Below are 60,948 nucleotides of genomic sequence, written 5' to 3'. Positions count from 1 at the left end.
GTTGCCTGTTTTCTGGCCCGTGATAAAACTTCCCTCTCACAACATGTCCAGTGAGTTTCTTCAGGACTCACAGTTATCTGGGTTCTTGTTAACCTTCTGGGAAGTCTAAAATAATTTAATTGGTTCTTGTTTATCTGCAAATATATCAGCACTGAATAATTCTAGGAGATTTCATTTTCCATGCAGTGCCAGTGACATAAGCAAGTTACTGAGAGACTGACTGCCAGAAATGCTACTGAGCTTCTGGTAATTTGGACAATTACAGCCAGTTAGCGAGGTACAGAAGAACTCTTGCACTTCCCATTGGCACCAATATGACTTGTGGATGCTCAGCAACCCTGAAGCAGCTCAATCTTTCTATCTCAAGCTGGCTATCCATGCTTAGAGGAGAGGCCAGTTTTAGGAATATCTGTTACAACAACTCTGTTTCTCTTTTTCTGAGTCTGTTACAGAGAGATGTATGATAGATTTTTATCTTGTCGGACATTTCACATTCCTTAGGAATAAAGGGTTTCCTCAAATGGAAAACTCAGTAGAAATTCGAAGTAGCCAGGTAATGTCTATGTCTGTAGTTAATTTCAGTGTTCATCTTTGGGTCTATTGGGTCTAGCATAATCTTTGTAGCATCTGATTGCTTAGCTCTCACATCTCATAAATGCTCTGCTTGACCTACTAGAGCTCTGCCTGTGGCAAAGTTGCAAAACACCTGAAAAAGTACATTTCCTTCCTCTTCAATCATAACTGGAGATCTGCAAGATATGTCTTTCCTGAGAAATATTCCACTTCACAAACTGCTCCCCTAAGTGTGGGGTCAGTTTTAAAAGGTCCAGTGTTTGTAGACAAGCCATTTGTTTTCCTTTGAATGTTTAATTCGTTTATTCCTGTTTTCAAATAATCCCAAAGTCATGTAGTTCCTGTAGCTGCGATAGTCATGAATTCAAATTACTCACCTCCCAGAGGGTCAGACCTTTCATCAGTATGCCATTGGCACAAAGCAGTGAGTGTTGCATATTCATCGTCTGAGACACCGGCTAGAGGGCCTCCAAAAAGCCTGTTTTTTTTTTTTTGTTCTCAGAGCAAGGAAAACAATCCCTTTCCTTCTCCAGTCCCTTGATAAGGGTTCCTGTCCAATAACGGTGCTCTCTGCTCTGAGGCACATTTAACTGTGAAGTTTGCAGCGGGAGAGGCTTTCCTTCAAGCTGTTAGTGTTTTATCCTGGCAGGCTCCTCGAGGTTGTTGTGAGGAGTCTAGCCAGTTGGTGAGCTTTGTAATCTAAACCAGCTGTCCCAGGCTGAGGCCCCCATTTGCATTGTTTAACATACTTAGAAAATGAAGTGTTCATTTTTAACATTCCTCCTCCAATTGGTTTAATGCTGAATTACAGAAGAGAACTAAGCAAAACCAGGTGCTTTCTCTGTATTCTCTCCAGTGTCTGAGGAGGTACAGACGGCTCCTGATCTTCTCCATTACTTGCTATTTCATTCTTTGGACTACAAATGACTGAGGAACTGAAGTGCTAGCAGAGGGTAATGTTTGGAAAAACTTTCTAGATATTCATCAGCACAGACTCTGGTTTTTTTCCACCTTTCCCCAACGGTTTTGGACATGCAAGGATTAAAAAGGTAAGTGGTATGCATGAAACTTCTTTACTTACTGAAGGGAAACCTAGTTGTGGAAAATATCTGTGGCAGGGATTAAGTATGCCAATTCACTTGCTAAAGCTGTTTGCAAAGAGATGGGATCTCAATGATCAGAGATGGGAAAAAATGATCCATCTGTTATTAAATCTATGCTGTCTCTGATGAGTCCCTTCTCAATCTATGCTTATACTCTGCTTTAGGAGCCCTGGCATCCACAGGAGTGCTGAATTGCTACAGCAAATGATGCCGCTGGCTACAGTGATTGATTTGAAGCCAATTAGTTACAACTGCAGAAGTTAATTACTAGTTTAAAATAATTTGCCTGCTGGGTAAGCTACTGTGACCAGCTGCATATAGTGTTGATAGGTTGTGCTGCATATCTGTTAATAATTCTGGAGGGGATTTGAGATCTAAAGTAACCAGCAAATTGAGATGGTGGTTGCAGACAGAACACATCTGAGGCAGTGAGGTCACCCCCCCACCAAGAGAAAAGAATATATCATCTTGTAACAGTGGAAACTAAACATATATCTAAGAACCTGTGAGTTTTGTCTACCAGTTTTATAGGGGATTTTTGTTAGCGTGCACTGCTCTGCAGTAATGTAGAGCATAGTCCAGTTGCTAGGTATGTTAACGTTCAACTATAACCTGCTCTATTTCCTTCTAGTGCTGCTCTTGCTATATTCAAAGTGACTTTGCAGTCTTTGTACCAGTGCATGCTTTAAAATCTCTTCAAAAAGATTTGAGGAGTCAATCAATGCAGTGCAAGCCTAACTGGATAACATTGTACTTTGAATGCTTTGCATCCAACTCTAAGGAAAAGTCTGTGCAGAAATTGCTTTTCCTTGTCACTCAAAAGTTGCCAACAAGCACGTTCTGTCTCTGCAGCACTATGAACGACCATTTTAGGGTTTATGTTTACTTTTCAGGGCTTTTGCCTGTCTCCTCATTTAAAACAAGTTTCCTCAAATGTGTTGGTCACTGTTTCTGTGTGGTTTTGTCTGATGCATTTGTAGGTCTTGTTCAGCAGCTCAGTTTGCACTGGAAATCAGACAGCTCTAAGAGAGAAAGTTGGCAGCTTGCTGGGCTAGCAGAAATAAGGCTACCTAAAATATCCTTTGCTTCCTGTACTGGTTTTGTGGGAACGTATTGTATACAATTACCACTCAGAACTAGGATCCAAGATAAGCAAGATATGGGTCTAATTGTATTGAGAAAAAGTTTTATATAAGGCAGCAGCAAAACACTGAAATCCATGATACATAGGAAAAAAAAATCTTACTGTCCTTTCCTGGTTTTCTGTCTGTTAGTAGATACTTGGGGGTGGGCACTTAGTTGACCAGAATATTTATGCTCCCGGTAAGGAGTTCCAAAACCACCCATAGAGCTCTGTTAGCAAAGGATCCTCTTCTTTCAGTTGCAGTGAAGAGATGCAGTAAGTCCCACCAGATGCTAAGATGATATAACTGAGAAGACTCCACTGAAGATAGCAACTTCTAGTAGCTGATGACCTGGCACAGCATGTCTACTTGCAGAGCAATGTATTAGTCAAAACTGAGTAAAGGGACAGAATCTGGCCCTAAGAAAATGGATTAATCTCAAATATAGTCTCCTGGGGATGAAATGCGGTTTAGCGGTTGGAGCAACTGGCTCAAATTCAGGACCTCCTGCATGACATGTCTGCAGCCCTGACAATGCGTTGCACTGTGAGTTTAGACAGGGCCTCTGCTCTGGTTTACCCATCTGTAAAATGTGCATAATGTGCAAGGAAAATTTTTGTATTCTCAAAAGGTGTCAGAGAGGGACAAAAATGTTTTATTGAATATTACACACTTGTTCATTAAATAGATGCTCCATGGAGTGTCATATAAATAAATTAGTTAATAGACATGTATAATCTGATTCTGATCCCAGTTGCATAAAACCATAGTAAAATTAGTGACTCTGAGATCTAAATCTGGCCCACAATTGTATTACTCCTTCTCCGGAAGCCAAAATTGTGTTAGCAAAACTCTGTGAAATACGCTGAAGTGTCACTTGAAATTAATGTGTCCATGTGTATTTAATTCTATATAATGAGCCTGGATATCAGAAGGTTTTCAGCCTATTTTCTATGCACATTACAGGATACTGACTGCTTTCACACTGGTCATCTGCCTTTCAAGCCCTGGAAAAGCACAGGTGAGAGGTGCACACAGAGATCTATGTACTATTTTGTACTGAGGCGCTATATGGCATAAGACTTAACTGGCTAGCAGGTGAATCGGAAGCTCTGTGGTCTGGGGTTTACATGAAAAGGAAGCTGTGTGGTCTAAGGGTTTAGAGGGGAGAACTTGGAGCCAGCAGGATTCTGGAGTTGAATATGGATTGAGCTTATTGTCTCATCCTTGCCAGCTCAGCAAAATATCCCTGTAGAAACCTGGACCTCACTGAAACCCTGATTCTGCCTCTGAATTGAACACTTTCGGAAAAGGAAATAGGAAAAGCCATCCAACAAGAGCAGGGATGGCTCAGTTCTATGGTGGGGAACATCCACACTTGGAAAACTTACTCATATAAATAAGCATTTTCTGTGTATAGCAGGATCTTGTCTTTGTTTAATTTTGCACTGTGATCCTGAATGACTGTATCCTAGTTTTCATTTTAATTTATGCCTGAAATATTTTTTTTCAAGAAGCAGGGCTTTTGAGGGTGGATGGAAGTAAAGCAGTCCAGTTCTTGAAATAGCAGAAGCATTAGTTCTTTGTGTTCTTGGGTTCCATGTGGACTTTAAATTAGAAAAAAACAGTTCTTAAAGGCATATTAAGTTTGGATTCCTAGTTGATAATCCAGATATACTCAGTGTCCAGAGCTGTGTTCCTAAATACCTTTGCCAAAAGTCTCTGAAATGTAGTTGTTTTTTTCTATTACATTGCAAATTTCCTGCACATTGAATGCTTATTGATAGTTTTGTCAACATTGGATCTGTATGCGAAATGCTTTTCATGCCCCTGGAGAATTTTTGAGATATGTTTAAGGGTTTGTTTTTATAATTTAAAAAACATTGTTTCCATTGCAATGTTCATAAAAACATCTTGTACCGTAAATTGATTTTTGAAGTCTAAGCGAAAAGCAACTTGAAACCAAAATGATAGCAATGAATTCTTTCTAAAGATATTGACACTGGTCATTTCAACAATATTGGAATCTTTTCTAGTCTAAAGTACTAGAAAGTTGTTGAAACAAGTTCTACAGTAGTTTCAGTGCTTCTGAATCATCATTTATCATCCAAAAGAAAATAATTTTGTTAAAAACAATCTTTTCCTGGTAACTAGGTGTGGTGTATGTGCCACAGCACAGAAATGAGAACAAAAGGTAGAGTATGTACATTATTTAAAACATGAAGTTGATTGTATACTCTCTCATCAGAATATCTTGGCTTTCCACAACATGATACCAAAACACCTCAGAACATCAAAACAAATGAAGGCAGAATTCCTTCATACTTGTTTGACACTTCTAGCAGTGATTTTGTATATTCATATGTGCCAATGGCAGGTGCAGTCTAAACAGTGCCATGTATTTCAGTTTACGTCCCCTCCCTTGTTCCTGCAATGGCCCACTTGACCGACTTAACTCTGTAACCCCTTGTCTCCCATCCACAACTTACTACTTTCCCAAACATGAACCAAATACTTTTCCACAAAGTCCAAAAATATGTGTTGCTATCATCTAGCAACAACAAAAAAGGAAGAATGTTGAACACACTCTATCCCTCAGCCCTCTGGTTACTTCAGTGGTTCCTGTTTTCTGGATATCTCTTGCTTACATTCCTTAGTATAACCTATTTACTAGTAGGATTCTGTGCCTGTGTCAACAGCCTGTCCCGCTGGAGGCCCAGTCAAAAACCAGGGAGAGCTGGGAATCCTTTTAATGGGCTTTGTCACAATCCTCACCAGGACTCTCACTGGTTTAGAAATGTTCAGGGTCACTGATGAGGTGCTGAAGACTCAAGGTTGCAGCCCTGATAAAGACCAGCATCACAGGATAGGAAGGAACAAGGCCTCCAGTAACCTCATACACATGGAACACGTCATCTAAAGATCTATCCTCTAAAAAGCAAAAGGTTTGGTGTAAACAAAAAGCCTTACTTTTATTAAGCTTGTTATGTTTTAACTGTGACTTCAGTCAGATGGCTAACATGTTGAGGTGTATGTACTGAATGGTCTATCTGTGGCATGTCAGAGCCTGTTAGAGAGGTTAGTTAGTATTTTTTAACTGAACCTCCCTGTTCTGGCAAAAGCAAGACCCCAAAACACAAGAATGTAACTTCTGTGTTAAGCACAGGTGTGGAGCCCATCACATATTATGCATTGGTTACCCTGGGGAGAGGAACAGTCTGACACTATCACCACCTGGGGGAACTACCTACCTTCTGAGTTAAGCAGCTGGCATATGTGCTGAGGCCTCAGGTCCATGCCTTGCTGACTGTCCCTTGGGGAAGTGACTTTATTTTGATGTACTATATAGTACTGAACAATTGTACTGAGCATAATAATCCAGATGAGCTTTTGACTCTGCAACACTCTCATTTCACAGTCACTGACTGTCCTTTGTTTTCTCATTTTAGCAACAATGCACTAATGGGTTTGACCTGGACCGTGCCTCTGGGCAGTGCTTAGGTAGGACTTTAATTAAATCAATACCTTTAAATTGGGGTTCAGAAATCTTGACTTGATTAAGTTAACATTGTGCTGCTGTTAGTATGTTTTAGCTGAAAAGTTCTTGCTGTGTGACAAATGTGTGTGTTTGTGGGTATGTATATAATAAAAAAATTTATAGGAAAATATGTGTGTTTGTGTTTACATAGCACAAGTATATACCAGTCTTTGACAGTGTTGAGAGACTAATTGACTGTCAGTGCTTCTCAAATAGAAAATGATGCGTTTTGATGGGAGCTCAGTCTAGTTCCCAAATAACAAGGGTTGTTCACCCTCCTTCTCTTTCAAACTCAGTATTTACTGTCTTTGTTGACAGCCTCCACCTGGAGGCTCAGATAAAGTCTACCACTGCTCAGCATTGAAACTCCAGGTAAATTGTTGAGGCAATGTAGGGAAACAAGCACTTTGCCCTGTAGCATCTTTTTATCAATGGCATTCAGTCTCCAGGGCAGCATGTTCTGCATGCTATAAGAGAAAAAACAGCAACAGATTGCATGCCCTGTCATAGCAGCCTACTGCTTCTGTGCCCTGAGAACCAGGCAAATGCTTAGTTTCACTAAACCATTTGTATCTTTCTGAATTTAATTCAGCAACAATCTCAATCAAAGCAAGAAAGAGGCCTGAATTGTGTCCCCAGATCTGAACATCCCTAACTTTTTCTGTGGGAGGAAGCTTGGGAGTTCCAAATCAGAATCCAAGTTTCACAGCTGGGCAAACCAAACCACCAGTGTTTGAAATCCTGATCTTCATGTTGTGGTTTGGACAGACCCTCTAACAGGAACAGGCGGTAGTGTGCTGTAGCCATGTGTAAATCAGTGTTTAAACCAAACATTTAAGGAATAACAAAGCAGGCTTTCCCCACTCTCTCCATCCTCTAATTGTGAAGTAAAACAAGCAGAGCAGAGGATATATTGAATATATTGGATGTTTCCTGTTTTAGTATGATAACTTCAAAGTGAGGCTCTACAAGGAAGGATTAATTTTTATGTTCAAAAAGAGAGCACCAAATTTCTTAGCAAAGTCTTGAGAAAAATGTTAACTATTTTTTATATGGGTCTCATTAAGAAGCAATCGCTCATTTAACTTTTGCAATTTCTTTCCAGATATTGATGAATGTCGGACTATTCCTGAGGCCTGCAGAGGAGATATGGTGTGTGTCAACCAGAATGGTGGCTATTTGTGCGTACCCCGAACAAACCCAGTGTATCGATCACCATATCTGAATCCTTATTCAAATATTTATCCACCGCCCCCAGCACCAGGCCCTGTCCCTAACTACCCTACTGTTACAAGACCTCTGATGTGTCGATTTGGTTACCAGTTGGATGAAAACAATCAGTGTGCTGGTAAGTAGTAGAAATCTTTATTTTATATATTTATTTATATTAAAGCTTCTCTGACATTGCTGCAACAATTGTTCTGCAATTGTCCTTTTGTTATTGAATCACTCAAGCCCAGTATTTTGAAATTCAGCTACATTTGTTTTAAAGGATGGGAGCTGTGTTTCATACAGTCATTATTCAATGCAAGCTACAGTATAATTTAGTCCAATTATTTAATCAGGAAACCCACTTTTATGAGAAAAGTAATGTTTTTATGAGATAAACAACCACCTGATGGCAGGTGATTTGTCAGCACATCAAAGCCATGCCTTTTATGCTTATGATTATGTCCTTAAGAGAGACAATGGCCCTCCATTTGCAGTGTTAGATGGGGCCTGAGGAAACCTTGATTCAGTTCTTGGCCACATGTGACCTTGTTCAAATTTCTGGACCTCAGCCTTCCTCCTGTGAATGGTATAAATAAGAGTTGTTTCCTCCCACACTTTGTCTTCTTCACTTAGACTACGAGCCCTTTGGAGCACATATGTTTCTTATCTAGAGGGTGGTACACAACTGGTTAGCACTACCATTGCTTTGATGACTTCAGCTGAGTCTGGAACTCCCTTGTTCGGTGCAATGCACGAACATGCGGGGAAAGAATCACTGCCCCAGCAGAGCACTGACGTTGTCTTAGACCATTGATATTTCCTAGTCCCCAATACAAAAAAACAAATAACCCTATGAAAAATTTCTTGTGTTGGTAGTTTTTCTACTTTTGCATCTTTTGCTAGATTCAGAATCCACTTTTATACTGTGCTTAACTTAGATATAAGCTGCTCCTCTGTTACTCAGATTTAAGGGAGATTTAGATTCTCTTCCTTTGGTTTGCTTGCTTTTGATAATGTCATGTTATGAAGGAACGGAGAGAAAATTTCTGAACTAAATCAAAGTAATTCCACTGTCCAAAATATTTATTTTGATGCCAAACTTGGACTCGAAAGATCAGTATCAATCTGATCGGTGGTGGCAGCTCAGGGTAAATGCTAGATATGTAGCCCACAAGTCTACCACAAAGTTAATCTATAACCACTACTTATTTCTATGTCTCAGTTATCCTAATGGTAAGGTGAGGTTTTTATCTGTTATTACATGTAGCTAATTGTCTGAAGGTTTTTATCAAATTCTTTTTTGAAATAAGACTCATCTTTGACAACAAAAAAGCCCAAATCACAGAAGATACAAGTTTTCCATAGAGAATTTTGCCTGTCTTTAGACTAAGGAACTGCACTTAACTTGGAATATTTCTTTTTTGAATGCTGCTGCAGAACAACACAAGAGCTAAAACTGATAGGTCTTTTCGGTTGGTTCTGCCCTATTGTCTGAAATTTCTGGCAGGACAGTTTCGGATGATGTACTTTGATTGCTTCCCTAGTGAGGAGACCATGATGCTTCACAGTACCTATGAGAGTCTAAATTTAAATTCAGCTACTCTGGGACACATTTTTCTGTGTTTGAATCATTGCCCTCATTATGTTCCAAGGTGGGAAAAATGTATTTCTAACCAGTGCTAATAGTATTACCTACTGATACATTAAAAAACCCTGCTTTTTTAATGAGGAGGTCTGGAATCCTGGGATAACGACTTTGCTGTAAAAATAATACTATCCAGTCCTTTGAAAATTGCAACTAGTCCTTCTCATCATAGCAAATTGATCCACCTCAGTTATCTACTAATATGCAGATTTCCAGGAATGTTTTCATTTTGCTAACTTTGATGGAGATGAATCAGGAAATAGAGTGGTTAGTGGAAAAGAAGTGCTGAAATCAAAGGGGAAATGAAACTCCTGTATTTTACTGTGTCTGGCCTGCTGCATGCAAACCATAGTAATCAAAACAGGTGGATTTTTTACAGTGGCCCTTCCAGCCTGCAAAGGGCATATATGTTTCTATCCATGCTGGCAGAAATGTGAGGACTAATGCTTTCTTCAGTCAGGGCTGTTCACTTCTGTCTAACTTTCAAATAGGGGAATTTAATAGTGAAGTAAAGTTTGGTGAATAGAGACATTAACAAGAATAGATGGGAAAGGACAGACTGCCATTTGAGTGCCACAGTTAGCTGTGAACAGTTTTTGAAAGCCCACATCAGGTTTGAATCACATTTGTGTCAAAGGAAGAAAAATAAAACTTAAAGAAAACAAGACATGTCAGAGCGAAGGGGTCTCTGCTGGGGTTAGATTTCATTTTTCATTTAGTGAAATCCTCTGGACACATTCACTGTTCTGATGGAATATTTATTTTTTTATCTGTGTGCCCTAGGGTGAAAAATGGGGATACTAAGGGAACTGGTACTAGTACATGTCTCACTACAGTGATGGTAGAAAGACCTGATTCCCTGTTTCCAGGACTTCTGGTGCAGTTAATAGGCTGACATGCAGTTTCATGCTTGAAGGCCTTGCAGACAAGACACCAGGGAACCTTGACAGAGTCCTCAGAAGCAACCAAAATTTTACCCAGGTTATTTAAGAAAGTCTGAATCACATGAATCTTGGCTCCATCCTATTATAAGCTAATTATAAGCATTGCTCATGTTAATGGTGTTTCAGTTGCTCTGTGCTTCCCTGATTGTCAGCATTCAGCATGCTTCTAGGCTATGAAGCCTGACAAGGGTTAATTTTGTGGTGAAATGGTTGAAAAGAGTAAATTGGAAGCTATTTTGTCCAGTAGCTGAGACACTATATAACTTACAGGTGGTGTTTTGGCACCACCTCCCATCACCTTCTTTCCAAATAAAATTAGTCACAGGTATTTCCATTAGAGATGATGAGACTTTTTGCTACTGACTTCAGGGGAACCAGAGTTATTCTAATGCCAACATTTCTGAGAAACCTCCAGCTTTTAACAGAGTACACATTTTTGTCTGGTCAGATATGGAGTTACAGGCCTGGGCCACGTTTTTTATTGCTAGGCCAACAGAAACCTTTACTTTCTCTTTGAATTCCAGTCAAAACAGCTTATTAAACACAGAAACCTTCCCTGGGAGATTTGCAGCCTCAGCTTTGAAGCACTGAGCTTGTTCAAGTGACTTCCAAAGTGAAACAGGATAAAAATTTGATCTGAAAGCTGTATGAGATTTAATAGGCTCTTTCTTTTTTTTTTCTTTTTTTTTTTTTTCTTTTTCTTCTTTTTATCCCCCTCTTTGCTAGAGCTGACAGAAACATAGGAAGACTGAGAGGGTCGCTCTGTCCCAGCCTGGCATTGGGCCTGCCTACCAGGGCTCCACGTTCCCTGGCTCTCAGAGGAATGTGTACCCCGGGTGGTTTAAATAACATTCTCCCTTCTGGGGCTGATATATTCCAATACAGCAAAAAAGAAACATAAGCCATTCTTCTCCCTTTCAAGTTTTTTTGGCCTCATCGTTTCTGGCCTGGATGGGGTTAGGTGTCCACGTCCCTTCCCCATCCTGTTCACCACTCAGTCTTAACACTCTTTTATCTCCAGATCTCATCCTTTGTGAACTTTTCCTAGCACAAGACCCTCTCAAAGACACCTGTCAGTGGCCATTTTGACCACGCCGGTGGCCTCTGCGTGGTGCAGAAGTAGCTGTAGACGTTTGTGGCAACAGGCAGAGAAGTATTTTAATGATAATTACTTTTTAAATCTGTTGTGGTTTTGAATCCTGATACATGGTATTTTTACCCCTGGAGTTGCTGAATGCTTTCCACTTTGTATGTATAAACGTACTGTGTTTTCAACAGCACGAAGTCTGTGTGAACTCATTCCAAAGCAGGTTGAGATAATTTATAACCACAATTAACACTGGAATAAAAGACCACATACAGGAAAAAGCAAAGAACATCGCACAAGAGCACTGCTTGAACTGTTTGTCTTCTAATGCTACTTCTCTATAAATACAGAATGGTTAGTCATAATAATGACTTTTTGTTCAAGGAACTTGGTCTAGTAACTGTTGGCAAGATTAAACTGGAGGCGAGGGCCCATGTTCTTGCATTATACATTCGTAAGCTGAGAGTTCCTTCCAATTTCCCTTCACTCCACCTTGCTGTTTCCTGACTTACAATGATCTTTAAAACATGCCTCAAACAGATCCTTCTGGGCATTGTGGAAAGAACTGTAATGCGTGGGCTCTTATTTTTGCTTTCTCTCCCATTAATGCACATACACAAAGTGAGGGGATGATGGGGATGGGGAAGCATCTAAGAAGGTTAAATGGAGGGATCAGAGAAAGCAGACCACAAAGACAGACAAGTAGATGTTAGGAAAGGTATAAGCATAAGGCAAGATAAGCATGATCTAGAGAGAGAAAGCAGGGAGGAGGCCAGAGGTGTTAATGATAAAAATAAGAAAGACATCATCTTTACTTTTAAAACAAAAGCTAAAAGGAATAAATGTGAAAACAGAGGGAAACTCTTTCCAAGTAAGACAGAATTGTTCTTCAAGGCTTTGTCTGTGGAGTAGTCATTGCTTCAACTTTCCTCATTTCTCACAGACTGCCAGGATCTCCTTCATTCCCCACCTACAGGTCCCCCGTCCTACATTCATGGAGTGAAACTCCTTCCTTCAAAACATTACTTTTGCACAGATGGGTTTCAGATCATTATCGCTTATACTGCAAGCGTACCTAAACTCCACTTCCAAGCCTGCAATTGTACTGACTTGCCCTGGGTGCAACCTCATTAAAAACCGCCTATGCCTAGATGAGTTTTCAAGCAAAATAAAGGAACAGATGTGCATGTCTGGGAAGAGGGGAGGGAAATGAAGATACAGGGAACTGAAAGGAGGTGCCCAGGTCCTGAGGCAGGCCCCTGGCTATGCTGGGGATACAGGCCAGAAATCTTTATCCAATGGTTTAGCCATTAAGTCAGGCTGCCTCCTAATAGTGACTTTTCTAGTGACCTCTCTGGGCATATAGAAACAGGAGGAAGAACAGGAGGGAAATGCAGCAAGGAGATTACGCCCTGGAAGGGGTTGTATAAAGGAAAAACAAATGGAATCCACTCCTGCCATTGCCTTCTTTAGTCCTATTTGGTTCAGCTTTGTGTCTTTTCTTTTTCCTCTTGGTCTGTGAAACAATCTCTTTGGCTATTCCAGAGGGCCAGTTTCTGAAGCCTATGCATGGTCCCTGTTAGGGCAGCACTGCCATCATGTCCAAATTAACTAAAGAAAAAAGTAAGATTGCATGAAAATAGGTTCTGCAAGAGGTTGAGGGCAGCTTCCTGGAAGGATATGTAATTGATGATAACTCCTGATTGAGTCAAGGGCCATGATGTGTAGCCTTTGTTCATAAGATAGTTTTCCTGTCAGGTTTTGTATGGTGAAATATGAATTTGGACCTCAAGCTGCTGTCACAACAGAAAAGTTGCCTCTGAAGCATCTCAAGAAGAAGCTATAGTTGGTGGCTAAGGCTTGGGTTGGAGAATTTTTAATTTAGTTCTTGACTTTGCCATAGATAAACGTGCTGGGTATTTTGGGGCTTCAGGCCATTCTGTGTAAACTCAAATCACAAAATCATAGAATCATAGAATACCAGTTTGGAAGGGACCTAAAGGATCATCTGGTCCTACCTTTCTGGCAAAAGCACAGTCTAGACAAGGTGGCCCGGCAGCTTGTCCAGCTGAATCTTAAAAGTGTCAAATGTTGGGGAATCCATGACTTGCCTGGGGAGATTATTCTAGTTGCTGACTGCTCTTGCTGTGAAAAATTTTCCTCTTCTGTCCAACCAGAATCTCCACAGGAATAACTTGTACCCATTACCCCTCATCTTTTCCATGTGACTCCTTGTAAGAAGGGAATCTCCATCTTCTTCGTAGCCACCCTTTAAATACTGGAACTTGGTGATAAGGTCTCCCCTAAGCCTTCTCTTCTCAAGGCTGAACAAGCCCAGTTCTCTCAGCCTTTCCTGACATGGCAGGCTTCCCAGCCCTTTGATCACCTTTGTGGCCCTCCTCTGGACACTCTCCAGCCTGTCCACATCTTTTTGTATAGCAGGGAACAAATCTGAGCACTGAGTATTCCAGATGTAGTCTGAGAAGTGCTGAGTAGAGTGGGATAATGACTTCTTTATCTCTGCTGGTGAGGCCCTTGTTGATGCAACCCAGCATCCTGTTGGCTTGCTTTGCCACAGAAGCACACTGTTCACTCATGTTGAGCTTGTCACCACAATCCCCAGGTCCCTTTCCACAGAGCTGCTCCCCAGACAGGTAGATCCCAGCCTGTGCTGCACTCCTGGATTATGTTTTCCCAGGTGCAAGACCTTACACTTGTCCTTGTTGACCTTCATAAGGCTCTTGTTAGCCCACTCTTCAGGCTATGAATAATATGAATAATAATTCATTTTCAGGATTGTAGAGGCTCAGTTTAATAATAATGCAACAGTAAAGCTCAAAGTGAAACACATGGAACTTATTTAATTCTCTAGTGCACTAAACTGGTTGGAAATCACTAGGCAATTTTGTCTATGTTTCTGCATAGATCAGGAGAAAGGGGAAGTCTCAGAAAGTTATCAGTATCTCCCATATACTTCAGGAATACCTGTGCTATAAAAGCTTTTAGTGGTTATTTGATTCTGGAGTTTTTCAGTCACCATCTATTTATGCTGTGTTTGTTTCATGCTTTAGCGCAATTCAAGATGATTGACCCTTGATTATCTAATATAATGAGACTAGACAAGCCAGGTAAATTAAAGACGTGGAAAGTACAAACTATGTGCATTAAGACAGAAGACCATGTGCCTGGCAACTAATGGAAGAAAGATCATTAACATCGCAGTGTACAGACATACTTAGCATAGCCCTGTCCCATGGGATAAACCCACATTGTACAGCTCCAGGCAAACACAACTATAATTCTTCTGGGTCCATCCTCAGTGTTTTTCATCTGATGGCCTGATCTCTTCACAACCCCAACAACTTTCATAAAAGTAATCACTAGTTGACCATAAATTGTTAATGAGTAAAAAGTTACCTCTGAAAACACTCAGAGCTCCTTCCTCCCTCAGGAAACCATTGTACTAGCATGGAGGATGGGCTGGGGCAGAGGAAAGGCAAGAGTCAGCTAGTCCTTACAGTAGGGTTGCTCAGTAGGGTCATTCCTACAGAAATTTGACCATCAATAAATGTATCCTTCCCCAGCAGAATTTACCAAGGAGAATTAGGGTGGAAATGATGCTTTTAACTGAAGTGAATCCATTTGTGGTGGAGGAGTTGGCTTGATAAAAAAGGTTGTTGTATGCATCTGTCTGTAGCAGGGTAAACTGAGCCTTCTGTGGCTTGGATTATTCCTTCTTTCATTCCTAGTCAAGTGCAGTGTGGGAGGAGTACAGTCTGGTGGTTAAAGCACAGGCCAGTGTTTTGTTTATCTGTGAAGCTTCTACAAATCACAAAGAAATGAGTAGAATTGAACCAAGAAATATAACATGCAAGCCAAGAAGGCTGGCATGTTATTAAGAAAACTGGTATTTCTGTGTACTGGAATGAAAAATAGCAGACTCCTGGGTATGGCAAAGTGTAACAGTAAGTGCAAGTCCATCATTCTGCATGTCAGTGCCTTTCAACCATCACTGACCAACTGTATTTATGTATGGTGATGTGAGAAAGGAAAATAAACTAAACAAAACTACAGTATAGCCACACCTGAACTTGACTGAACTACAGTCATACTGGGTTTATAGCTGGATAGTCAACTGGAAACCAAAAACTCTTAGACCTCTGATTATGGTCCCTACTGACTTTGGTGAAGATTTTAGGATCTTGGAGGAGAAGTTCTTGCAGTGAATTTATTAGGTTTAAGTTAATCTGTCTTGAGCCTAAGATCAAGTTTGGTGCCATATTTTCCTCCTGCCAGACTCCTGATATCATGATACGGATTTCCTAGATATTGTGAGGGAAGAATAGACAGTTGGTCAGAAGATCACCTTATGATTAAAAACAGTGGCCACCAGGAGTGTTTGAATTTGCTTTCAATTAGCTTGAGCTGAACTGTTTCTGTCTGTGGAAGTGTCTTCACCTGATTATTAGGGGTGATCTAAAGTTTTCTGGTTTCTTCTGGTTTTCTACTGAGGCTGGGAGCCAGGAGAGAAGAACAGTAGCATATGGAGGGGGATAGCTGAATGAGAATGTGTCATCTTACAAAACATAACTGCTTTTATGAAGAAATGGAGCCTAAGTACAAAAGGGATAATGTCCATGTCTTGTTAGATGTGCAGGCCACAGTCCAGACTCAGGAATGGTAAAATCTCTCTTAGACTGTGACTTCTCTATTTCATGATGTGCCTCAGTTTTCCCTCTTTCTTGCAATTGTACGATACTTTGCTATGCAAGGTGGCACAAACCCAGGAGTCCCATGTCCCTTGCACTTTGTAGGCTCCAGAGGGAAAGGGTATGCAAGGGAAAGATGTTTAGCTGATACTCGGGGTTTTGGTTGGTTTAATGGCCTTGGTTAAGCTTGGTCTCTGAATTGGGGATTATTGGTCACTGGGCTCTGAGCCAGGTAATACATAGACTTCAGCTGTCATCAAGAGCTAGTTGGCAGGAGGTTCTATCTGACTCACTTCAGAGGAGCAGTAATTATGCCCAGTCTGCCATATCCTCAGGCATGTGCTGGCCAGGGCAGGGCTCTCACCCCTGCTGCTAATCTCTGAATGATTCCTTAGAGTCACTGCTAACATTGGTTTGATACGTGGGGCTTTGTGGCCGCCTTGCCTTTATTATGTCTTACTTCCAGGGATTTTAGCAGTGCCAGATCAGTTAAAGCCACTATGTACCGACTAGCTCTGTCTGCTCTGGAGCAGATTTCGTGAGCTTTCCTTTGTGGGATAGCTGTCATGCAAGGCAGTCCTGCCAACTAGACAATTACAGGGCTTAAAAGAGAATTAAGTCACTTAACAGTGCTGGAAGATTGACAGACTTTATGAGTATCCTTCCCCAATCCATTAGCTCTGTGGCTTGTGTTTCTCTTGTTTTCCTATGAGTGTCTGTTTTGGCTGTGGATGACAGTCCATGCCCAGCTTTCTGCTGGGACCCTCAGAGACTTTGGTTGCATGAGTGACACCTTCTCTACCTCCCTGTGGCATAAAATAAAGAGTTCAGTATGTGATAGAGTGTCTCACCTTACCTGGAAGGCTTATTTATTTTCAGTGCCTTTCATAGCACCAGCACTCTGTTCTATTTTAATTTTTGCATATATTTGCAGCACCCACAGGGCCTAGAGATGGCAGTATTCTCAATGACTTAAAAGTCACCATTTTTCTTGGCAGGTCCCTTATATTTTTTGGGTCAGCTTTGTTTCTTTTCGCTTGGTTCCAGTCTAAAATTGGCTATGGTTATATGTCACAATGAAGATGTTAAGCCAAAATATATAGAAAATATGAATTGGCTCCTTTGCTAATACAAATCAGCCAGATGGACTGTATGTTTTGCCAGTCTCTATAGGCAGAGGTAATGTGCTGGCATTGCTCCTTTGTCTTGTCCCTAAGACACCGGACCCATGAGAGAGATGCCACGCAGAAATAGAAAAGCTGCCTGATACTGTGTGGACTTTAAGGTGCTCTGACCCCTTCATCTGCCAGTTGACTGACTTCCCATTTTAGTACTTCAAAGACATAAGAGAATTTTTCAAATAAAATAATGCTACCAGAAGATGAATGAGAGTTATACGTCACCAGCCCAGTTCAGGGGAGTAGTATAAGCATTCTGCCTCTTGGCTGGGGCGTGCTGCCCATTGGGAATGACAAGATGCACTGAAGTCCATCTTCAGTTTTAACGCCAGCAAAGCCCTCTCTGCTTTTAGTTCTTTTCAACCATGAGTCATGGTTGCAGGTGCCCTGCAGTATAAGGCTATGCTGCAGTGTGAGGAGAAGGATGGTCCAGATGACAGGGCAATAGTATAAGTGACATGACACCTGAAATGAAGGCCCAGGTCCCCAGAGATTGGTTAGGTCCCTTACTCTCACTGACTTTCATCCTCAGTGGAAATTTAGCATGTAAATGCCCATTGATCTGGCTGCCAGCGTGACCTCAGATGTCTTTGCTCAATGTTATTTTCAGAACTGACTACTTATCTGAGGAATCTCAATATCTGAGCAACCATATGGAAACGCTTGAGGGGTCTAGAGTCAGGCAGAGGCACTCAGCACTTTCTGAAAGTCATGGTATGTATGGTGTCTTCATCTGGGCACTTGCAAGTGTGTATGTACACATTTGTAAGTACTGGAAAACTTTCTTATCTTTTCCATGGCTCAGCTCTACATCAGTAACATGCCACTACAGTGAAAATAAATCTGTGTTCATGAGGCATTCAGATGCTGAAAATACAAGTGCTTCAGCTAACCAGGGAGAGCCTAGGAGGAAGAGAGGAGTGCATCAGGAACTTGCAGGGTCTGAATGAATCCATCATCTACTGCTTGATCTGACACTGTGTTGTTTGGTTTGGGTTGTTTTGTTTTTCCACAAAAAGAAATAATTTAAATGTCTGCTTTGCTCTAATATTTTGATGTTTCTTTTTTTTTTTTTTTTTTTTGTGAAGAGGAATTCTTGTTTTCCAGCCAGCCCCCTGAATAAATGAAGCATTAGCTGGTGAGGCAGTAAATTTCTTGTTGGATCAAAGGCATTAACTGCCTTTGAGGTACAACCCCAACACATCTCTAGGTGACACAGAAGTCTAGGTACACAGAAGTCTAGAAAAGCTACAACTGTTCTAGGAAAAAGCTACAACTTTTCTAGAAAAGCTACAACTGTGGTTAAAAATTAAGAGACTGGAAACCCAGCAGTAGATGAAGAGCTAACATATCATACGATTATCTGATGGAAGATGAGCAGGAGAAGGCAGCGATGACAAGAGCAGTGTAGCATGGGGCAGTTTGTGGAAGTTACTAAGACTCCCATAACAGTGAGGGAATAGTCCTTCAATATATTCTGCTGAGAATGGATCCAACCTGCTCACATGGTGTAAGTACTTTACTACCAGATAAATGTAGATAAGTTTATAGAAGTCTCAGTATAGAGCAACAGTAAATTGGGGTCATTACTGAGGCTAACCTGATTAAAAGAGTTAAGTATATTGTAAAGCTTAGAGTAAGATGACAGGAATTGGAACTGTAAATGTCAAAGAAGCAGAAGCTGTGTTTGGTGGTGTACAAAAAAAAATGATTATTTCAGAATAAGGTATAATTTGCAGAAATGAGGGAAAATTACTTTTAGACTAAACATAGCAAAGCCCCTTATGACAGTGTAGTGTATCAAGTTATACAAGGATACACTAGGTATACTGTAGTGAAGAAATAGTACAAAACGTATCAGCAGAAGGATTTTAAAACTGCCTGGAACAATTGTTAACAAGAAAGAGTCTTGCACAATTTGAGGGTGAGATAGATGTTATCAGGTATCTTTAAGTTGCTGTACTTTTGAGTCCTTTGATGTATTTCCAGCTTCCAGTGTGCACAGAAGCACAAAAGAAAACCATTTGCTTTATCTAACAGTGCATAGGAAAGCTCATAGCATGGGTAAAAGCCTCCACCCATGAAATAACAGTTATTGTCACTATGGTGGAGCAGCACAAAGCTGAGACAGCTTAAATGGGTAGCCCGACATCCCCTTTCTGAAGAAGGAATCTTGGAGCAGTGCAGGGTCAGTTTGCCAGACTGCCACTCCTTACTCCTGGAGCAGCAACTGGGCCAGGGAGAGGAGATGTGGTCCAAAAGCTAATTTCCTGCTATCACAAACTCTGTGGGGAATCCCAAACCAGACATACACTGGAGCAGCCTTGGATCATAATCATTTATTTCAGGCAGAGTACAGCAATATATACAACATCTGTGTTCAGCAAATCTCTAAGCAATGCATCTGGAGCTTTACTTCAGAAGGAGATTGAAATTATTTTAATTAAAAGCAGGGCTGGCTTTGTGATGGAATAGCCCAGAACTGTTCATTGACAGCTATCAATTGGTTTTATGCATTCATCCCAAAAGACTGTAGCATGCCAGCTTTAAGAAGGAGGTGTCCTTCCACACTAAATTGGTGCTCTTTGAAGATACGGTTTTGTAAAAACCTGTATTGTTATTCACGTTTTACATTGCATTTTTGGACAAAATTCCCAGTGAAATCAGTGATTTTTAAATATTTTTTTTGGCTTGTAGCATGTAAATCTGGCTCATTGACATTTTCAAAAGGTTTAACTAGTCATAGATGAAAAGTGGCATAAGAGAGTAAGACTATTTTTACAGGGTTACACATAATAAGACTTACAACTCTGTCTATGATTTTAAGTGAAAAAAGTGAAAATTTTATCTCCATATTCCCCAGGCAATTTTGAAAACCTGAGTGTAGACTTAAACCCAGAGACCTATGGCATAGATGTGTCCTACAGGGACTGGAGAACACCTCTAAATGCAATTAGAAGCTTACAGTTGCAGTATATGTATTAATGGCCCAGCAGATCATATGCATTCTGAAGCTGATAAGGGATGTATATTGTCACAAGATACAAAATATCATCAAACTCTGCTCCACCAAAATTTCAAGTTGACATCTAGAACCTTGGGACATTAAACCATTTCAGAAATACATGATGCATCTATGGTTCATTCCCTCTGACCTAGGGTGGGGCATGGAACACCAGTATTTCATTGGAGATGATTAGAAAGACTACAAATCATAAAATGCTAATCATGCTGAGAATTTGCTAGGAATGCTTCTGTGCTGGAGATTGTACCTTCTAAAATGTGCCTGTTCTCTTGCATGACTGAGTATGACCAGCGGCCTTGTGGTTATCAGGATCTAATAAAGGAAATTATTATGATAAAGGAAAAAACATAATCTAGCTTTTCACTAGAGCAGACACACATGATGGAAAATTCACTGGGATGTGCCTTCTGGAGAGTAAGAGCAGGGGTTTGCTCCAGGAATAACCACAGACGTTAAATGTTCCTGCTGGTTGGAAACATTGCCTTTTTTGTTTATTTATTTACCTTTTTTTAAAAAATACCTAAACAGAACATGTTTTTTTCAGGCCAGGCTACTTGGAATTGAACCATTTGGCTTGGGAATGCTCAATTTGAACATGTGACTTTCTGAACTTTCATGGATAATGTGAAAGCTGGTGGGACTGCCTGTGACATTGGTAATGTGACTGGCCACGTGTTCAGCCGTCAGTGCTAGTTGGCAATTTCTGAATTCTGATGCAAAGAAGGTAGACTTACCTTCAAGCTTTGGGGACAAAAATGTGCAGATCTGCATGTGTGAGTAAGGCAGTCCTAGTTCTAGCTGTGTTTGTACAGCATCCAATGAAATAGTCTCCCACCAGAATGGTTTCTAGTAAATTAGGCAGAGATTCACAAAATATTACTGCTGTGATGAACCACACTGATAACAAGGTTTACAATTAATCTGTATATGGAAGCATTCTAAGTATTTTCTCTTAGCTACCTCCAGGAGAGAGTTCAGTGTGCAGTGGATTCCTGTTGCCTTCACAGGCACCCAATTCTCCCAATCATACTGATTCCCTAGTATAAAAAAGACATGGGCATACAGAAGAGTATCAAGCACAGGACCACTCTGGTGGTTAGAGGGTGGGAGCACGTGATATACAAGGAGAAGTTGAGAGAAGTGGATTTACTCTGCCTTAAGAAGGTAAGGCTGGTGAGGGAATTTTATTGTTTGTTGTCTTCCACTGTCTAATGTGAGTGTGTAAAGATGCAGCCAGATTCACCTCAGAGGTGCACATGGACAGGAAGGGGCAAAAGTTGCAAAATGAGCAATTCTTATTAGATATAAGGAGAAATGTTATCGCTGTGAAGGTGGCCAAAAACTGGAACAGAGGTTCATAAAGTTTGTGGCTAAAGATTGTATCCTTGGAGAAATTCCTCAGCTGGAGAAGGCCCTGAGCAACCTGACTGAATTGCCCTTGCTTTGAGTGGAGGCTTGGACCAGATGATTTCCAGAAGTCAACTCCAACATGTCTTGTGCGATGGTTCTGAAGTGCAGGTGCCTGTGACTGATCCTGGTGCTAGACTTTAATTTATCTAAGACTTCCATAAAATGAAAGTGATATTCTCTTTTTCACATGGACTTTGAGTTTTAGCATTGAGTTTAAAGTGTTGTAAGATCTTTAGATGGAAGCTGATATAGTGAAGTAGAGACAATATTCAGAATCAGCATTTCAGTGGAGTGAATCTTGAGTTTTACAGAGTGCAAATTCAGTGAAGACCATCCAGATCAACACATCTTTATGCCAGGATCAGTACAGGGGAAGAAGATCTGGCCTTTTCTCAATTGACTTATTACTGACAAGTGGGGGCCAGGACTCCTGCAAGTGTTAGGTAACTTCCACCAGAAATTTTCTTTGCTGCAGTTTCAGCCTCACATCATCCTTCCTGGAAGTTCCACAACCATTCAGAACCTGTTGTGGTCCTGCTCAAAACTGGCCATTCTTGGGGCTAAACAAAACCCAACTTTCTGCCTCTAAAGGCTCAGCACATCTGCTCTGAGGGCTTGTTATCTCAAGATTTCACAAATCTTGAAAGTTACTGTCTTAATTTATGCATTAAAGGTAACTGAATGGCTTTTAAAACAACAGAGAGAGAAAGAAAGGGGAAAAGCCCTTTGAGATTAAACACCTCTTTTTCCAGAGACCCATAAACTGAGAGTAAGGGGAGCAGGAGAATTGTCAGTAGACATCCTAACTGGAATAAAGTAAAGCTCCCATATCCACACAGTTTTCTTTTATCCAGGAAGGTTTGCAACCCAGCTGGCCGGCAGCAGTTTTTGGAACATTGCAAGCAAATGTAGCTCAATCATTATAAAACAGTGAATGCCAAATCTGGGTTAAAGCCAGTTATTTGAGCAGGGATTATAGGCATTTTCCAGTGATCACCACCACAGAAATAAAGAAATAGATGGCTTGCTATGTATACACTCAAAGGGGAATACTCCCCAACATGCATAGCTCTTTGCTATTAACAGTAATGATGACACTGCTGTCTGAGCCTAGAGTCTAGTATTTGCAGAGAATAATTCTCAAAGAGTTTTCTTCTCCACTGACTTTTGTCCACTGCCCACTCTTTGCTTACAAAAGAGCCCAAAAGGCCCTAACACTTGTACAAGAATTACCTTGGCTTTGTGGTGCTTTTGACATTGTTATAAAGCATGCTGACACATGGACAGATATGAAACTCAGATGAAATATGAAAAAATTTTCTCCTCTGATAAGCTCCCCAGTGCCCTTAGTGCCAAGCTTAACACTCTCTTCATTGTCAATCATGACAGCTCCTAGAGCAGCTGGCAAGGGTTGCTGCCATGGGCAGAGATCTGAAGCTCTCCCTTCCTAAGAAGGACTTCTAACTCCCACTGCCTGCAGAGCCTGTGGCTGTGCCTGGGCAGACTACTGATGTGAGTGTTGAGTCATGTATAACTGGTCAGCTCTACAAAGCCTTTAAAGCAAATAAAAAACTGACCCACTGTCCAGACACGTATTCTGCAAGCCTTATTAGTGCAGTCAGACTCTTTTCCTTAGTTTATCAGATAGTTTCAGGGAGTAAGGTCTTAATCTCCTGGAAGAAGACAAAGCACTGTAGTCTCACTCCATGTGTGTTTGACTCATGCAGCTCAAGTGATGTGAGGCAATCTACAGCCATGCCACCTCTGACTGAAGCTTCCTTGCACGCTCAAGCCAAGCAGCTTTGAATTCAGTCCATTTCTGATTTAGGTGCTGGTGAGGATTACTGAAGCTTTGTGAGAGTTAGTGTGAATCTCATATTACTATTCCAGTTCCCTATAATGGAGATCACTTGTTTATATACATGCATGGGGTCCTCTTTTTCCATGTGTATTAAAGATTTCAAGGTATCCTGTGAGAGTGACTAGAGCATCCATACTGAATTCTCTGTCGGGCTATGCACATATTGCACACCTAGAATCTCTCTTGTATTTTCAAGTCTCCAATACCTCGCTCCCACAGTTTTTTGCACAAGATGTTCAAGCAATGGTTAAAGCTTTTGTCATGTTACACGTCCAAAGTGGCTGCATTTTAATGGAAGAAGAAATCCTTGCAATGAAAGTTTCCTGCAGGTGGATATCTGTATCCCTTTGTTTTCATTGCGACTTTAATTTCTGGATCCATTTGGATCAGATTCGTCTGCCGTATTAAAAGTAGGGCTGTTCTCCTCTTTACCAGTTATTGTGGTCTATTCACAGTCTCAGACCTCTTTAGCCTGCCAAAACACTTGGAAAAGGAGCTCTTAATGACTCAGTTAAAATGTACGGTCAAGAAGTTCACTTATTAGAGGAAATGTAAACTGACCACCAATTGGCTAAACCAGCTGGCTGGACTATTTGTGCTAGTGATTTCTCAAAGCTCCCTGGGGAGCAAAAGTGGGAATAGCAGTTCTCTTCTCTTAGTTCTCTCATGCTCTCTACCCTAACAGAAAAGTCTTTGAAAGAATTCATTGGAGAAGAAGCTAATAGGATTTCACAGACATGTTTAAAAGCTTTATAAATAGTGCTTTAAACTCCTAAATTTTTAATATATTCCTTCTTACAGGGTTTTTTTAAACAATACCATAGAATTGCAGAGAAAATACACAATTCAGCCATACCAAATTCACTTTTTCAGTGTTAATGGTTCTATTCCTGTGGAATTTTATAAGCCTTCTCTAGAGGTTCTTGCATGAGACTGTCTCACATTGTTCGGCAACAGGGTACTGTAAGGACCATTTGCTAGAAGATTGTTTTAGTTTCTTCATGTGCATTTCCTGGCTCTGACTGCACATCTTTTTCACTTCCATTGCAATAGAAAGTATTACTTACATAACCTCCCAGCAGCTGGGAGTATTCTCAGTAAGGGCTCACTGGTTCCTCTCACCACTCTACCAGTAGATCTCAGTGTAGCTTATGATCATACAAAATAGGTGATTTTGAGAAATGGGTAGTACAACCATAATGTTTCATTTGTTAAGCTGAAAAATACATCTCCTGCTGATAAAGATGAAGCCATGTTGAGCAGCAACGGCTTGGTATCTCCTAATTCAGCAGGCTCAGTGTCATCAATGGAATGCTAACACATCTCTAGCCCACTCCAGCAGGGTACTTGGGTCACTCTTCTTCTGCTGTACCACAGCTACTTGGTATAGTGTAAGTAAGTGCAGCGGGGAGATAACTGAGATTCCCAAATCACATGCACTGACCATGGATTTCATAAGTTGTACGGAACCTGCAACAGGAAATCGGATCCAAAGAGTACAGTTATGCTCCTGTCCATGTTTAAGCAAAGCCCTTAATTGAAATCAGTACTCTGTCTCAATTCTGATCCCAGAATTAACATGCAGACTGTACATTTGTGCAAAAGCTCTCATGTGACACCAGGAATTGTCCACACAACCAGGTGTGATCATGTGCCAACAGGGAGTACTGGAGACTGGTGGGAGTGAGGAGCTATGGTCATGCAGGTGATGCCAAGTGTATGAACCATGCACAGGTCTGTTCTGAGCAGAAGGGGAAGAGGCTTTTGTCCCCTCGCTATGCACTTATCTGTATGGCTGTCCTATAAATCTCAATCACAAAAGCAGGACTAAAACTGTGCTCCAAGTGCAAAGTCTTTCACAGTTTAGTTGTTGTTTATCATCTTTGAGTAATGTTAAAAGTGTGCTAGCTAAGGAAAGGCTCAGATAGCTGGCAAGAGATCTAGAACCTGTGACAAATGTTGAGCAATTTTCAGACCAGGCAGAAAGAGCAGCATTACAGATTCATGCCTCACACTATTTGGTATCCACTTCCAGGCTGACCATCTATGTGAAAAAAAACACTTTAATCCTTGTTTAGAAATCAACCAATAACATAATGCATATGGGATGCAGATAGAAAATGAATTCAGCAATCAACAGCCTGTCCTCAGACACTGAAACATGCAATTAAACAGGTGTTTAGGGAATTGATCTTGGATTATGTCCAAGCTCAGCAGGGTCAGTCGTCTTTGGAAAAAAACACTGACCCCACACAGCAGCAGTTTGAATTTGGCTTCAGTCTGCACTTTAGGAATGTGGCATTGTTATTTCTCCCCTTTTCTTATCAAATGTAATTATCCTGAGAAAAAAAAGTTTTGAGAAAACATGTGATTTCACTGAGTAAAAATCTACTACTGAAGAAATTATTTCTGTGTCCAAATAAGGAGTGGGGGAGAAGTTTGGGGAAAGTGCTCTGTTCCAAGTAATCTTGGAACTGATACCCACGTTACTGAACTTGGATATTTAGTCCTGGCCTGCAATTATTCCTATAAAAAAAATAGACATCCAATCTTTGTATTATTTTAAAATGGAGCCCTGGAGGTTATAAATGACTGAATGAGCTTCAGTGTTTGAGCAGACAGTGATTCTGGAACGAGCTTGCGGCCTTGAATGTCTGCAAGAACTTTGTATCTCAAGAGCAGGGTGAGCTCCTGGGGTTATGATGGTACAGCAGGACTGAACAACAGTCAGAATAAAATAAAGAAGTAGGACCCCAGCATCACCCACACCTCCTAGCAGAAAGGGGAAGAAGACTTTCCATGGCAAACTTTTTTCAATCTGCAGGACTTGTGCTCTCACAACTGCCAAACTGTTCAGCCTTACTGTGTTGAACCCTATGGTGCTAATGGCTCCCAAATAATCATGATGGCAAAAATATACCCACTTTTGTCAATGGTTGATCAAAAGAAGGAAATACAGCCATAGCTACTAATGTGACCCACAGAAATTTGTGGCATGATTATCAGAATTTGTTACTTAAGAAAGGAAGTCAGGCATGCTAAATATGTTCCAAATAGAACAAAATGTAACAGTCCATCTGCGAAACAGCGCACATTGCCAAAAGCATATTGTCTTGGAAATCTGCTGTCCACATTGGCTTCCTTCTTAAATACAGAGTCCAAGCAGAGTTTCTCTTCTAATCGCCAAGGTCTCCAAGAATGTGGTTCTAGCTCAGAGATGGTAAGTCCTCATCCTTCCCTGATAGCTCTCTGCTAGGGGTTGTTACCACCTTGCCAGCCAGCAGGGAAAGGAGCTGTCATGGAGGGAATGGAATGGGTCACAGCACCCTGAGCATGGACCGTGCCTGTGGAGGTATAAGCATAGGCATGGGTCCCACCACTTTCAACACCAGTGGATGGACTTAAGATAGTAGTCTCCCTTGTTCCTGTAGTGGCAGGTGCAAATCATCTCCTTGGGATGGAGCATTCTTGGTAAGCTGTTGTGTGATGTGTAACCACAGGCTCATAAATGACAAAATGAAACTCATCAATATATTTATTTAACTTTTTTTTTCTTTTAAAAGTAGCTTTTTGTCAAGAAAGTCTTTTCCTGAAGGACTCTGGTATTGTCTCTGAACCGATGAGTTGATCTTAAGGACTTTGTTTCTTTCTGTATTCTTTAATGCATAAAGTCCTGTTTATGCACAAAATCCTGTTTTTCTGAGCAGAAGAAAGGCAAACAGTGTCTTTGCTTACAGTTTTTGAACCTTGCCTTCCAGGGGGCAAGTGCTTCCTGTTCCTCAGCACCTCTGCTCCTTCTCCTCTTGTCTGCTGACTTTCTCCCCTGGCTTTCCACCTCTTACAGTCACTTACCTTACCAAACAATCTCCTAACTTCTGCATGCCCGCCTCCCCTAACCTGCACTTTAGTCCTCTCTGGGCTCTTTGATTCAACAGATTGTCTGTGGTAATAACTTGGATTCTTCCTCTTCATCTTGCTTCATGCTTGATAAAGATGCAATCATTCTGTGTGTCCTGAAAGGAAGGTGGTTGGCATGCCCAGCATCTTTAGGCTGATGACTCAACATCTAGCATAAGAATGTTATCAACATTTCCTAAGTTTTCTATGTTTTTTCTGCAGTTACTACAAACATTAGAGGTAAAATATCTCTCACTAAATACAAAATGTATTGATAAAAGTACAAACAAAAAATGAAAAGCTGCACATGTGTACATTTAAATCTTTGCAAAGGAGAAATCACTTGGAAGAACTTTATTCTTATCCCCATTTTCAGTAGTTTCACTGGCCAAGACAGATTTCCTAATGGCCTAGGAAATTAAAAAAGACGTAAGAAAATCTCATGTGTGATATTTATGGATATAGATAAAAATAACTAAACATGGAATGATGTTAAATCATTCTCTGAAGACTTTAAGACACCACTGTGACCACACAATGTGTAATTTTTGTGACACAGTCCATGAGACCTTATACAGCAATTGGTGTTTCAAGGACACAGTTTTTTGCTACAGCTTATTTCAAAGAAGAAAATTGTTCAGGTGTAAGGCCCTAAAGTAAGGGAACATCTACCATGTGCTTTATTACATTTTCCACTTGATTAATCAGTAGTACTATTAAAGTTTGTGCCTTATTTTTAGTTTGAACTTGTCTTCTAAACACTGAATTTCATCCCATTGTCTTTGCTAGCTTTAGTGATGATCTCCAGCTAAAAACTTTGGTTCCATGAAGATGTTTATAGATCACAGGCAAATATACCTTGAACCTTTTCTTAAATAGATTATTAAATGGAGCATTTTCTTGCTCCAAGACAAATTTTCATGACTTGGAATTATTCTTTGGAGATTTTCTGATCTCTTTGCAGTATCACTTTTTGAACTGTTGACACAGAAATCTATTTCAGTAATTATTTTACTAATGCAATATACAGTGGTAAGAATGTTTTCCGGTGTCTACTCAGTGTTCTCATGTTTACACTTGTCCTTTCAGCAATGCTGTGTCAGGAAAAGTTCATGTTCAAGTGATTACCTTTAATGACCTCAGAGTTATTTTCATGACCAACATTTTTCACTCGATATATGACCTTGCATTTGTCTGACTTGAAATGCACTTTCAAATTTGCCCACTATGCCTAGCAAATTATTTTTTTATATAAGACTTCTGTTCATTCTTTAGTTCTAATTCCACCAGCTTGTTATCCTCCGTGTTTATCCCAAATGTGGAAAACAGTGGACCAAAACCAGATCCTCAGGATCCTGTAGACACTCATAGCATGATTCCATATTTACGATTGTCTCTTGAGATTTCTGGTCTCCTAGTTTTATCCTCTTTTGTCTGAGCAATATTGAATACGTCTGGTCTTAATTCACTGGATTAGAGTACTGTTTTTCTTTTTATGCTGTGATTTCTTGCGATATTATTGATACAAATAGGAGTGGACTTAGTCCTTCATTCTTTGTGGACATGAATCAGTATAAAAGATCACCACATCTTCTGATAAGAATTAGCCTCTCTGGTGAGATGTGGTGGTGTGCTGCAGCTTGACATCTAGGTTTTCTCTCTGACTATATTAATATGCTGCCCTGTTTTTTTGTATGCATGACTTTTAAATTATTTCTTAAAAAAAAAAATTATGGGCAATGAATTAAAAATTTCATCATTGTTCTATGATATGGCTAAATTCTAAAGAATCCAGGAAGGCTAGTGCTAGCTTTTACAGATAATAAAAGATAAAACCAGTAATTTTCATGCTAAACACAATTAGTTAATTTATTTGTTTTGACATTGTAAATGATATCTATCCAGTTACCAGGCATCTTGCCATCCATTAAAAATACAATCTGTACCAATAAAAACAAATCATCAGCACTTCACATCCCACAAAAGGCATCCCGTCAGCCAGAAATATAAAAAAACACTTTTCTCCACCCTTCCAATCCCCAAATGAAACCCCATTGCCCCAGCCACCTCACCTCTGTCAAAATGTCAAGTAAACAGAACATCACACCCCAGGGTTGCTAGACCAAATCACCACAGCCATAAAATTTTAAGGCAGACACAACTGAGATAAGAAAGACTGATGTGGTTAATTTTGGAGTATTCAGGCTCAGGCTTGCAGCAAGGATTTCCTGACAGATGTATATGGAGATGCCGCCTACCTATTCTCCCATTCTATCAGTAAACCAAAGATCTTTAAAACTCATGGCTTCAAGCCATGAGGGTCTGTGTTCATTCTAGGTGGTATTTCTTAGGAGGGAGAGAACAGTGGTCTGAATGGGCTGTGTCGTTGCCTCAATATTCAGTTAGGAAGTAAAAAAGAGAACTGTTCCCACTTCAGGTCAAATTTTAATTTCAGTTTGGACTTCTGCCTGAACTTCTGTCCTTGGAGCTAGCTGTGGGAGCAGTAAGGTGAACACCAACTGGAAGGGTGGATAAGAGAATATAGATGACTGCTAAGCTGATAGCACATGGCAGCATAATCAAGAGCTGAGACACCCAGGGCCAGCATTGGCCAAGCACTCCTTGGCAAGAGAAGTTTTGAACAGAGATCCATCCTGCCCTGCCTTCATTCTCTAGTGTGGTTTTAAGTGCTGAACAGCTGTTCTGTTCTCTCAAAATCAGGAACCTCTAAGGTGTCCTCCAGCGTCACTAGTCACTTGGGAAAATTCGGATTTATGCAAAATGACTAGGTATGATCTTTAACATCCTCTTGTTCTCATATGTAATTTCACAGCAACAGTCCCAGTCCTGTCTGTAAGGGTAAGAAGAGGTGTGGTAGCTAGATAGCTCTTTCAATTTGCCACTAACTGTCAATAGTTCTCTCTGTTTCCGTAACTACTGGAAACTCTGGGGTTCAATGCACCGTTCAGGTAGAACAGTAACATTGTGAGTAGCATAGAGTTTAGCTGAAATAGCCTTTGATGCCTCTGAGGTCTCCTAGTATAACATAATGCTTTCAGAATACTGATTAACCTTTTACTTTAGATCTCATTAGCCAATGTAGAGGCTGCACAAAATTTCTGTAAAAGTCGCATCTTTGAGTGTTCATATAATAGGGACTGGTTGTATTGGGCTACAGGAAGAACTACAAGAGAGAAAGACCTATGAGTTGTTCTTGCTTCTGTTTTGTTGAGTGATCGCAGGCTAGTCCTTTAATTCCATGGTCTTGAATTTCCTGATTAAAAACAAGGGGCACTGATGTTTATCACCAAGTGGGACATTGCAGGGTTTCATAGTACAGTGTGATTTGTGTTAGGATAGGAAGGCTTCAAACAAAAATGGACTAATTGTGAATGAGTTCTGTATATAAGAGGACAGGCCCTGCCCTGAATAGTTTTAGGTGCTTAAACAGTGAGGGAGACTGGACTACGACAGAAATTTTCTTATCCCCATTTTTCAAATAGGAAGAAGGGCAGTGGAAGATGAAGAGCAAGGATGAGTTCCCACAGGGTAAATTGTCAGCACATGAGTTACAGTGTGGTCACTGCCACTGTGCCAGTACATCGTCCTGCATAATAACTACCAGGTACTTTAGTCTGTTTTCACTGAGGACAGATCTAATTTGTATTTCTTTCCTAGTTCACCTCATGGCAATTCTTATTGTAGCCACATACTGAGAAATCTAGCCAAAAATCACAAATGAGGTATTCAATAACGGTAGCTATTAGTAAAACCTAGACTTGCTCTTGGGATGCAGGTATAATAATATTTTCTAAGGATCTTGGCAGTGAAAGGTATGAAAAACAGGTTCAGTATAATGAAAACCATCCTTGGATATCCATCTGATGCTTTCATGATACCAATGCCGAAATATTAAATATCACAATCTATTAACACCTTGAATGAGGAGCAGTGGGGTTCCTAGGGTGTCTTGCTAGCTTGCTTCCCTTCAGTAACTCTTCTGCTCTCCAGCTGATTAGACTTTACTTGGGGCTCAGACAACTCATTGCAGTATTTCTTAAGATGATGAAAACTGCAACATAAGTTACACTGGGTCAGAGGCACTCTTCCAGGGTCCAGAAAACTTAATCTCAGGGACTTCTTAGCCACATGTGATATCCTTGTATTGAATAGTCCTTACAATTTTTTATTCTCTGAATTCATCTTATCTGCTTTGAACCTACAAAACTAATTTAGTATCATGTACATTTAGCATCACAGTTTTCCTCTAGTATTGTGTATGACCCACCACAAGGGCAGAGGTGGTACAAATGAGCTTTGAATTGATATTCCCAGGGCATGAATACACCTAAGATTTATGTTTGAATGGGACAGAAATTGTGCAATCAGAATACAAAATGATTTACACACTATTGACTAAATGTCAGGTTGTTTCCACTTGCAATTTTCCACTCAACCAAAAATTCCCTAGGAATCACATAGAACTGTGATACAGTTTCTATGGTGGCGCTTAAGTCTATTGAATCTATTATAGACAATTTCTGAAAGTCTTATGACTAGTTTTCTCTGCAGTGGAAATAATGTGGTTTTGTGGGTTTTCTTCACTTTCCCTGTCAGATGTCTAGCTTTGACTTTATCAACCACATCAGTTTTCACTGTATGCTTCACTGTGTAAATGGGCGTCTCCCAGCTCTGATGCTCTTCCAGAGGATACCTAATGATTAGCCAATTGTTGCACCAACATGTCTCTTGGTGTGCAAACATCAGCTTTTGCTTAGTGAGTACATGTAATGTAAACAGCCCCTGGAAGACAGACTGGGGTTATACCACCTGTTCGAACTGAGAAGGCTGCTTGACAAAAATAATTGATTTGATTGCATTGACTGGGTCTGTCAGAGTTTAATGGTACATCATCCTAAGGGGTAATCTTAAAGAAAGCCAGAGACATGTAATGTAGAACTGGGTGTATGTGCTCAGACCCAAACAAAAAGATTTGATTCTATCAGTAAAACTGTTTATACCTATCAGTTGCATAAAACTTCATTAATGAAGTCAGAGAGGTTTTATCCAGTGCAAAATGTGGAAGTCAAGGTGTTCTGCATAGACAACTTCAGGTTGACCAGGTTTCCTAGGGACAGCAGAAACTCCACAGGTAACCTCTGTTGTAAAAAATTTCACATTCAAATGGAAATATGTCTCCAATACCACCACAAAAGATGAAGACTGGGAGTAAGCAAAGAAATCTGCTTGGTAGATAGCAGAAAAGAAGAGGATTGATGTCTTACTTTTCTGGAGTGACTGTACTGCTGTTCATGCAACTGCTACAAAGATGACTCAGAAACAAAAATGATCCCATAGACACCTGTTGCTTTTGATGAAGGATGCACATTGTACCCCTGGAAGAAAGATGCACCACAGAAGAGTGGAGGATCTATAGCCTTCAAGCAGCATAGCTACCACATGTGGTGGTGAGACCTTGACCCTTATTTTGTCTCCACTGTGCTTCATCTATTAATATTACTGGAAGCAGGGAGCATGGAAAATTAAAATCTCCTTTTTAAACTCAGGATAGGCTAGAAACAGCAGAACTGGCCAGATCCCAAGGTCCCACTCCTAAAACAATAAGTGAACATGACAAATAAAGAGGTTTTTCATTTAGAAAACATTAATGTCATTCTTATTAAATTTATGGTTAGATAAAATCTGTGTTCAGATTATGCGTGATATGCTGTATGAAGGGAGGATCTGGAAGTTTTAGCCCAGTCACAGGAGCTGAATTGCAATAGCTGAACTGAAGAACATATCTACATGCCTATCTAGTCTAGACTTGTTATCTTACCTCCTTCCCACTTCCCCCACCATTTTGCCAACATTCATCCGGCCAATAAATACATGGAAACTGATTTCCGACAGAGTTAATTACCTCTAATTGTGCCACTCTTGTTATCTTACCAGCTTTGACTCACCATAAATTGCTCTGGTGCAGATGTTGGCAAGATAAGAACTCTAGTCTCTCTCCAAATATATATAATATGTATGTATTTATTTATATATCTGAACATGTTAGATATGCTGGTGTAGTAGATTGGATCAGTTATTTCATGAGTGCTGGGATTTTACAGCTGACTGGCTGTACTAGGTGCCTCAGGGGCAGATACTGAGACATAATTCCTGCCCTCTGCTGCCTGCTCCAGACCAGTGCATTTGTGAGATACTTTCAGTCATGACCCAACAAAGTCTGGGTTAATAAGAATCAGGGGGATCAAGGGAGTAGCATTGCTTGGATGACATAGTACTTCAGCAAAGGCCAGTGCACAGTATGCTGGAATAAAAAAATAGTTTAAGTATCAATAAATAAAACATAGAAATCTGAGTTGGCTGAAGAAATGATACAATTTATCTTTTGATATTTCCATTTCTGACATCTAGAGGCAAGCCTGATGCCAGAAACATCAGGGAAGAGATTGAGCAAGGAGGGATTCAAATTGAACTTCTGACTCTGAAAGGCATTTTTAATCAGTTAGGTTCCAGGGTCTTGGCTTATATAAATGTAGGAATGCTATTCACCTCCTTTGCAAAAAAAAAAAAAAAAAAAGCCCACAACAAAAACACCCGAAGGGGTTGTAATAAAAACCCAAATACATTAAGGATGGTTAAAAAAATAAAAATAAAAGAGTTTTATTGTCAGGAAATTGATTCTAAGGAAATATACATTTTTTTTGTCAGGTAAAGGTTGATTTTGGTTGAACCTTCTGTCAGAAAAATTACAGTGAGATAATCTGCATTGGTGGGGATACGAGGTAATTTTTTTAATATGTCTGAGTTGTGTTTGTACATCTCTTGAACTCCCATTCATCTTACTCTGCAGTGGTCTTACCCTTTCAGCAGCCTTTCCCTAGGGCTGAACACTGCCCTGTATCATGAAAATCCCAGTTCAGTGACAAAGCAAATGTGGAAGTAATAAAAAGCTTGAGGTGATGTGATTCCTTTCTTGAGGAGCTCTGAGAAACACTGGGTCATCTGCAAAAGGGAGAGATTTGATGAGCACATGTAGTTCTCATCTGCCATCAGACATTTATTAATGAATTTTACTGCAGGTTATGGTCATATTCTCTATACCACCACACTCTGGTTCCTCACATGGAGCTGGTGTACACATTGTGAGTGCAAGTCTCTGTACAGTGGGAACAGTTTTTTGTTGTTGCCATTTCTAATATTTTCTTGCTGTATTTCTGTGTTGCAGATGTGGATGAATGTGCTTCAGATTCTCACCAGTGTAACCCCACCCAGATCTGCATAAACACTGAGGGGGGCTATACCTGTTCCTGCACTGAAGGCTACTGGCTGTTAGAAGGCCAGTGTTTAGGTAAAAACCTGGTGCAATATGGTATATGAGCATCTGTGTATGTTTACCTATGAATAGCTGAAATAATGTCACTAAGCATCTTTGTCAAGTACATGGTTAAACCTTCAGCTACGTGGAAACTGTCTTTCAACTTTGTAAGCGCCAATGGTATGCTTGGCAGAGAGAGTCCCTTGTGGAACAAAAATGTAGATGTAAATGCCATATGACTAACATCCATGTAACATGTGGGATTTTCATATTTCCAGTCTGAAGGTTTCCCTTTCATATAAGATCAGTCTCAAGCATGTATACAAAAAGATTTATTCCCACAGACCTGTCCTTTCCACACCATGACATTGTGGACTCAAAGGGATCAGTATTTGATACCAAGAAACAGGCCAGCAAATCCCTAGATTCAATCAACCCTTTTGCTTGGGGGCAAGAAAAAATTACCTCTGAACTGGGTGCCATTTAGGTAGCTTCCAAGCAGTTTTATTTCGATTTTATTATTTTCCTTGCAGCAATGTCCTGTTCATCCTTTCAGCTCAGCTCTGTTGAAAAAACCATCCCTCAACAAACAGCACAGCAAAACTTTCCATCTCCCTTCTTCTCCAGGCCATTCCCCATGGAGTGATGAAGTAGATGTTAATTTTAGGTACACAGATAGGACCTAGGAGATAGGATACAACTTCTTTTTTTTTTTTTTTAAGTTTACTCATTATTATTTTTTTCCCCTTGGCGTAGGCTGTTTCCCTGCCAGCTCTGTGGAGCTGGACTGTACTGTCACAACACCTCTGCTGGAAGGAGAATGGGCTTTCCCTGCCCATTCATCCCTGGAGTCTCTCCAGTTATTTTCCAACTTTCTCCTCCCAAGCACCAATTCCAGTGAAGGACTGACTCATGGCTGCTTTCCTAACTAGCTGCAAACAGCTGCTGTGTAACTCACCTGGCAGGGGCAGAGCTGAGCCTTGTCCCAGCTGGGCTCTGTGCAGCCATAGCTGCTTTGGGGGGTCACTGTCTTGTAGTTCCCCCTGGATATGAAGTCCACAAGCCCCTGCTTCTTAATCTCTGATAATTCCTCTTCTCTTGGGGAAAAAAAACTTGTACCAGGGGTTGTACAGGCATATGTGAGGTAGGGCAGGGAGGGGGATTCTGCTCCACATCATCTGTTTTGTTACCCATTTACTTCTCCCAGCTGCAGCCCAAATGAAAGGCTTGTGTGCAGCGTTCAGGATTTGGACATGGATCTAAAGTACTTTACTGCTTGATGGATGTGACAGAGAACTGAAATGACTGCACTGCTGAGTTGATTCAAGTATCCGATTATGCTGTTTAAAACAGGCAATAAAATTCCAGCGTTGCCCACCTTAATTACAAGGCAATGCAAAGAGCTAAAAGCAAATTGTGTTTAGAATTGCTATGTTTTTCCCTAAGTGTCAAAAACGTCTCAATTTTCCACATTTTCCACTGGCCTTGGAGAAATGACTTTTGCTGACCTAAAGCAGTAAAAGACCATTTACTGTAATCAGAGGGCTGGGTTGGGTTTCAAAGACAGGGTTTTTTGGTGCACTGTTAGTAAACCACAGTTACAAAAGGCTACATTTCTATCTGGTGTAATTATCCCAGTAAAGTTCGTACAGGAGGAGCCAGTATAGCAGTGCCCACACGATTCACTCACAAGAAGAAGTCCTTAACCTCAAAATGTAGCAGTCTTGAGATAACAGCCCTGCAAAAGCCAAAGCATGCATTTAAAGTAATGCATTGTGTCAATGAAATGAGGTATTAATTTACTTAAAACCCCTGTAACTTTTTGCAGGATTTTCCTACTGCTGGTGTACATACCATAGCTGACCCTGGCTTTTAGGTTATCTTTCTATTTAGAATGCAGTGGGAAATAAAAGCTAGTAAGGGTAAAACTGGGTGTCAGCGTCCTTGTTATTTTACACAGAGAGAGTATTTCCGAGACTGTTGACGTTTTTAGAATGGTTTCCTGATATTTTCTATGGCAAAACTGCCCCAGTGAGGCCAATAACATAAACTTGAATTGCAGGATGTAACTACTTATACAACAGATTCCCAACATTGGGTTTTTTTCATGGCATTACCACATCACGTAAATGTTTGAGTCGTTCAAGAATTCAGTTTCCCAACACAGTTTTAATATTTAACACTAAAACAGGAAGCAGCCAATTTAGCTAACAAATAATGAACTTCTGGAATTCCTGCAGATATATATGTATATGCATGAACCGTAGGGACAACACTGTAAGTCTCATTTTCACGTGCATTGGAACCTACAGCAAGAGCCCTTTCACCAAAATCTGTGCCTTCCTGCTTTTCTCCTTCTCGTAAACTGACTGCAGATAATACACTTGGTTTTCTTAACTTCAAAGCTTTGAGAGTAACCATTAAAATATCTCCATAAATCAAAAGCCAGTTGATACCACAGCAAATGTAAAGCCTTGGAAAGGACAACTACTCCAGGTGTTTCACTCCAGTTCGTACTCCAGGAGCAAAACTCTTCTAGCACTTACCAACGTATATATGTTATGGCATTTTCTTGTGCTTTTAAAAGTCAGTTGCATGTATTGCTAATTCTGCAATTCAGCCCAAGCTGCTATTTTGGCATTACATTTACTGTTTACATTTTATAGTTATAACTTATCAGTTGAAGATTAATACAAAATGTGAATGTGACTATGTGAAAAAAAGTCTTTAAAGAATATCCTCTCTAAAAAACAAGTATTTAGTAACAAATACTTACTGCTTTTCTAGTGAGTAGCTTTGGTGTATGTGGAGGTAAAAAAGGTTTCAGGTATGCTGGAGGTAGCTGCTTAAAGGGACTAACTCTGGGGTCCCTGATGACATCACATCACATTAAGCTGAAGATTACAGCAATGACAGTCAGTTCACAGGACATACTGATGTGGATAAAATGACATTACTATATTCTTCTGGGTAGAGATGTATTTTAACTATAAATCTGGGTCTGAACACCTGAAAGTTTGGCTGCTGGATCCATAACCAGTATGCCAGGTTATTTCTGTGTTATTGATACTGTTGACTCAGTGTGTTTTCTGCTTTGTACCTGCATGTGAAAATGCAGACCCCTAATTTTCATCTTTCCCATCTGTAGATATAGATGAATGTCGCTACGGCTACTGCCAGCAGCTGTGTGCCAATGTGCCTGGTTCCTACTCCTGTACGTGCAACCCAGGCTTTACCCTTAATGATGATGGAAGATCATGCCAAGGTACTGTGTGTGGTAAACCATGGCTGAAGCTTTAGTCCCAACCCAGCTTAGTGTTTATAATGCAAGTAACCTTCCCAACACCGCTTTCGAAGATATTCATAGGTTTGTCAGCCTGAGGTATTTCTGTATTTTCACAGTACCTCGGAGGTGTACAGGTGCAACAAGACCAGTGTATCAGAAGAAATATGCATGAAGGCCCAAGCCCCCTAAAATATAGTTACTCAATTCACTGAAATCACCAAGAGTTTGGACACTGAATTTCCTTTTAAAATCTGAAGCTGTGTGACCCACCTAAGACAGAAAAACTCTGTCAAATCAGTAAATTAGATCTGAGTCTTCCAAGTTCCAGACTAGGATGCTGATCATTAGACCTCCTTTTGCTGTGATGTGCTACCTCTATCAAAGTCAACACAACCTATTCATAAAGCCTCTCCTTAGCTAAGCAGGGAGTATTTTCCCACATGCTGCAGGAAATGGTCTGTGCTAACAGTGTTCAGAAGCTGCTAATGCCCTAAAAGAAAAAAAAAAAAAGGTTTTGTCTTAGCTGTAGGTTTCCATGAGGACTGTTCCTTATTGCATTATCATCCTCAGAAATATCCTGCTGCATTTTGTCTCAGGTCTGTTATGACAAAATCAATTCAATGGTTTTAAAATTGCAGGATAAAGACAGAAACATTTGTAATAAATATTTCATCCCATCTTCCATGTTATTTTTTTGATTGAAGACATTCCCAAAATGCTTCATTTCCACGCATGTTGTGTTTCCAACATACTATTTCCAGGCATCAGCCTGAATCCCAATAACAATACTGACTTGGTTATATTTTTTTCAGAACAAATCATTCTGACTATACAGCTAATCTTTCTGAAATGCTTTACAGTAATGAATTGAAAATAGAGTTTGGGGAGAAGTCACTGATGCATTGGGCATTGGTTTCCCATAGATGTGAACGAATGTACAACCGAAAACCCTTGCACTCAAACCTGCGTCAACACCTATGGCTCTTTTCTCTGCCGCTGTGAACCTGGCTATGAACTGGAAGCTGACGGAGTTAACTGCAGTGGTAACTGTCTTTAGTTATTTATTGGTTTGGTTTTATTAATTCTGTTATGTTTCCTTTTTCCAATGTATTGTTTTGTGCATGCTTTTCAAAAAGTTTTTTTGCTTGGTCCATGGTTAGGAGCAGGATAGCTGCAACGTACATGATCTTCTTTCCAGGTAAAGCACACAGCAAATACCCAGAAAAGCACCATGGAGGAGGGCTGCAAATAGTTTTAAAGAAATAAGCTGAATATTAAAAAGCTCCAGGATAACAGTAAAACATAAGAAAATGCTCTGTAATGCTGAACGGGAAGCTTTATTTGAGAAAGTAGGGATAGTCCTAGAACATCCTTCCATGATTAAAGAAATACTTTATATAAAGCACTTTTCCATTTGTCTGTTGAATGCAAGTATTCCTTTTGCTCTTATGACTGCACACTTCTGTCTGAAACCTTCCCCCGTTTCTCCCCTATGGCTCTGGCTACACTTCAGAAACAATATATGGTTTCTAAGTACAGCTATTGCTAATCTGTTCATCACATAGCAAAAGAAACTGTGCTTATGTCACTGTACTTTTTCTTCTCTTGTTTTTGTTTTTATTTTATTGCTTTATTTTAATTGAAGGCAAAACTTATTTCTGTGCTTAATGTTCCCACAGCCTGATAAAATTAAAGAATCCAGCCAATATTTCTTGGAAGGAAAAACACACTGGAAAATGCTTGTTTTTTAATTTACAGTAAACAGATGTAACATGCTGTTTCTGAGAGAGAAGACATGTGATAGGCAGTATGTGTATAGATTAGTTTTTCTAAAGCTATTTTTTCCTGCAAACCTCTGTATTATAAGGAAATGAACAAAGACTTGAGTCTCTGGAGGGTCTTGTGCATTTAACATTTAGAGCTGCAACACCTAACTTAAGTTTTCTGCTTTCTAATGGAATTTCTGCATCTTAGACTCCTGCACCTTTTTATGTGTTCCTGAGCTAGTTTAGGGCTTGAACCAGTTAAGTTCAATGCAATGCCACATCAACACTGCTAGTACAAAATGACAGCAGAAGAGGTGTTGCTTGAACCTCATTTATGTCTGAGAGTTAAGCCAGGAAAAGGGACTGTCCACCACACAGACTTAGAGCAGCAAACCTTGTCTTGACAATTCTGTTCAAGAAAATGCTTGTCAAAGCAGGTCAAATTCCTTTGGATGAGCTTCTTTCATTTCAGAAACAATCACTAGACATCGCTGAGGTTCACAAAGGGAATGCCTGGTTAGGAGGACACTCCTATGAGACACTCAGGATCCAGTTGTACTTCAACAGCCACTGGATTAGCCCACGGCCTAGCATCCAGCTTACCTTGAAGATGAGAAGCATCCCTGCCCCAATTCAAAGAGAGGGACAAAGATTTCAACCTGGCTTTTCCAATATTGGCATTATTTTCTAATCACAGAGGTCTTGCATGTGCATTAGATGTGTTCTGAAATGTTGACCATCTTGTCCTCTGCAGGTAGTCAGCAGAATGCCAGAAGTGTTTAGAAACAGCAAAGGTGTGCCTGTCCTGTGTGGGCTCAGCAGCAGCAATGTAGGGCCCTTGGGACTTTAAATCCCTCCAGCACTTGACAGCAGCTGAGCACATATTATATGAATCTGATGTGCTGGAGGTTTGAGCTAGGACACCTCAAGGGGGTGGGTGATACCTCAGTCCCTTGATGGAGTCAGCCCTCTGTCCATGTTTTGTCAGCAAGGTGTTTTTTTCCCAGCAAACTCACAGGGGCAGGTCACACAATGACAGGTCTATGTGGGTGTAGAGTTCCTTTCATCTCCCTTTTGATAATGTGGTTGCAGCCATAAAGCCACTTTAACATATTTGGACCTCAGATACTTTCCAATCCATCTGCACAAAACACCAAAAGTGGATAAATGGATGGAGCCCAGTTTAGAAGAAAGGGAAATTCAGTCTGAAGAGTAAAAGTGATTTGCCTGAGAGTCAGCATGTCAGAGCTGGGAATAAGAACTTGGGAGTTCCTGGCTGGGGCTCTAGCCTTTGTTTCTTTCTTCCCTTGAACAGGGAAATAAGGAAATGATTAACTGCAGCTTCCCTCAGTCTAGCGCTTTTGCATGTGTTTTCCCCTCAGTCAGCCATGCCTCCATGTGCAGCTCTGAGGTTCATCTTTCTTGCTGGAGCACAGTTATACAGAATACAATGACTGGTCAATTCATGAGTGGAAGAGGAAAAGAGCATAATTTTTGCTTTCAGTCAGAGATTTGACAGACTGCTTAGCTTACTGGGTATCTGGGAGATGGCTGGGCCTTCCAGTAGGTCTGACCCAAGCTGGGATGAGCTCTTGCTGGAATGCCTTGGAAGTAACTGGCTAGAGGCTAAGAAACATAAAATAGCCGGGGCTGGCTGCAGGAGTTCTGCTGGGACCCATGTGGCCCTGGGAAAGGGAAGTTTTCTCTCCAGAAAAAAAAAAAAAAGAAAACCACTGCCAAGTTTCTCCTTTCAAATTCCAGTTGCAGCTTCGTATTGGAGTAGCTCTATCTCTGATGGAAAACAGAATTAAAAACATGGCCAACTGGTGACAGGTATTCAAAACCAAAAATCAATAAATAAAAGCCACACATTATGTTCCACATTAGCTTTGGTTTCCCTAAGAGAAAAATGTTTAAGCAAGAACTTATTGTATAGCATTTTGCCAGGTGGCTGCAGAGCTCTAGGGAGTTGAAGGGCACCAAGCTCCAGCTGGGTGATGGGCACATAGTCTGTATAGCCACCTGCCTGTGGGACTGCTCTTTTGACTGTGAAGCCAAAGACACTAAGCTTTGTTTTACCACTGCAGATATGGATGAATGCAGCTTCTCAGAGTTCCTCTGCCAGCACGAATGTGTGAATGGGCCCGGTTCTTACTACTGTATCTGTCCTTCGGGCTATAACTTGCTTGACGATAGCAGAAGCTGCCAAGGTAAGAACATTCCTGTGCTGATTAAGACCCGAGGGGACCAGAAAATAGGTCCTGTGACTGGAAAGAGGTTTTTAAGAATTGAGATGCTTGGTCTTGGCATTGCACAGTGAAATACTCACAGGGGCCAATTATGTAATTCTGGTAAGAATGTCATCATGTGAATAGTCCCACTGAGGTGAATTGGTGTGTTGTAAGTAAGACTTTACTGGCTAGGAAACAGCTATACAGGAAAGCCCTCAGATGCTCTCCTCTCCTCTCTGCTGCACGTCTCTCTTTAGTTTTCCCATTCTCTAAGGTCAGAGAGTTTGAGCAGCAAATTTATTTTCTATTTTTGCAGCACTTAGCATATGGGAATGCCCCAATAAGCAGAAATGAATGCAGTAAAAACTGATCTTAAAAGAGGGGACCGTTATCAAAAGGCCACTTTGATGGTGCAAGACTGTTGTGAATTTTGGGGCAATTCCTTAAGATGGAAACCAGTTTGTAAGTTGTGTCTTGCACATATTTCCCTGCTTTAGCCTTTCTCTTGTTTCTTGTGTTTTAGATATCAATGAATGTGAAAACAGAAACTTCACCTGCACTCCACAGCAAACATGTTTCAATATCCCAGGAGAATATAAATGTTTAGACCCAGTAAGATGTGAGGATCCTTATATCCAGATTAATGAGAAGTGAGTAACATATCCACAGCCACAAAAGCAAATTCTATCTGTATGAAGCGTATCTAGAGTGAACCAAAAAAGCTGCATTTTCCCAACACAGTCATGAAGTGTGTCTAGAGAGCTATACATACAAGCTGTTGCTGCATTTACCACTGGTAAGCTTTATAAAATAATAAATTGCAATTCCTTACCAGGTCACCAGGTGGGATATGATATGATACTCAGATGTGTGAGAAGTTAGACTGGAAAAACATCAGTGAGTACAGAAAGCAGCAAGGTTTGTTATGTAATAAGAGACGTTTACTTACATTACTAACTGACTTATATGTTCAAATGCAGCCTGTTTATTAGTATGACTATTTCCTGTAAATATTGACTAGCTTATGTCTAGGAAGGACTTTAAAACATTAGATGTTAGTTATAACAGGATACAAGTAGTTTCCTACTGCTTAAAGGTTAAAAGTGCTGAAAAGCCCACAAACTGAGATTGGGTATGTCTGGATAGGGCTGCAAGCACTGTTGCTGTCTAAATTTGGAATTATTTGAGCAAGCAAAAAAAAAAAATCCCACATTTCTAAAAATTGCTTGTTCCTTTTATATTTTGTAGGTATTTATTTGCCTGGGGCTCAAAAAATTTCAGCTCCAGACAGATCTCTGTATATTGCAGCCCATAGTATTTCATCCATAGTGTTTGCACTAAACCCAATTATTTGGGATTGCTTAGTAGCCTAATGTATTTTATAGAAAGGCGAGCACTGAAGAATTGGCTTCTCTCCATTATAATGTATTTGTGTCTTTATATTGCTTTCTGAACTAGGGCAGCTGAGGAGTGGACACGTTCTGTTCTTCCAGTTCTGGGTTTACCTAACTTCAGAGGTGGTAGAGTCTAAACTGGAATTTGAAATATCTGAAGCCTCTGTATCTAAATTACCCAGAGGCCAAATATAGAGTCCTCACAGATCAGCCTGCACCAGAACTCTTGATCTCTGAGCTTTGTGTTTGGTGGCTTTGGCTCATGTCTAGATATGACTGCATTTAATTTGTGGCATATGTCTAGAAGTGGTCAGTATAAAAGCCAAGTGAATTCCTTGCATCTGTGTTTTCTGTGGAAGGAATTGGGTGTTTGTAGTGCCAGGAGCCTTTTTATGGGGGACATGCCAGATGAACTGTCTGAAATTTGTGTCAGTAGGGGAGGTTATAGAAAAAATAGGCAAAAAGACCCAACTCTTCCAGTAAATTCCCCGATGTGGCTTTTATAAAGGGACATCCTGCCTCACAACTTTATTAGAGTTCTCTGAAGAAACCAGCAGCATGTGGCTAGGGCACATGGACTGATGCAGTCTGTTTGGGTTTCCAAAGGCTTCTGAAAAGAACTTCACATAAGGTTATTATGGAAATTAAGCAGACATATGGAAGAGAGAAGTCCATGGCACAGAGGATTAAGAGGTTGGAAGATGAAAAATAAATATAGTATTAAATTGTCAGCTTTCACAGTGAAGTTCTTCTGAGGTCTGAGCTGGACCTACTTTGTGCAATGTATTTGTAAGCAACCTGGGAAAAATAATAAACCATGAGATGGGCAAAGTCTGCAAGACAATCTGAGGACAGTAGAGAAAAGGGTGCACAGAAAGAAATGCAGAAGGAGCCTCAATGACTGTGGAATAAAAATGGCAGATGAAATTCAGTGTAGATTAATGTAAAGTAAAAAGACAATCCCAAATTCACAAATTAACAGAGAACTGATCTGATCATAATCTGTCCAAACTGAGATTTAAGGGTTGTTATAGATAGTTGCATGATCTGCAATATTCACTAGAGGTCAGAAAAACAATCTGAATTTGAAGTGTTAATAGGTAGAGAGTCTCCTTAGAGCACATGCCCTTGTGTACCCATGTCTTCAAGACTGTACAGTTCTTTCCTCTCCTCTCAGAAGAAATATAACTGGCCAAAGGTTCACAAAGAGAAATAAGGATGATCAAAAGTATGGAATAGCTTCTTTGTGAGAAACCACTAAGTTAGCACTCTTCAGCCATGAACAGGGTCAAATATGAAACCCTTGTGTGAGGAGGATGAGCAGGGATTGACTGGCCACTCTCCTTTCAATAGAAGAACTGGAAGCACCAGATGAAGTCAGCAAGGGACAGGGAGAGATGAAGGGGTCTGTGTATGCCAAACATTCATGGGGGTGTAAAGGGAAGCTGACAGATATGAAATGCATTAAGGGCTGTTGAATACACACCTTCATTTCAAGAATTTCCTGAGTCACAAACAATTGGAGGCTGTTGGTGGAAGTCTCATACACTTGACTTGGTTGGTATCCTGCTCTTCCTTAGGGCCCTCTATTTGATGCCAGAGCTTTGATCTGATCCAGGATGTCTCGCTGTATGTTTTCATGTAGTATATAAAATATTGTTAAACAAAAAATACAACACTTACGTAGCTTCATCAGTGAAATGACCCAATAATTAATGTTGTTTTGGGGACAGTTCAGTTTAAATTACTATCAGAACAAACATGTATTGGATAGTCTACACCTACAGAGCTGCTTTAAAGAAAGTATAGATTTTCGAGTGATCTAAGGAGACAAAGTATGCCAAGATATTTTTGCCTAGAAGACAAGAAAAAAAAGGCAGGGATATAGGTAGGCCAGTAAATACTAAAAGTGGGAAAATTCATTACAAGTTTCATTGATTCTTTTAGACGGCCGGCAACATTATTTGATTATTTATTTAGGCAGCTGTATTTGCATATAAAGAATCAAATATTACAGCAATTTGTAACCTCTGATGACAATCCTGTCTCTGACAATTAGCCGCTGCATGTGTCCAGCTGAAAACGCCGGCTGCAGAGATCAGCCATTCACCATCTTGTACAGAGTGATGGATATGGTGTCCGGGCGGTCTGTGCCTTCTGACATTTTTCAGATGCAAGCAACAACTCGCTACCCTGGAGCCTATTACATCTTCCAAATCAAATCAGGGAACGAGGGCAGGGAATTCTACATGCGGGTAAGTCTGGTGCTCACTGAGAGAAAACATAGAGTATCTTCTTGTTAGCTGAATACCCTTCTGACAGCAGAACTCAGTTTTTAACGAATATCATTTAAACCTTCAGTATGAGGCATTTTTGTAGGCAGACATGCAGAGCAGTGTGCTCATCTGCAGGGGCTGCTGGCTCTTTCATGAATGTAACCTACCCAAAGCAAACATGCCTGTTTTATGAGACATTAAGTTTGAAAAAGTCCAGGGCTGTGCCCATGTCTAAGAATAGCTCAGGTCTCCCATGCACAAAAGAAACTATTGTGCCAAACTTTTTTTTATTTGATGGACAATCAGTAATTGTCACTGAAAGTGTCAACAATTTTTATTTGTTTTATTAAACCATTCACTGGAAATTGAAAAATCTGAAAACCAAAAAAGTAAGCACACACACCCCCCTTTAGCCCAAGACTTGACTTTCTCGGTTCTTTGCTTTCATTTGTTATGTATTTTTTTCACTGAGAACACATATTGTATGTAGACACTGTTAGAGAAAACACAACTACTTTTTTTTTTTTTTTTAAATCTGAATTTTCTTCAAAAGATATCTCTGTTACCCAGTCATTTTTACTGCACTCCTGACATGCAGGGGTGATGTCTGCACAGAATGATGCACAGCCACCAGGCACTGTGGCATTCATAAGGCTGATTTTTAACCCTAGGCAAAACCTGGCTTTGAAATTCACATTAAGTGATGTTCAGTGGCTATTGGTAGTGGTTCCCATACCTCACAGAAGCCAGTAGTGTGATAGATTTCAATACACATTTCTCCTGACAGCCTCAGATTCTCACTTCAAAAAAAGGAAAATGTTTCAAAATCCTGAAATGACACGTGGTCCAGGAATGATCATTTACATCCTCCAAGAGCTTTCCTGTTGCAAAGTCATTACTGATCCCACTGACCTTTTCTCCTCATCTGGGTCAACCCACCAAGTGCTATGGCTCCAGAGACCATCACTGTTGCTTGAGTCTGCTTGTTTTCTTTTATTTATTTATCACACCCGCATTCATTTGTCACCTAAGACGCCCCACTTGCACAAGCAGCTGGCAGCAGCACTGTCCCTGTGCCAGGTTGGTAGCCAGTGGTTGGTGCCTATTTGCAGCTTTGGGAAGAGTGGGATCAGCAGGCGGGAAGGGAAGGGGTGCTGGGGAGGAACTGGGGCCCAGACACTGCTCCCTGGGGGCTGAGGAACCAGTGCCCACAGCCCAGCCCGGGCAGCCCACCCAGCTCCTCCTCACAGATTTGCCAGGCTTCTCTGGTCAGAGGTAACACAAATGCTCAGTTTCGTGGTAAAACAGGTCCCACTTTGTGTACATAAGTTTCTTCTGGAAAACAAGTTGCATTTGGTTTTAACGTCAGAAGCTCTGATTTTCAAAAATTTCTTAATACACCACTCCAGCCAGATACATTAAAAGTCTGCTTCCACTTACTAAAAGACAGATTTTCTGAAGTGCATGCACATATTTAAAAGTTCTCTTTAGAGGATAAGGTTTTGTGACATTAACATATGCAATTATACAACAAACCCCGATCCTTTTCACATAGGAACATCTGTTCTCCAAGCTCTGTTAACATAACCCCTTCTTGGTGTTCGCTGCTTCAAAGTAACAGTGTTCTTTACATCAAACAAAATAATATCTCACAAAAAAAAAAAAAAAAAAAAGGTGTCACCACTTGTTTATACCCTAAATCCATGTTTTCATCTTTTTCCATTTGGACAATGGCAAATTTCTAAGTTCAATAGCTCCTTTTATGTGGCAGGAGTCCCAAAGGCTTTACAAACTGTAGAAGGTGATAGTTCATAGAAACACTGAAATGGAACCAAATGCTGAAATGAATCTATTTCTCCCATGAATCAAAGTAGTTTCAAACAATGCAACAGAAAACAGTTATTTTGGCTGCTTGAAGACCTTAATTAGACAATAGTTTTCAAGAGCTGTTTTTGAAAATCTGACCTGCTTTCTCTTGTGCACAGCAAACGGGACCGATCAGCGCTACTCTGGTGATGACCCGGCCCGTGAAAGGGCCCCGTACTATTCAGTTGGACTTGGAAATGATCACTGTTAACACCGTCATCAACTTCAGAGGAAGCTCTGTCATCCGGCTGCGGATATACGTATCACAGTACTCCTTCTAAACCTTGAGTTTGTGCCCTGGAAACACTAAAATAAAAGAGACGGTTCCTCCTCTGCAGAACTCCCTCCTCAGAAGCCAGTACGTATAGCAGCTCTAACCAAATCAGTATTTCCACAGACCCGGTGACCTATGCCTGTCTGAGGAGGGAGGCCTCTTCATGCACGGTCCCTACCAGGATGCATCCAGCTGAAGATGTATTGTCAGCAGATCCCATATGATTCTCTATGTGGTCATATATTTTAAGGACTCTTCTTTCCATTGTAAACACTTTTAGAGTATGAGTCTATGTTTGAAAGACTGTGAACCTTTGTAGCTCCAAGGCTGCTTAGCAAAAAGCACCAGAGAAACTGAGGAAAAAGCTGGCTTTTGCAATCTTGCCTTTTTTTTTTTTTTTTTCATTATAAATGGAAAGCAGACAAACAAGCAGAAACGGAAACAAAAAGCCTCCTATTGAAACAAAGGATCTCAGAAGTGCTAACTTACATTCCAAATTATCTCTGGAATTATCAGTCAGCACTTTGTCTCAATGAACCCTGCATTTGTCTTAGTTTCATCTATTTTTCTTTGATTCTATTTTATAGTTAAAATTTATTGTAAATTCATTCCAAAATACATGTTGTACTATGTAATCTACTTTCTAAAGAAGTGTCACATGTTTGGGTTCCTTCCTGTATTAAATCTTTCTATATAACAGAGTTCATAGAAATCTATCACTGGATGGTATGTTTCACAATATTTAGGATGTTATGCTTATTTACACCCAGGCTCTTTGACACAGGTCTCCACTGCCAGAATATTGTCCAGGGACTTTAGACCAAATAAGAATCAGAACTTTATTCTTTCTTGTTTTCCTGAGTGTGATAGTTGCAAACAGTTTGTAATGGTTATGAGGTAGTGATATTAATTCTGTAGTTAAGGCTGCAACTAATCTCCTGTTCAAAGACAACTCAGCTCAGACCCGTCCAAATTCCTTCAGAAAAAATTAATTGTTCTGTTCACGTGCAGTCTCTCTCCAACATTCCTAACCCTGGGGAAAATAAGCTGAAAAGGATGTGGACAGGTGTCATTGTTCACCTCTGCCATAAAGCAGACCCCACTATATCAGTACTCAGGCCTCAAACAATGGGATCCCATAGTTTCCATAGGCAATGTCTTCTCAGGTATAACTGCTGTAACCAACAGAAAGTTTTTCCTAAAGTCTAATCTGAATCTCCACTGTTGTAATTTAAATCCATTGCTTTTTAGCCTACTTCCAGTAGAAGTAGACGACAGTTTATCTTCCCCTTTGCAGCAGTCTTTAACATGTCTGAATACTGTTGTCATGTCTCCTCTCAGACTGTTCCTCTCTAGTCTAAACAAACCCAATTCTTTTGGTCTTTCCTCATACATCACATTTTCTGGACCTTTGATCATTCTTGTTGCTCTCATCTGGATTCTCTCCAGTTGGTTCACATCTTTCTTGAAGTGCAGTGCCCAAAACTGTGAAAAGTATTCCAGCTGAGGCCTCACAGTGCTAAGCTAAATCTATATATATGAGGAGTTTGAAAAAAAAATAATTGTATAGTTCGGAGGTATAATGCCTACCTTGTTGAAGCCACTGTCTCTTTGGTCTTTTATTTTAGTAGGGATGAGGGTTCATATGCCTTGTTCTTAAATTTCTCTGAAAAAAGCTCTTTTTCTTCTTCCCCTTGCTTTTTCCTTACTGCCTTATTTGCTCTCCAGCATGACAATGGCAGGAAAGATAACCTTTGCTTCATCTTTCTGGTGACTGGAACTGCTTAATGCTACTTGGGAAAAGGAGTTTTTGAAGACTATAATGCGAGTAGGCTGGAGCAGAATAGAAGCATTATGGGAGGTCTTCATTAAAATCGAGTATTAAATGGGAGAATACAGGCTTGGAAAGTTATCACAACACAGACTGCATGACACAATCAGAACACTGACTCTCTCGTTCCTAGTAAGCTTTGTTAGTCTGGAGTTGGCTTTCCCTAGCTTTAGTAGAGACTCTGTTCTTTTCACTTATACTCAGTTTGAAGGAAGCCCTGATGCAATGGCTCACAGCAGTGAAACACTGAGCTGAGTGTGCTTTAGCAGCTTCCATTTCTTAATGGTTTAAAGTTTTCCCCATGCTGCTACAATGTCCTGGGATCCTGTGGCTCAGAGCTCTGTACACAGGCCGTCCTTTATTGTAAAAACAAAAAAGCTAGAGCCTGACTCCAGTGTTTAGTGGGCCAAGCTGAGGGCAAGAAGCCAATAAGTTTTGTGAGTAGCTGACTTGGAGGAGATAAATATAGAGGAAATGTGCAGAGAAATATCAGAAACAAGAATGTGTTTCCTGAGTGTATCATGGCTGATCATGTACCTCAGTCTTGGAGGGGAAAATAGAGATGACCAGGAAGGAGGAATGCTAGTTTATAACCATGGGGCTTAAAAGTGCTCATGTGTCCCAGATAATGGAAGTGAGACGTGGGAAACAAGCAGTCTCTGGTGGCCCAGAGAGCAGACAAGGGACAGGCAGTGTCTTGCATTAAAGACATTAAATTCTTAACATGCTGAAAGTTTTCCCAGTGCTCAAAAGCCCCTTTTTCTCCCTTTTGTGCCCCTATGTTATGGCTTCTTCATGCCCAGTTGAAACGCCCTCTCTCTTCCTGCCATCACATCACCACCTGGAGAGGAAGCCCACCCTGTTAGACATCAGACAGTTTCTCACTTCTGGGCTGTTCTCCCATGGCCCCCACATACCAACCTGATTTAACCCTCATTTAGAAACATCAAAACCCAGAGGGATTTCATAACAAAACACTCAGTTAAGAAGAGTAAAGCTTGAATGCTTGGTTTTAGCAGGGTCCAGAAAATACTCATAAAACAATATTACACTTTCTATATAAACATTCTGCGCCTTAAATAAAAAGTGAAAAGTCTGGAAACAAAGGAATTCAGCCACTTCTCAACCGCCATAACATCTTTCATCACTCGCTATCACTCCAGCCAACTTTTACTTTGCCAAAATATATGCCAATCTCAAAATAATAAATTACTAGCAGTTTATAACATCTAAACTCTCCATTTCCTAGTCCGGGGTCTGTTTCCAATAGACCATCGCAAGCTTGTATAGTACAGCAATTCTCACCACATAAAAAAAAGGACTATGCATGTCAGATTTTTACAGCATGAAAGTGACTAATGCAAACTTGCAACTGCTGTATACATTCACATTCTCCTTTGAGGCCAGGCCTCCCTAAAAGCTGACAGTATTCGAGGTCTGCTCAGAGATGGATTCTTTAACCTATTGCAGAGGATTTTCTAACAACAAGAGTTTTACCATATGGTTAATAGATAGTATTCCAGCTGGCACCCGACAAGGGCACTGACCCTGGTCTGGGTACGTGTGCCTTCTCTCTGGCTCTGCTCTGACATGCTCCTCGGTACTTGCTCAGGGTGGCAGAGCTGTTCCCTGGCCGAGCTGGGGAGGGACAGCTCTTTGCCTCTCCTGCCTGTCTGTTTAAATGGAGGTCCTCAGGAAAAGACTGCCTCTCACTATGTGTTTGTACAGCACCTATTGCCAGTGCAATCACTGGAATAAAAGTAAACAAAATCAGATATGGCAGTAATCTTTAATACAGATCACAATGATTGGGAAGGAAAACCTAATCTGATACATGAACCAAGAGATTCATGCTAGTCAGGTTAGATGCCAGAGGGAGAAGAATGCCAAGAGATGAATGATCCGGTGCTGTAGAACCGAATGGGTCCTATCATCTGGCTTATTTGACTCTGAGATATTTTTAGGGGATTGACTTTTTTGGACACAGACAACAAAATGTTATTTTACCTAAGACTTTGCTGGGTTCCACAGAATGGCTTTGCAACTTGTGCTTCTCTGATAGCAATGACTTTGTTGAGAATAACTAAGCTGCTTTGAGTACCTGGTGACCCACCATCACTTGAGTGTAGTGTCCAGAATCATTCACACAGAGCTTTCTTCTTTTCAAGATGCGGGCCTGTACTCTTATTTACCTTTTTCTGGCTCAGCTTTTAGAAGGGTCAACTTTCATTGTCTCATAAACGTGCTACCAGCATCAGCATAACATACATATTCATTTTTCTGTCTAGAACAAGCAGAGCAATAGAATCAGTACAGTTTGTAGTCATTCAAGTTCTCCAGTCTGGCTTATTCACAGAATATGCTACTGAGTATCTTCCATAGCATGTAGCTGTATTAGAACACAATGGAAATTTCATAGCACAGACATGTTAAAAAACAAAAAAGGAATAAAAGTATGCCCTAATGTTATTCAAGCCTGACAGGCACTATTGTTAAAATAAATGTCTATCCTGGATGGACAAAACCCTCAGCTGGTGGTAATTTGCTTCTCTTTAATGGAAAGAGAAAAAGTATCCTTAGGATCTTCCCTGTCTGTGTGTAAAGCACTGTGCATGTATCAGTATCCACGGAGAATTCACAGAACCTAGAACTGGTTCTGGTAGTTGTGGCTCTTCATTTGGAAGTCAAAGAGTTGTAAGATAATACGGCACAAGCAAATTGTGTTTCCTCATCTGATATGAGTCCAGGCAAGTGATTTACACCCATCACATTTTGTTGTTTGAAGCCTTTGAAACTTCTGAATATTTCTGAACAGTTCAACCCTAAAGCAGGTTCTATGCATGAAGAGTGAGGCTGATGGTCACAACTAGACTTTCAGGGATTCTGCAGAAAGCCTGGCCAGAAAGGTGACCTGTGATGGAGGATCAGTGCCATAGGGAGTGTAATGGTCCAGAGGTGTTTGTGTGGGAATGTCTCTGACGCTGCAGCTGCTTCTTTCATCACTTGTTTCAGTGAAGAGTGCATCTGATGTTTGTAAGTGTGTATATCAGAGGTGGAAATCTCACTTACTCCAGTTCTTAGTTCAAACTTCTGAGATCCCTCTAGAGGTTTCCATTAGCCAAACTGTGTACTTCAACTAATATTGGTGAAGTCACACAAGGAAGAGTTTGGGTACAAGGCAGATACATTTTTACACCAGCAAGTGAATAATGATGCATTAACCTTGATGTAAGAGTAGAAGAATGTAGCTGGGTAGCAAAGGGATCTTTAGAAAACACTTCAACGACCAAAAATTCCAAAAATACTCAATCTCTTCCAATTGCCTCCTATATCCCAGAAGTCACTCATTCTCCCTTTTGAGTTTGTCCAGGACAAGTGATGTCATTATGGTCATGCACTGCAAGCACATGTTGAGTGAACTCCACTTCTCCTCTAGCACTGCATAACATTTTTTACTTTGCTTTTTGGAGATCGTAGGCTGTGTCTATTCTAGGCTCTGACTGACCTCAGCTGCTTTTCTCATAGCCAAGGCAGATCTGCTGCCAGGTTCCTCTGTACCCACCATCAGTACAACAAGCTCTTCATACATTTCACTGGAAGCGCAGGCAGTGCTGTTGGCCCATCTGCTGCTTTTGTACGCCTCTCCCGCTGCAATGTCAGTAGGCACACTTACAACAAAGTATTAGGTCTGAATGGCTGAAGAGACTGCCCAGCCTGCTGGCAGAGCTTGGCTTCACAAAGAGTATTAAAAAAAAAAACAACCACACCACCAGTTTTGAAGGCAATAGATCCTATTTCAGCTTCTGATTAATCACTTTTCTCCTGAAATTGTGTCTGTATCATGCTGGCTTGATAGTCTCAAGGCCCTTTAGGAAGCCTGATAAGGACATGCTTATGCAATACATCCTTAGGCTCTTCAAACCTTGGATGATGTTTTGCCAGTTTGCAAACAGAGTATTTGGCCCAGTCAGACAGAGTGCAATGTGATCACCACTATGCTGAAGTCAGTGATTGCTAACCACCTTACATCAGGTCTGGATTTAGCCCAGTTTTATTTTAAGTCTTGAATCTCAGTGTCAGTGGTATAAATGTAAACAGATATGTATTATTTTTACAGTAGAGCTGAAAGACTGTTTCCAGTAAATAAACAGTAGTATGATTGCAGTATCTCTTTCTCTGTGGGCACTATCTTTGGGTACTTTTAGACTTCCTGAGATGTCCTTTGACACTGCAAAATTTCCTCTGGTGTTTCAAGCCATTCATTGATGTGTTTCCATGAATGATTCCTCACTCCTGTTCTTCAAAGGCCAACCCAGGCACTTGACTCTACATATTGTTAAAACATCAAGCTACACGTAAGCCTTTGCAGAGTCACGGCTCATAATTCATTCATAGAAATTGTTCCTCTCTGTAACCTATAAGGGATTATGTTGACTTCCTTGAGATTCTGCCATGTACAGAGTAATGAATGTGCATGTGTTTTTCAAGACTGGGACCTTAGTCTGGAGATTGTTATCAGCAGCTTGCTGCAAATGCTCTGTATTCAACATGTGAAATCATAGCTACAAAGGTTAGTTTTGACAAAATCCTGAAAACATATGGTGTTTCCTGGCTGCCTACACATAATGCAAACATAATTCAAAAGTCCAGCACCAGAGTTCTCCAGTATTCATAAGAAAATCACTTTTTCATAAACATTTTGGTCAGTAAACTCATTTTGTAGATTATGTGAAATGCAAACAAAGAAGCAGAAGGCCTGCCAAGATTACACAGATTTGCTATTCAAATCAGTATCCCCAAGAAAACCTGAATCTAGTTTGTCATTTAAAAATATTTTTTTGGACTCTGACATCTGATGCTGTTCAGGTAGGAGAGGGGGACAGAAAAACTGGCTGCTTCCAAAACCACAGCAGGTGCTCCCCAGGCTCCTACAGCAATCAGAAACACCTGCGAACCCAAGTCTACACTCCAGGTCAGTGAGGAAGGTACAAAACTCAGAGACATGTCCTCAGCTGGAGGGGAGATACCTTCATTTCCTTCTTAATATTGTCAAGTGGATATTTACTTCATAATGTGTACAAAATTTCTCACTGTGTTTATACATACATGGAAAATTTTAAATGACAGGGCCAAGCTGTTGCCTACCGCATGCATGCTACCTGCAGCAAGCTCTACTGTATTCCTCTGCTATTCCCCAGAGCTGTGCTCACTTAGAACTACCCAGTCTGATTTGCTGTGAGTTACAATGGTGTATTTGGTTGAAACTAGTATAAAGTCATTCCCATAGATGAAAAAAGAGAATTACTGAGGGATAAAATTACAATTGAACCAGAAAGTTAATAGAAAAGAGCTTGCTCGTTAGTTAACCTTCAGTGCTTTGGTTATGATATTATTGCTATGGGCTAAAAAAAATCAACCAGAAACACAAAACAATTTACAGGAGATTATGTCCTTAGAAAGATAAGTGCCCATGTAGCCTATAAATAGCTCTGGAATGAAGACATCCCATGCAACATCAGGCAAAGGAAGAATTCACTTTTTGAACTCCAGCATCCATGTCTCTCACCAATGGGACTAAGCACACTTGATCCTTACCAGGATGCAGACACAATGGGTGGCTGATGGGTGGGCCAAGGAAAAGGCAGGCATGGCCAGAGGCAAGGGAAGGACAAACCGAGATAATGTAAAAGTACTAAGGAATGCTCTCAGTGCTCAGGATCTCTGAGGTAAGTCTCTCTCCTGCTGTATGAAGTGTTTTAGCTTTGCTTGGGCCTTTGGAAGACAGAAAAGTGCTAACAGTCACCTCAGTAAAAATAGGAGGGCAGCATTCATGTGTTTGAATGCAGCATCCGTTTTCAAAAAAATCACGCTGCCTGGCCAATCTGTCACCTAATGAGATGCACTGGACACCGGAAGCCTATAAGCACAATTTAAGGTATAGCACATATAGCACCACCTTATACCAACAGTTTCTCCTGCAACCTGTACATATGCAGGGAGAAGGACTCACTGCTCAGCTCAACAGATGCTCCATAGAACTTCTGCTTCTGCTTAAACAGTCACTTCTCTTAACTCTTACTTGCAGGCTGTCCAGTTTAGCAAGCATGTTGTATTTTGTAGTCTTCATTCTTTTTGGAAGAGGAATACTGTAATTTAAAATGGATGGTTTCAATGTCCCTTGTCCTGCCCCTTTAACCTATAACCATTACTTCACCTGTGGCAGAAAATGAGCTTTTAATTCTTGTATTTTTTTACACATTGTGAACAATTTACATTGAATACGCCAGTAGGGACTATTTTAAAGCTTTTTTAAAATAAAAAATTATATTGCTAACAAAAATTATAATTGAATTCTAGTCTATTTTGATCATTGCCTGGTTTAGTGGTGATCATATAGGATCATTGCAAGCATTCATGGCAGAATCATGTAACCCCTTTGCAAAGCAAGTTAAACAAGGATCAATGATACTGGTACATTTATTGGTCATAAACGCTAGTAAAATATATACAGTAGCAGAGAAAACTTCAAAGCAAAATACAATTAACTCTCAGGAGGCAAATTTTCTTTCACAGTTTTTATGTTGTAAACTTGCCCATACTTGGAGGTATATGTCTACATTTTATCTTCATTTCCTGATGGGTTTATGCATGATAAGGCTCAAATTAGCATTTTGTGTAATACTATTTTATCTGTATCAGGACCTGGACATATCTGAGGCATTTCTTTCCCCTGAAACTCCAATGAAGGTTAGAAGAGGTCATTGCTTCTGGCAGTAGGGTTGGTTCCCTTGCCCAGTTCCCCCAAGCACCAGCCATGCTTTACTCAGCATATGTTCAGAGGGTATATGGGAGGCTGTACAGACTGCATGCTGCAGCCTTGGAGGTGTTCCTGGAGAATCCCAGGAGATGAGCTCTCCTCCCAGCCTGACGCAGTACCAGTTGCACTGGGTCTTGAAGGCACAACATGGACCAGTGATGGCAGGGGTTTGTGCAGTCAGCATGAGTCTATGGGCAGAATTTGACTTAGCTCTGAGGAATAAACTTGTCTCCTTAATAAGTAGTGCTCATATAAGATAATTTAGACTGAACTGGTTTCATCATACATAAATCATTAACTAGTAGCTAGTTCTCACTCCCACCTGCACCTACATAGCTTGTGACTTTAGTACATGAAAGGCTTTTCCACCCACACCATACTCAATGACCCATGCCTAATGGGGTCTGGCTGTTTGTTGGTTGGGTTTGTGTTTTGCAGATGGAATGTTCTTATTTTAGCAAATCACAAGGGCAGCCAAGCCTGGCTCTGGTTTGCTTTGTGGGAAGTGAATGAACTTATGTCACACAGTTGTCCCCCCCGTTCTCATCACTCAAGTAACTCACTGCAGAAGGGAGGTAGGTAATATGCCATTCACTGAGTTTGTGACGATTTACAAGCCACTCAGAAAGCCGATAAAGATCTCTATAGCTGTTTTGAACTCAAAGGAACTGCTGCTGCTCATTTATAGTATCATGAGGACACGTCAGTTCCCTCCACTGCACCGCAAATGCATTAATTCACACAGTCAAGAAAAATTACACTGAAACGGACACACGCAAAGCCAAAGAGAGGCCAAGTGCAGGAATGCTGGGCTGCAAAATTTCAGGAGAAGCAAACAACTCTAGAACTGCTCAAAGAAAATGAGAAAGTAGGTCTTTGACCCATGATCAGACTTCGGGTTCTTCAGTCCCCACTGGGATGCCTTGGTCGAAGTGGCCTGACCCGTGAGGTCACTGAACGGCTGGGCTTTCCACTCAGTTTGGTGGAGAATGGACACTTTAGGAAATGAAGTTGCTCAGATTTAGCTGTTGGCATACAACTCAAGTAGCCTAATCTGAGGTTTCTAGACCTAAGGCACTGCACCCTTCTTCCTCTAGCTGCTTACAGTCTGCTTTTCAGGTTGTTCTTATTATACATTCTGTCATGTTTGTCTTAGATGGGGTTGCACATGGGACTGAATAGTGTGACCCCCTCGCCTTTTATTGCTCTTTTCACAATGCCAGACCAATCTGCTCTGACAGTATCCTCCCAGCCCCTCCCAGGGTCTCTCTGTTCAGCAAGAGCTCTGTGGATAAAGCAATGGTATCTCTGGAGCTGACTCACAGCTGTGGATGGAAGAAGGAGGTTGTACCTTCTCTTCTGTCAGTGTTGTCCAGCCAGCTTGTAAAGGACACTGTGCTGCTGGAGAGATGGGGTTTGGCTGGGCTGTAAAACTGATATCCTGCAGGGATTTAACCTCCCGCTGCACTTCCTTGAGGGTGAGCTATGAATCGTATTTCCTTTAGAAGTCTCACGGGCTGTATTCTGTGTACCAGAACTCCTGCCTTCTCCTCCCCTCTCTGTTTTTGGTGGCACCAATTACTCCTTGGGCCCGCAGGTGCTGCTGAATGCTGTTAAACTGTCCGCAGTGTCAGACTACACATAGCCACACTGGTGATGGAAAAAGTGAGCTCTACATGGTTTTTCCAGGAAGTCAGATGGCAGCTCCCCATCTCATGCAGCTGAACATTTTCTCACACCAGCAACTCATTAGAACAGCATGCGTGAACTCAGCTCTTTCACACCAAAGCGAAGGTTCATAATCTGTGCCACTGTTGGGAAGGACCATCCTGAATGGCAGCTGACTGCTGATCTTTAATGGCACTTCTGCATTTCCGTTTTTTCTTTTTAGCCTGTGCTAGTTCTCCTGTCCTGGGCTGTTGCGCAGTTCAGTCACCATACTGTTACAGAAAGATCACAAAGGCCCCCTAAAATCCAGTACTGAAACACAGCCTCCATCCACCTGCTAATGAAAATCCTCGTCAGTCATGGGATCACCACATCAGTTCAAGCGAGGGAGCAGCAAGAGCATTGGCTGAGAAATGTTTGGTTAGGTTTTCTAAGATCTTGAAGCACTAGTTCAATAAATCCTTGCTTGCTTGAATGAGTGCACCTTCCATCTCCCACCACATTTTTCATTATGTCACTTGGATCCAAATGCACATGGTTTTAATGTGAAGTTAATCCCTGAGCTGCAGTGAAATGATTAACCCTTCACCCTTGAATTCCTTGCTACCATATGATCTAGTTCTTATGGAGCTAGGAGTTAAAGCAATAGTGACAGCTGAAAATACTTGAGGCAAGTGGATATTTGCTCACCATGGAAGGCCAGCCTTATTCATACATATATAAACTTTTTGGCTTGGGGAGCACAGGTAAATAAACATGGCAAAGCTACTGTGTCCTGCAAATATTTGTACCTATAGTTATTACTGCTGACTCAGGATTCTTGAAAGTAATCTGGCAAGAAAATACTGTCGAGAATAAATATCCTGCAGTTTGTAGCTGTTAAACTTTCTGTTAAAACACAGGCTTGTGACACGTGCGCCATTCAGCGCAGGTGTACGATCAAGTTGTACCAAGATCGTAACCCACTTCAGTCTGTTCAGCAGAGCAATCTCTGAAGGCCTGTATGTTCTCTCCTCTCTGGATATTTATGTGTATAACCAAACATGAGTTAAATATGCATAATCCTTGACTTTGGGGTGAAAGTGCATCCTTATTCCTGCCCTAAAATCCCTAGTGATATTGGCAAGGTTTGTGACCACAGCACATTTACTTCCCAGTGATGCTGGGTGCACTGGTAAGGAGCAGCCAATGCTGCTGGCAGGTCTGCAAAGTGAAGGCCAGGAGGGTGGGCAGCTGGTAGGCTTTGCCTTATTTCATGTACCTTAAGAGTGCTGTATATTGGTGTGTTTGCCTGGGAACAGGGCCAAACACCCTGCAGCTGGATTAAAGTTTTAAAATTAGGGTAGAGTGGCCTGGTGACCTCTGTTTCTAGTTATGCTGTTTCTTAAATGGCTTTAACTACTGGCCTGTTTTTGCCTCCTTGCCTTTCCCTGAGGGATGTGCCCAAAGCTCCAGCTAGAAGTTCAGCATGTGCTCTCATTTTGAACCAAGCAATTGTAGATGGAAGAACAGCATTCCAGCTTCTGTGGGCGGCCGGTCACTGGCCTTTGTGGATGTTCTTCCCAGCTCCCTCATTTCCACGGGGCAGACAAGCTTTAGAGTGTTGTGATTTCTGGGATGGCTTTTTGTCCTTGCACCCTTTAAGCAAGGTAAATAAAGTTTGCTTTCACCTGAAAATAGAAGAAGAAGGAAAAGAAAAAAAAGTTTTACAACTGCAAACAAGAAATTATTTTTGTGCTTCACAAGTTGGGCCAGTTTCTTGACTCAGTCCCTTTCTGGAAGTCCCTATTTTGTGTTGTCCTTGCTCTGTGCGTGGGTGACACCTGGCTGGCCCCTGTGTCCCGGGGAGAGGAACATCTGTGCGCTTTGGGCAGGCCTGTGTCTTTTTTCAGGAGAGAGGCCAGCTCTGAGGCCCTGAGCAGACCCCAGAGAGATGATGGTGTGAAAACACAGGGCAGGGCAGCAGCACCTGGCCCTGAGGTCCCAAAAAATAGGAGGGAGGAAAGGGGCTGGACCGGCGTTTGGACATCTGTCCCTGGGTCGGCTGCCTGTTCTGCCCTTTGTTGAGCAGGCAGGTACCCAGGCCCCAAGGAGACTGGGAGGACCTGGAGAGCTGCTTCTCATCACCTCTTCCGCTTTGAAAAAAGCATTTCTGGGCAGTGTCACAGGCAAGTGGGACGGGAACAGTGTCTGGGGAGACACCCGAGGCGGTCCAGGAGGTGACACCACCCCAGCCTGGTAGGAGAGCACCTCCTGGGGAGACAGGGCTTCACAAACAGCCTGGGGAGCAACCCCCGGGTACTGGGAAAGGGCTGCTCCTGTGAGGTTTTCACTGACATGCGTAAGAGAAGGGAGAGAGGGATAAACTGTAGGAGTGACAGCCTCCAGCTCCCCAGCCTGGCTTCCCCCTCAGCTTCCCCAGCTACCGAGGCTCCCTGCCAATTCCCTCCTCACTCCCTTCATAGGGCAGGGTTGCAGCGAAAATACAGACATACATTTAAGCTATTGCCTGCATTTGAACCTCTCTTTCCGGCCCATTTCTAACTGCAGTGCTTAAACCCCACAGATTTTCACTGCTAGCTGGTCAAAGCTATCATTCCTTGATGTGCTTTTGAATCAGATGAACTAAAATAGTTCTGTGAGATCTATTATGTCTCTGACTTGTAAAATACAATGATTTCTTACTAGGTTACACTAATATTTCGTAATTCATTCTTAATATTATTCTTCAATAAAGTTCTGCGCAAACAATCCATCCCACAGGAGGAACTTCTGCCAGATCCCAGATGTCAAACACATTTGCTTCAAATACAGGAGTTCATGACCTTTTATGTTTGTTAACGTGACGCCATGGAAATTATTTATAATAAATAAGAGTATTTCAGAGTCAGGTGCTCCAT

At 40.9% G+C, this 60,948-nt stretch overlaps 1 protein-coding gene across 1 annotated transcript; it reads left to right on the top strand.

Annotated features, from left to right (window-relative positions):
• The first annotated feature begins 1,207 nt into the window (after positions 1–1,207).
• On the top strand, positions 1,208–48,395 carry FBLN5 (fibulin 5). The gene is made up of 11 exons (XM_074908555.1): positions 1,208–1,622; positions 3,767–3,821; positions 6,250–6,301; positions 7,444–7,686; positions 34,550–34,672; positions 37,788–37,904; positions 38,849–38,968; positions 41,779–41,901; positions 42,446–42,572; positions 45,376–45,571; positions 47,578–48,395. The coding sequence occupies exons 1-11, from the start codon at positions 1,606–1,608 to the stop codon at positions 47,737–47,739; spliced, it is 1,335 nt and encodes a 444-aa protein (XP_074764656.1). The 5' UTR covers positions 1,208–1,605; the 3' UTR covers positions 47,740–48,395.
• Positions 48,396–60,948: the final 12,553 nt, after the last annotated feature.

This window comes from Athene noctua, chromosome 6 (genome assembly GCF_965140245.1).
Source record: "Athene noctua chromosome 6, bAthNoc1.hap1.1, whole genome shotgun sequence".
In the NCBI taxonomy this organism is placed as follows: domain Eukaryota; kingdom Metazoa; phylum Chordata; class Aves; order Strigiformes; family Strigidae; genus Athene; species Athene noctua.
This window is presented reverse-complemented; position numbering and strand designations above follow the sequence as displayed.

Excerpts from the sequence above, each read along its gene's own strand:
- FBLN5 (XM_074908555.1), top strand. Across the intron at positions 3,822-6,249 it reads CAAGCCCTGGAAAAGCACAG|CAACAATGCACTAATGGGTT; the intron begins GTGAGAGGTGCA and ends TTCTCATTTTAG. Across the intron at positions 45,572-47,577 it reads GCAGGGAATTCTACATGCGG|CAAACGGGACCGATCAGCGC; the intron begins GTAAGTCTGGTG and ends TCTTGTGCACAG.